The 70,718-nt window shown below is 52.9% G+C and overlaps 1 protein-coding gene across 1 annotated transcript; it reads right to left on the bottom strand.

The window, feature by feature from the left end:
• Window positions 1–315: 315 nt before the first annotated feature.
• Window positions 316–30,853, bottom strand: TMC3 (transmembrane channel like 3). The gene is made up of 19 exons (XM_042987911.1): window positions 30,683–30,853; window positions 27,387–27,493; window positions 26,307–26,405; window positions 26,064–26,206; window positions 24,683–24,830; window positions 23,780–23,823; window positions 20,361–20,508; window positions 18,634–18,743; window positions 15,098–15,176; window positions 12,688–12,933; window positions 11,909–12,037; window positions 11,340–11,407; window positions 9,475–9,603; window positions 8,243–8,353; window positions 7,452–7,577; window positions 7,029–7,107; window positions 5,870–5,912; window positions 4,039–4,294; window positions 316–2,964 (listed from the first exon to the last, which is right to left on the bottom strand). The coding sequence occupies exons 1-19, from the start codon at window positions 30,798–30,800 to the stop codon at window positions 2,121–2,123; spliced, it is 3,027 nt and encodes a 1,008-aa protein (XP_042843845.1). The 5' UTR covers window positions 30,801–30,853; the 3' UTR covers window positions 316–2,120.
• Window positions 30,854–70,718: the final 39,865 nt, after the last annotated feature.

Consider the following 70,718-nt stretch of genomic DNA (forward strand, 5'->3'; position numbering starts at 1 on the left):
GGGGATGACTTCAACGCCCATCGACAGGAAATGGAACGGTACTGAGTTTATTCCTACGGTGAAATACTCGGCAGCAGTTACAAGGGAACTTGATCTTTATATTTTATCGATAGGCCTCGAACACATAAAGATGTAAAGTGATACAGGCAATACGATAGTATTTGCTTAAGCAAAACACGCGTATGTTTACGGATGTTTCTACACACATATTTACACACACACACACACACACACACACACACACACCATAGGTAGCTGTAAACAACTATGGACGTATACGAAATTCTTGGCAGGGCGAGAGGGGTGTGGACCTCTGCGTAGGGATTACAACGCACTCTGGTTGTATCTATAATATTTTCTCACGACTGATAACACGGTGATCGATGGAAATCAAGCAAAATTGTAGCGGTCGTTGATCCAGCGGGGGTGGGGGTGCTCGCCACACGGGGCTTTGTATTACTCTGTATCTTACACTGAGTGCGGGCTCCCAGGTCAACTGTGTCGCCTGCTCCCTGCTGTACGTTTCCGGCACTCGCGAATATGATGAGCTCTCACTCCCACCGTCAGGTGCTGTTCCACGGTAAAGACGGTTCTGGAGATGTAATGGAGGTCTCTGGCCGGTTAACGTTGACGTGATGAGAAGGGAGATCCCTCTGGGGGGGCCTGACCCGATCAGATGGGCTCTTTGACAAGAGCGTCTGGGACTTCCCTGGAGGAGATTCAGAGCCGACGGGGTATCTTCTCGCTGCTTGGTCAGGCAGACGGCCGCGTTGCGCAGAGGGCCACGCAGCAGGACGTGTGTCCGGCCTCCGGGAGCGGAGGGCCGGCCACCGCCTCCAGCAGATGAATTCTGCCAACAGTCACGCGAGCTGCTCCGAAAGGGCCCCCAGCCGTGATGAGATGCCTGGTGGACAGCCTGGCGGCGACCTTGGACGGAGCACCCAGCTGCGTCTGTGCTCGGCCCACAGACCCCGTAGGATGAAAGCTGTGTGCTGCTTTAAGCCACCAAGTGTCACACAGCAATGGAAGAGGAGGACGAGCCCTGCCACGTGTCGGTTCTGGGGGCGGGGGGAGGGCCCAGAAATGAACAAACACCACTTTGTTCCACAGGCTGGTGGAGGCGGCGGAAAAGTTGAAAGACACAATCTGGAGTGGCGAGAGGGGTCATGGAGATAGGACGAGGGGGTGGCCTCCGGTTGGCCACGGCCGACTGAACCCACACAGCTACAGAGCCCTGCGCAGTGCCCGCGAATGGGGCGTCAGCCACCACAGGTGCAGATCACGTGACGGGGCGGACACCTCCCTTCCTTCCCCCGGGCCCATCGGCTGGCTGGTCTCCACCTGGCGTTTTCTGCCTCCGTGAACTCTTCTTCCACCTACAACCTGGAGGAAGCCTGTCGCCAGTGGGAGAAAATGAGGTCGACACACAGGGAGAGCTGGGAGGTAAAAAGACAGGGGATCCTGAAGACGTTCGACACCCAGGTCCAGCTGAGCCTGAAGCCGGCTTGATTCCCATCCTTCCCAGTTAAAGGAACCAATAAATCCCGGGGATCCCGTTACTTCCTATCCTTGCGTCCTCGTTAATACGGACGTTCACGCAGCCCGGCAAACAGCAGGAGAAGTTCTCACACCGTACTCCCGCCATTCCTAGACTGACGGTTCATATGAACTAATTAAGCGCCGTGAAGTCTTGGAGGGCAGGCGCCTCGTTCCTGGGTGTTATCAGGGAGCCTGCAGGGAGCTCCGTGTGCCGAGACAGACGTGACGGGCGTCACGGTTCAAACGGTGCACACGCGTGAGTGAGGACAACACAGACATCTCACAAGGGGTTCTGCCGTCAGGCTGAGCGGTCTGGCTTGCCCGTGACCTGTGGGCACCCTGAACGGAGGGAGGGGATGGAAGCTTTTGAAACGACAGCCTGATGCTGCGGACGTGCTGGCCACAAAGAGACCCGTGGACGCAGCCCAGCGCAGGCGGTTGCTGGAGAAACCGGAACCGTAGCCCTGTCCTGGGGCTGTGTGTTCGAGTCTCCTTCCAGAAGTGGGGGGGGGGGGGACCATTCGCCGTCAGACCAGCAGACCAGCACTCCAACTGGGCTCCGAACCAGCAGGACGAAGTCTCTAGACGTTAGAACAAACCAGGTCATTCAGATCCGCGATCAGCTCCTGCCTGGATGTGGCCTTTCTCCTGCCGAGCTGGAGCGCAGGCCTCGGGAACCTGCCCTTGCCGTGGGGGACCCAGAAGTATCGCTCACAGCTGCTGTCCCGCTGGTCGCTGCTGGACGCTGCTGACACGGAGTCCGATTCCGTCAGGGGTGGCTCAAACTCCGGCCTGTCCCTGAGGTTCGGGGGGTGCTGTGGGTACTGGGAGCCCCGGGAGCGTGGTTTCTTGTGCACGTACACCGGCCTGTCGAGTTGAGTCTCCAAGCCGTCACTCCAGGACCCGTGGGGCACCCTTCCCTGGTGCTTGGGGGCCGGGGTCTGCCTCTCTGACCTTTCGCCAACATAGAAGTGAGGAGCCCCTCGGAGGCCCGCCGGGGCGTGTGGGTGGAAAGAACCTTCCATCAGCTGCCTCCGCGGGGCGTCCTCGTCTTCCTCACTCAGCTGCGGGGAGCCACCCTGCCGGGGGCCCCGGGACACAGCTTGTCGCGTGCTCCTGGGGTACACCTCCACCAGGTCCCCCAGGGCATCCATCCGGAAATGTCTCTCTGGCCAGAAAGTTGGATGGGAATTTTTGTGAGAGTCTCGCTCATTAACGATGTAGTAGCTGGGGGCCCGGGGCCTGCGACCACGCGGTGCCCAGGCCGAGGGGCCCGGTCCGCCAAGGGGAGGGCTGATGTGCTGAAAGCCTTTTCGGAAAAGAGGTTCTGAGTGAGCGTCTTCGATGGGCTTTGTCAGCATCACAGGCGAGCGGGGTCTGCTCCTGAGCCGGTCACCTGTGCTCACACAAGGACCACGCGGGCGCCTGCAAGACAGAGGTGGGTAAGCGCCTGGTCCGAGCCCCTGCCTCCCGAGCGCCGCCAGCCAGGGAGGCCGTGTTCTCGGCCTTTCCCTGACCACGTCCCAGAGCGTTAACATGTGCTCTGCGGATGCACGCACAGGATGGTTCGGGGACCCGGGAGAAACAGAAGCCTTTGCTCCTGGAATTCTAGAACACCTACCGGAATGATGCGCGCGGTGCATCTCCATGGAGGGAGTAGGGCAGAGGGCGCTTTGCTAACATATCCCGCCCTGAGCCCCCGTTTTGTCCAGGAGCACACAGTGGGGCTAATATTAGGCCAGCGCGTGTCGGGAACGCTCCTCCGTGTCGTCCCTGCCGTGGGCTGTCCGGCCGCTCAGGCACTCCCTGCCCACCCGAGCGTACGGGATCCCTCCTCCCTGTCAAGGCCCCGTAGATACACTCTCTTATCGCAGGATTTCAAGTCCTCCGTGAACTTGCCAACAAACCCCACCCTCTCCCCCCAGCATTTTATCTGAACTGCTTTCACGGTTGTCACGATCAATTCCAACCACATCCTCGGTGAGTTGGGGTCAGTGCGCACTCCCAGAGTGCATCCGCTGCTGTCTTATGTGTGAGGAAGGCTCAAACAACGACAATGGACCCCAGGTAACACAGAACGACCTTGCCAATAACTTGGCCAGCCCGGAACTGAAATATGAAAGGTCTTGCCAATAATATGGCCAGTGTGGACTTAAAAAAATAAAAGAACCAACAATTATAAAAGGTATTTTTTCCCCTGAGGCTGTAGAAACACCTACCCTCGGTTGGCAGGAACGTTTGCTTACAGGTGATCCGGCAAAAGGCGGAGGGGGAAGAATGTGTCCTGTTTGACCCACTTTGTCCCCCCCATTTCTTCTCAGTACCAGCTGGCCCGGTGGCCGGCTGGCAGAGCTGGAATTCGACGGCCTGGCCTCCTGAAACTGCTGAGGCCCTCAGATCCCTAAGGGTTCTTCAACCTGCACTTCACGGCCCTGGCCATCACCGGCAGGTGTCACGGTCAGGGAGGCAGGTTTCCAGCTGGTCTGCAGATAAGCTCACCTGTTCGTGTCCTGCCCCGGCCTGGGTTTGGACGTGCCGGGAAGAGGCGAGCTGGGGCTGCGGGGGCCTGGCCGGGGACTCGGGGGTGTGTGCTGGGCAGCGGCCTCTACCCTGCCCCTCTCACTGCTGCATGAGTCCCAATTGACCACGGCGCCGTTGCTCTGGGGTGTCCCCAAGTGAGCTGAGGACAGCTGGCTGCCGAGGTCGCCGTCCTTGGGAAGCCTCTTGCTGCTTTCGTCTTGGGTTTGGATTCGGGCTGCGGGAAGAGGGTGGGACGTGAGAAGGCAGGGGTGACCCGTCGGGGCTGGTTTAGCTGCAGGAACGTCAGGACCTCCAGCTGCTAGGTGTGCAAACCATTGTGTGCCTGGGGACACACCTATCCCGCGGGCAGCCAACGTTCCGTAACCCCGATCATATCCTCACGGGGAGCCGGAAGGGAGTGTGGACTCCCATGAACCCCGAGGCTTTACAGATGCATCATGTGGGGCCCCCCAGAGGCAAAGCGGGTCGTTGCCCAGCTTTGGGGCTCTGGTCGTTTACCTACACAATGCATATCATAAAGCTTATACGACAATTATGAGCTTTTGGAAGCAGTTCACAGAGCATTCTGGAAGAAGACGTAGCCTGGAGCTGAAAGAGGGCCATCGGACAAAGCCACTGCCCTCCCGAGAGAGCTCCCGAGACCCTCGGTTTTAAGGACCACCCGAACTAAATTATGTCCCGTTGGCAAGTAGTCCTTGACTTTCAGTGGGGTTTGATCGTGTGAGCTTCAGTCTCTTTCTGTAGCGGATTTTCATACATAGGGTGCTTTCTGAAAAGGGGGAGGGGCAAGGTTAACCCTTGGGCCTCCTGGCTCTTCCTCAGCGCCCCCTCCAAACCCCCACACCCCCACGAGGGGGACGGATCTAATTAGCTCTGCAGCACAGCAGACACAGAGCCGGCCCGCGGAGCCTTTTAGGGCCTCAATCTCATTCATTTTCCGCGGGAGAACGTGGCCTGTGCCGTTTCAGCGCTGCGGGGTGATCTCTCTGTGGTCTCTTCGTGGTGCCCGGGGGCAGATGGGTTCCCCTGCCCACCTTCCTTCCTTCCGGCCACACCAGCTCTCTGCAGGAGGGGGAGCCTGGGCGGGAACAAGTTTGTTGGGGCCCCTGGAGAATTTGGGGAGAGAAGGCCGGGCCCAGCTGGCATTGCCCTGCGGGAGTGGGACGAGGGGTGCCCTCAGAAGGCTGCACCTGGGGCACCGACGGGGGGGAGGGGGTCTCGCAAGGAGGAAATGGCCATCGAGAAGTACAGAAAAGTTAACAAGACAAGGGCGTCCGTATGGGTTTGCTCCAGATTTCTCTGTTGCTTTTTCTCTCCCGTATCAAACTCTCCTTCTGATTTCAGACATGTTTCGGTGCCATTCACAGGCCTGGGTATGACGGAAAAATTATAAGTTTAAACCAATATTTATAGCCCTGTTTTATTTTATGGTGCCTAGTTCATTGTGAAAACCACAGTTTATCAGGCATTTGTATTGGTAGCACACCTTAAACGGCTGTATTTCAAACATTTTTTTTAATGTTCTTTATTTTTGAGACAGCGAGAGGCAGCGTGTGAGCGGGGGAGGGGCAGAGAGAGAGGGAGACACAGAATCGGAAAACAGGCTCCAGGCTCTGAGCTGTCAGCACAGAGCCCAGCGCGCGGGGCTTGAACCCACAAACCGTGAGATCACGACCTGAGCCGAAGTCGGACGCTCAACTGACTCAGCCACCCAGGTGCCCCGAACTGCTGTGTTTTTAAATGTCCCCCCGCCCCAACTGAGGCAGAAGGCATTTTCGTCTCTACTTACCCTCTACCATTTGGGCAACCTTTTTCTTGTCTTCAGATCTGGCCTAAAATACAAATAATAAGCATGTTTGTTTTGGTTTTAGCAGGAAGAAGTAATGAACACTATTCCGGGGGAGGGGGGGATTCACGTGTGACGGCCTTGGGCCAAGAGCCTTCGACTGCTATCACTTGGGGACAGCGTACTCAGGGACTCGGGCCTTGCTTAAATGAATAAATGCCGACACCCCAGAGCTGAAGTGTTACCCAGCAGGTTTTATTTTTAGGGCCAGCTGTTCGACAGACCGGGTGTCGATTCTGCCACTATGGTCAACCTGAGACACAGATGAGAAAATACAGATCAACATGGGACGTGTATGTTTCCCCAAAACGCCTTCTGTAGCTCCCCATCTGTTTCTTATGATTGTTCACGGAACTGTTTCTTTGCCTGAGCCGATACTCCCAGGAGTTATGGTTTTCAAAGTTGCAAAAGGCGGATGTTTTTTGCGTGGGGCTCTGGGACTGGGGTGGGGCGAGGAGGCACCCAGGGGTGGAATTGTAGGGAGGCACCGCCCACTCTCGGCTGCGTGGGGCAGGCTCAGCGGGAGCCCGAGAGCCCGTGCCTCCCTTGCCTCACCCCGTCCTGGCCAGGGCGGTGTGCAGAGAGGGGACACCGTGCCCACGCTGGACCTGTTAGTCTCCTTCTGACCGTCCTGAGAGCTAAGTCCCAGATGGGAGAGAGGGTGACGACACCGGAGCCTGAAAGTCATGAAAAAGGTGCGTCTTTCGGTCCAAACAGAGTGCGTGGGCTCAGATGTGCAAGTTGACACAGAACGGGAAAGGGGCCCTTTTTCCTTCCTCTGAGTGGGTGGCGGCCCACAGAAGAGCCCTGCACCCTGAGTCCCTGGGGCAGCCACAAGAGGGCGCTGACGCGCTCAGGGTATCGGCAAGGCCGCGGTGCGGGGGAGGGGGGGAGTCAGCTAGTTCCTGGGCCAATGCGAGCTGTCCCTGGGATTTCTTAGAAAGAACTCTGCTGGAGCCTGGGGGAGGCGTGGCCTTGTGCCCCGGAGGTGGCCAAGAGCCCTCGGAATCCGGAAACGTGACCTCACCGGTAGTCCCTTGCGGGCGAGAGCTGCCCCGCGGCGGACACGCAGTCACCACGGCAGAGACGAGGCGGTGCTTACGTTTTGGATTTGCATTCTGAGCTGCTGGTTGCTGAGCTTTAAGGATCTTGCGATGCTCTGAAGGTAATAGATGACCATGCTGGGACGGAAGAACACAGGCCACGCGTGAGCCCCCCTCGCCTCCCGCTGCCGGCCGCCCGGGGTGCGCTGGGGGCCAGGCTGGTGCGGGATCATTTCAGTGTCTGTCCCACAAGACGACGATTGCGGCATTCGGCCCCATCGCAGCGGCCTCAGCGGAACGAAGCCCGCCGTCCCTCCCTCCGCGGCTCCCGCCTGGGTCATCAGGCTCTACGCGGGACTTTGCAATGAACTCGTGGCTTTTATTTGGTTCTTGGAGAGCAGCGCTCTCTCGGTGGCCAGAGCTTGCAGAAGTCCCCCAAGCCTGGCGGGGAGGGGGGTGTGTGCGTCGCGTGTGGTACTCACAACAGCAGCAGGGTGGCCGGCAGGATGACCACGGGGCTGCTGACGTACCCCACCACAGAGCCGAACCACGCGGGGAAGTCCTCCTCGATGGTCTCCGACACGACGTCGTACATCTTCTCTTGTCCGCTGCGAGGAAGACAGAACCCCAGATGGCGTTGCTTTTGGCGGGAGGACTCTACGGACCGTCAAGCAACAGCCGTATGGCCGGAGCCCCGTCCTCGGAGTCGGGTGCCAAGGGAGGGTAGATACCCCAAAGTGTAAGACATGCAACATTCCTAAGCTTTTGTATGACTTGTCCGACTGATGGGAGATTTGAAGGTGGAGTCAGCGATCACCGTGTGCGCGTGTGCGTTTTAAGGACGGTAAATGTCCCCGATAGTTTTGAAACCGACCTGAAGGGAAAGCTAGGCAGAGCGCTCTGGGCCCTGCTACCCTGATGCAGTTAGAGAAGTAACGTAGAATGAAAAGGGACGTGGGTTAGCGTTTGATAACGGCTTCCTGAGCTCTGGAAGGGACGAGCGCCCAGGTGACCTCCTCTGTCGCACAGCAGGCTGTACTGTTTTGATAGGCGCTATCTTTTCCAGAGGAGCACGGAGATGATGCTCCTGGAGGGCAGCCTGCCGTCAGGGAAAGGGCGCTCACCGGTCCTGGACTCCCAGGCTGTGGGTTCGAGACCCTTCTCTGCTGTTGACCTGTTCCGTCGGCCGGGAAGAGAATTCCCTTCAAGGCAGGGGCCCTTCCCCTAGAGCTCAGTCGCTCAGGGCGGAGGGGACAGACCCGAAGTAACTTACCTGAAGGGCCCGCAGTTCAGAGACGGCTTGTACCGAGCAATAGCAAAGACAGTGGGCAGCATGCACAGAAACAGCATGAACAGGAGCATCGCCAGGTAGAAGTTGTTGGATCTGCGAAGAAACCGCGTGCCGCGTGCCGAGTCCCTTCTGTGACAGTTGACACGATGATATGCCCAAACCAACACCCACACCGAGGCCTTGACACTTTAGACAGAAAAATCCTCCTCCTGTAGGAGGTGCCCGGGGCGGTGGTGGGGTGGGGGGAGGTGGGGAGCTCAGTCCGTTGAGCCTCCGACTTCGGCTCAGGTCGTGACCTCACGGTTTGTGGGTTCGAGCCCTGCGTCGGGCTCTGTGCTGACAGCTCGGAGCCTGGCGCCTGCTTCGGACTCTGTGCCTCCCTCTCTCTCTCTGCCTTTCCCCTGCTTGCACTCTGTCTCTGTCTCTCTTCCAAAAATAAATAAATATTTTAAAAATTAAAAACAAAAGATGCTCGGGGGGCGCAGGAGTGGCTCAGTCAGTTAAGCGTCTGACTCTTGATTTCTGCTCAGGTCATGATCTCAAGGTTCGTGGGTTCTGCCCACATCAGGTTCTGTGCTGCTGCACGGGGCCTGCTCGAGACTCGCTCTCCCTCTCTCTCTGACCCTCCCCTGCTCGCTCGCTCTCTCTTTCTCAAAACAAACATACATTTTTTTAAAAGTTTAAAAGGACGCTCAGGGGACTGTTGAAGGCAGCGCTGTTCCTAGCAGGGCGGGGAACACCCCACGCGCCCACCGACAGGAGCAGGGATAAAGGCCCTGGGGTGCTCTCCTTAGGAAGCACCGCACGAGCACAGGGCTGACGGTACACAAAGCAAGAAACCGGGAAACGCGGCGCCCTTAGGAGTCGGTAACGAGGGGAATCGAGTGCAAGGGGGGCTTCCGGGTATGACTCTGGGTCTGCTTCTTGATCTGGGTGCTGGTTCCCTACTCGCATTCGGTTCGTGCACGTTTACGCCTTGTGCCTTTTCTAGATGGTTCTTAGACCAGGAAAGCATTTCAAAACCAATGTGAGGAGCTGGGGAGGAGTGAATCGGAGTTGATCTGAGGGTGGGGCACGGGCAGGGGCTTCAGTGCGACCGGAGGGCGGACGGGCCAGGGCCAGGCGGCCGCTGGGACACCCCTTGCGGCACTTGGCCCCGGGGGGTGGGAGGCCCGACGAGCCCTCTGTGTGCAGCGGCCGCGGTTCCCGCTCACCTGGAGGCCCGGAACACCTGCTGGTGGGGCACGTTGCAGGTGAGCACGGCCCAGCTCCTCAGGTACATGAGCCCGATCAGCTTGAGCACGTTGAACGCCGGGAGGCACGGGGAGAAGAAGGCCCCCATCCTGCAACACAGGGGAGGCGGTGAGCTGTGCCGCTTCGGACGCTTGGGGCGTCCCCGCGATGCCTAAGGAACCGGAGACACCCCGGAGGGGCCGGGAGCCCGGCCGCCCGGCTCGCGGACACGGCCGGTCACCCCCGCGGGCGAGGAGTGACCCTGTGACGTGCCCCTGCCATGCGGGTGTGCTCGGCGTTTGTGTCTGCCTCCTCGTGCGGCGGGGGGCACACACGTCCACCCCAACACCTGGCAGTTGGCCTCGGGCCACTCCTGTCGCGAATAGAAATCCCAAGAGGATCTTTGCTTTCTCGCTTTGACGAAATTGCCCACACGGCCGTCCCCTCCTGGTCTGCAGGGCTCTGTTCCAAGACCCCCGCGCTGGGGGACAGTGCTGAACCCCGCATACACCGGGTTTTCCTACACATGCCTCCCCCCCCAGGGGATGAAGTTTAACCTGTAAGGTAGGCACTACGAGATTAACAAGAACTCCCAGTAAAACAGAACCATTAGAAGACAATGTAACAAAAGGTCTATGAATGTGGCCTCCCTCTCAAACTGTCTTAGGAACTGCACTCACCCTGCTTCTTGCCACGATGCGAGACTACTGTAGTTATAAAAGTGCCTGATACTGAGCAAAATATTAAATAAGCGTTGGGTGTGGCCTTAAATACTGCATTTGTGACAACTGTGCAAAAGGGAGCAGACTATAAGGGTATACAGACTTTGAGAAATGTTACTCGATGCTTCTCTATGCCTCATGCATTTTACTGAATGATTAGGGAGAGAGATTGTGTTTTCTGAATGCACGGAGCCTCCGAAAAGAAGGATGGAAACTTCTTTTCCTTGCCTGTATTTGAACAGACAGCACTGCGTGTGGTCCGATAGGCAAAGCCAGAGGCGGGGGCTTGACTCGGGGAGCTCCCCGCCGTGCTCCCACAGACACGCGCGTATGTGGGGGTCCCTTTGCGTCTTCGGTGTCTTTAGGAAAAAGATTGCCTTGGCCGGGAGTTGCCCCGCGTGAACGGATTTCATCCCAGGATGGGTCTCTCCGTCTGGACGATGGCCATGCTCTGGGCTCAGTGTCTCCATGAAAATATGGAGGCACATGGGAGGGACAGTGGGGGGCTGAGGGCGGGCCTGGACCCAGCTGTGACACAGCCACTCCCTGGAACTCCTGGGGGCTCAGCAGACTGTGTTCCCAGCCGTCCCTCAACCTCCCAGCAGCTTATTCTAATGGTTCCTGTGCAGATATATATATATATATATATTTGGTGGGGGGGCTGTGACTAACAATGGCCTAAATACAGACTATTTCTTTTCTCGTTCCTTTCTGCAAAATGCTTAGAAAGCCATTGCTAAAAAGCCATTGTAAAATTACTACATTTGCAAGATGGTCTAGTTAGGAACTGTTTATGTCACTTTTAATTCTTGTGACTGTGTTTGTTACAATCGTGTCCCTTCCAGACCGAGTAAGGCAAAATCTTAGTCCGGGGGCGGCTGGGGGGCTCAGTTAGTTAAGCGTCTGACTCTTGATTTCGGCTCAGGTCATGGTCTCCTGGTTTGTGAGTTGGAGGCCCGCATCGGGCTCAGCGCTGACGGCACGGAGCCTGCTTGGGATTCTGTCTCTCTTTCTCCCTGCCGCTCCCCCGCTCACGCTCCCCCTCTCAAAATAAATAAACTTAAAAAAAAAATCTTAGCCTGGATGAGAGGTACACAAAGGTAAGAAGGAGCTTTGATACTTACCAAATCATTCCTTGGTTGTAGACTAAATGTAACACGTTCTCTGCTATTTTGAATTCCCCGTATTCAGGCTACAAGAGAAAAGGAACTTTCACATTAAAAAATGGTTCCAGGGGTGCCTGGGTGGCTCAGTGGGTTAAGCATCCAACTCCGGCTCAGGTCATGATCTCACAATTCGTGAGTGCGAGCCCCGCGTCGGGCTCTGGGCTGACAGCTCGGAGCCTGGTGCCTGGTTCGGATTCTGTGCCTCCCTCTCTCTCTGCCCCTCCCCTGCTCACACTCTGTCTCTGTCTCTCTCTCTCAAAGATAATAAATAAATGTTAAAAAAATAAATAAACGGTTCCAAAGTTCCTTGTGCAAACCAGTTCACGATAGTCACGTGCAAAGGGTTCTTTGGTGTTACAGACACAGAGAGATCGCGGTCTGCGTGGCCACCCCAGGAAACAGTACGGCTGAGAACGAGAAGGCAACTCAGCCCTGTGCACCCTCCCCTCTTCCCTCCCATTTCAGCCACATCAGGAGAGGAGGGTGCAGCCATAGGAGCTTCCCCGTGGACCCAGCATCTCACTTACAAACTTGCTTTCCAGGTCCCAGCACCAGTAGTCGCTTAGGTACCGGACGAAAAGTCCTCGGAAGAAGTCGATGAGCAGAATGCTGGCCACGGTGAAGAGCATGTCGATGATGGAAAGCTTCAGCATCTCCTGGAACACAGGGGGTCCTTGGGGCCACCTCCTCCTGCGGGGCCCCCAACCTCTGCCAGTCCCCCGGCCCCCGCACCGTGGCGTCTTCGCGTCTGGTGCCTAATGGGTGCTCAACGAATATTTGTTCATCTGAATTTGAATTTTGGTATCTGAGTCCAACCTGACACGAAACCAGGACAGAACCTGAGGTCTGTGGTTCTGAGCCACTGGAGACCACTTGGGGCCAGTGATTCAAGTTCACAGGACAGACAATAACCTGGGGGGGGGTGTGGGGGGGTGCTGAGATTCTCTGCATGAGATCCCGTACGGGGAGGCCGAGTCTGGAGCGGATGCCCGGGTTCAGACCTGCCTTCTGCTCTTTACTGTCTGTGTCCACGGGCAAGTACCTTCACCCCTGGAGTCTCAGTTTCCCCGCGTGTGTCTACAAGGAGGGTCACGATAGGGTCTCATGAGGACTAAGCGCTTAACACGGGGCCGGCACGTAGCCAACACTGCACGGGTCTTTGTGCCGATTGTTACCATCGAATCGGAGAAAATCGGAAACGCTCACTGAACCTGAGTTTCCTTTCCTATAAAACAGAGGTAGTGACCCTTCAGAACGAAGTGATGAATGGCTGTGGAGGGGCTTTACGAGGGACCGAGGGAGCCACCTGGCCGACGTATGTCTCCCAGCACTGGTCTTGAAGACTCTGGGTGTAGATGGCGGTCTTGTTGGCCCCCGCGAGGGGCAAGGTGGGGGTCGCCAGGCCAGCCTCCTCTGGGGTCCACATTCCGCCTCTCCCGAGCCCGGTCCCGGGCCCACGTGTGGCCCATTTCTCCCCTTCCGGGGCCGCACTGGCAGCCAAGAAGACAGTAGAACCCGTCCAGCGGCTCGCGTTACTGCTGGTGGCAGCTTCCTGCGGGGACGACGGAAGGAAGCAAAAAAGATTGCTGCGTGTTTGTAAATAAGCATCGTAGACACCCAGAACAGCACTGCTTGGGAAAGATCTCCCTCCGCCTCTCTCTTTCTCACTGTGTCTGTCTCCCTGTCCATCTCTGTCTGTCCACTCTCTCTCTCTCTCTAGCTGGGTGGTTGGCCCCTTCAGCCCCCGCCTCCAGACCCCGTCCAGGTTAACACCGGGCGCATCTTCTCGCCCCCGCGAGCGCGTCGGGACAGTCGTCACCCCCTGTTACAGAGGAGCAGGCTGAGGCTGACGGGGACGTTCCGGGGCGGTGTGCGGGCGCATCGCGAGTAAGGGCCCCGTCCGTGCGGCGTCACGGCCGCTTCTGCCCGTAGGAGCCTTCGGAAGGTGGCGCCGGCGACGCCTCCTCCCCCCTCCCCCCTCCCCCACCAAGTGGGGCGCCTCACAGGTGCCGCGGGCTTACAAGGGGCGCCGGAGCTGCCCTGGGCGGGCCCGGGAGGGGGGCCCCCTCTGAACTGTCCCCACGCGTGCTCGCGTTCTCCCCAGCGCCTCAGTGAGTCTCACGGCCAGCCTCCCTTCCCGGGATCGTCCGCTGTCGCCGCAGACGCCCGCCTCGACCCGATGGATGGAGCTCACAGAGGCGGGGCGGCCCCGGGCAAGGGAGCGGGAGTCGAGACGCCCCCGCTCCCCTCTCCCGGCTGGGTCACTCGCTAGCCATAAGCTCCGGCCTCAGTTTCTTTAGCTTGGAAACGGGGCTAATTCTGCTCCCTTTACCTTGAGAAGGCCACAGCTGAGTTGAGTGGTGAACGAGACGAATGGAGGGCAAGAGTAAGCGGTGACAATGTCCGCAAGGGTGATGGCCCCGGTGGGTGTGCGTGTGTGCGCGTGTGTACGCGTGCGCGCATGTGTGAGTACGTGTGTGCATGTGTATGTGCGCGCGCGTGCACGTGTACATCTGTGTGCACGCACATGCATGTGTGTATGCATGTGCATGTGCTGCACGTGTGCGTATGTGTTTGTGCACGTGCAGGCATGTGTGCGCACATGTATGTGCGCACACCCATGTGCGTGCATGTGTGCACGTGTATGTGTGTATGCATGCATGTGTACATCTGTGTGCACGTACATGAGTGTACACATGTGTGTATGCATGTGCACGTGTATGTGCTGCACGTGTGTGCATGTGTGCGTGTGTTTGTATGTGCGCGTGCAGGCATGTGTGTGCGTGCATGTGCGTGTGTGCACAAGTGGGCATGCATGCTTGTGTGTGCATGTGTATGTGTGCGCGTGCACGTGTATATCTGTGTGCACGCACATGCATGTGTGTATGCATGTGCATGTGTGCTGCACGTGTGTGCATGTGTTTGTATGTGCACGTGCAGGCATGTGTGTGCACATGTATGTGCGCACACCCATGTGCGTGCATGTGTGCATGTGTATGTGTGTACACATGCATGTGTACATCTGTGTGCACGTACCTGCGTGTACACGTGTGTATGTGTGTGCACGTGTATGTGCTGCACGTGTGTGCATGTGTATGTGTGCGCGTGCACGTGTATATCTGTGCGTACGCACATGCATGTGTGTGCACGTGCATGTGTGCTGTACGTGTGTGCATGTGTTTGTATGTGCACGTGCAGGCATGTGTGTGCACATGTATGTGCGCACACCCATGTGTGTATGTGTGCATGTGTGTACGCATGCACGTGTACATCTGTGTGCACGTACATGCGTGTATATATGTGTGTATGCATGTGCACGTGTATGTGCTGCACGTGTGCATGTGTGCGTGTGTCTGTATGTGCGCGTGCAGGCATGTGTGTGCATGCATGTGCGTGTGTGCACAAGTGGGCATGCATGAATGTGTGTGTGCATGTGCAGGCATGGTGTGCATGTGTGTGCATGTGCGTGTGTGCACAAGTGGGCATGCATGAATGTGTGTGCGTGTGTGTGCATGTGCACGTGTATGTGCTGCACGTGTGCATGTGTGCGTGTGTCTGTATGTGCGCGTGCAGGCATGTGTGTGTGCATGTGCGTGTGTGCACAAGTGGGCATGCATGCATGTGTGTGCGTGTGTGTGTGTGTGTGTGTCTGCATGTGCGCGTGCAGGCGTGGCAGCGAGGATGGGACGGGGGCCTCTGCCGAGGACAGCACTCACCTCAGCGCTCATGCTGTTAACTTTGTCCAGGAGAGCGATGATCAGGCTGTAGAGGTTCCCCAGGTACAGCACGAGGACCCTGAAAACACACGCCCGCCTCGAGAGACAGCCCCACACGCAAGCCCGAGGTTCTGGACGTGCCCCACTTGGGAGGGAATCTCACGGTCACCCCGAGACAGTGGCTGCCCCACGCGGTTCCCTTCAGAATCGTATGGGGGGGGGGAATAAAAATTCCAGAGCGCGTCCTGCTCAGCCGGTCTGGGTGGGGTCTGGGGACCCCTTCAGGCCCCGTCCTGGGGGCAGCATACTAAAGCCGCTAGTGTCGCAGGAAGCGTGTGAGCTGAGGAGGTGGGGCTCCGGAGGGTCGTGTAAACTACGCATCCTTGCGTCCCCATTCCTGGTTCGTCAGGTGATTTTCCAGGCAGGATCTCATTCGAGCCTCCCAACCGGTCAGGCGCACGCTGAAGGGACAAGTGGATTGCAACACGGGGCCCAGTGAGCGGCTCAGGTCCAGAGTTCTCCAGAGGCAGAACACCACCTGAGCGCCGCGGGGTCTGCTTCCCACACGCGGGTCAGGCCGTCAGCCGCTCGGGGGACTCTGGGCAGCTGTGAGCGGGGGGTCAGCCGGCCACCGATCAGAGACGCGCAAACACGCCCTGGGATCTCCCAGCACACGGCCTGAGCCTTGGCAGACGCGCGTCGGGGACAACGAGGCCAGACAGGCGAGCGACGGGTTCACCAGCTCCTCCCGGGGACCCTGACTGGCACTTAGGGGGCCACGAAACCGGTACAGGTGCATGAAGAAGAGAAACGGCTTTATCCCGAGGACCAGACTCCAAGCTGATGCTTGGCGTCGCCCCTCGGTCCCCAAGGCCCCGTTGTTCACAGGTGCAGTTCAGACATGTGGGTGGGAGCCGGCAGGGGGGTCTGGGGCATCACTGCCACCGGCCCTGGCTCGCCCCTCCACTCCCTGCACAGAGGAGCCCTGGCTCGCCCCTCAACTCCCGGTGCACCCAGCCAGAACCCGTTTGTCTCTGCATTTGGGGCACCTGCACAGGGCAGGACCCTCCGAATATGCTCAGAAGTGCTGCCCGACAGGAGGACAGAGGATTAACACGTGCCTTCCTGGTTCCCCCTTTGCTCTGGGCCTCCCCGGGCCCTGGACAAAAGGTGACATGATCTGCTGTGGTGAGTTAATGGGACTAAAACAATATGTCTTGCTCTTATGACCAGAATTAGCCCTAATTTGTCTCGGGCGAGTCTCTTGATGACTCTGTTTCTCTAGTTTTGACCGTGAATAACGAGACCGATCTGTATAATACGATTGCTGTTAGAACCAACGCAGTAATAGAATTGATCCTCCCCAATGCTTGCTGGTGAGGACAGAGCTGAGGCAGACACTTCTCTCTCTCAGGTCAAGATCGGGGCTGGGCACAGGAGGAGGACCGGGTTTGGGCCGGTTTGGAATCTCATCTCGAGCCACCCTGGGTGGGGAGGTTTCTGCAGACCCCTTGCCGGCTCTTTCTTTATTTTCTTTCTTCCTTCCTTCCTTCCTTCCTTCCTTCCTTCCTTCCTTCTTTTTCTTTTTCTTTCCTTCCTTCTTTTCTTTCTTTCTTTCTTTCTTTCTTTCTTTCTTTCCTTTTCTTTCTTTCTTTTCTTTCTTTCTTTCTTTCTTTCTTTCTTTCTTTCCTTCTTTCTTATTTAATTCCAGTTAGCTAACATATACAACACCCAGCGCTCATCCCAACAGGTGCCCTCCTTAATGCCCATCCCCCATCTAGCCCATCCCCCCCACCCCTCTCCAGTGACCCTCAGTTTGTTCTCTGTATTTAAGAGTCTCTTACGGTTTTTAACCCCCTCTCTGTTTTTATCTTACTTTTCTTCCCTTCCCCTGTGCTCATCTGTTATGTTTCTCGAATTCCACATGTGAGTGACTTAGTTTGCTTAGCGTAATACACTCTAGTTCTAACCACGTTGTTGCAAATGGCAAGATTTCCTCCTTTTTGATCGCTGAGTAGTATTCTGTTATATATACCATACACAAAAACAAATTCAAAATGGGTGAAAGACCTAAATGTGAGACAGGACACCATCAAAATCCTACAGGAGAAAACAGGCCGCAGCAACCTCTTACTAGACAATCTCCGGAGGCAAGGGGGATAAGAGCACAAATGAACTAGTGGGACGTCATCAGAATAAAAGGCTTCTGGGGCGCCTGGGCGGCTCAGTCGGTTAAGCGTCTGACTCTCGATTTTGGCTCAGGTCATGACCTCACAGATTGTGGGATTGAGCCCCACATCAGGCTTTGCTCTGACAGCAAGAAGTCTGCTTGGGATTCTCTCTCTTCCCCTCTCTCTCTGCCCCTCCCCTGCTAACGCACATGTACCCTCTCTCTCAAAATAAATAAACATTTTTTAAAAAAAGATACAAAAGCTTCCCCACAGCAAAGGAAACAACAAAACTAAAAGGCAACTGACGGAATGGGAGAAGATATTTACAAATAACATATTGGACACAGGGTTAGTATCCAAAATCTATAAAGGACTTACCAAAATCAACACCCAAGAAACAAATAATCCAGTGAAGAAACAGGCAAAAGACATGAACAGACACTTCTCCAAAGAAGACATCCAGACGGCCCACAGACCCATGAAAAGATGCTCCGCATCACTCGTCATCAGGGAGATACAGATCGAAACCACAGTGAGACCCCTCGATCTTTCTAGTAGTGTTTTCCTGCCTTTGAGATGACAGTTGGGTTTTAGGGAGAGGCAAACAGCCCTCAGGCCAAATCCTAGCCTCACCTATTGTTGTCCGTAAAGTTGTGAGGGACACGGCCACACCCACCTGCTCCTTTGCAAATTGCCCCTGGCCACTGTCCTGATGTAACAACCTCGGGGCTGAGCAGAAGCCACAGAGACCTATCCCACAGGACCCAAACCGTTCACGCCCTGGTCTTTCGGGACAACGTTTCCCACTCCTAAATGAGAGCAACCTAGCCCGAAGCTGGCGGGCGACTGGTTCTGCAGAATGTCACCGAGCGGCACAAGAGACGATGCAGAGGCAGATGTGAGGCGGGGCTGTGTGGCGCCTCCCCGGCCCCGCTCGGCCAACAGTCCCCGCTCCTGGTCTACCGCATGGACGAGGGGACCGCCCTCTGGGGGCAGTGGAGTTTTCAGGGAGACGGGGTGAAGCCAGCACTAGAAACGGATGTGGGTGCCCTGTCCCCATGGGCGGTCCCAGGACACCCCGTCAGACCCAGCAGCTGCCATGCCTCGGGCCTCCAGCACCCCCAGCCGTCGCGTCCAGCCACCAGCCTCGCACCGCCCTCTCCACCCCTCTCTCCCGGCCTCCTTTTCCTCCTCCTTCCCCCTTTCTCTCCTGCGCATCCTGCTTTCCTTGAGAGGCACCCCCGGGGAAGTTCTGTGCTAAGCTTTAAGGGCAGCGAACAAGCTGGGCTCTTGAGGGACGCGGGTCCCCCGTGTGCGGGGCACACGGGTGCCCCCCGCGTGGCATTTCCCACGGGGCTCCCGTACCTTGCCAGCTGAAAACGCAGCGTGGTCCGCGGGTGGTACATCTCCAGGGCGGCGATGAGGTCGAAGGCTGATGGCGCCAGCATGGTGACCAGGGATACGACCACACTCACCTGCCGAGAGAGCGCGAGCCGGCCGTGAGTCCCCGGTCCCCCCCGGCCCGGACTCGCGTGCCTCCCGCTGGCCTCCTGGCCTTCCGTGTGGTCGGTGGGCACCCGGAGGGCTGTGCGGCTCCCACGCGGAAACCCTCCCCCAGATCCCTGCCGATTCGATGTTTCGGAGAGGCCCCTGCCACCCTGTCGCGGGCTTTACTCCTTTTAGGAGCCGGCTTTAATCCGAGATGCTGACGTTTGCCCCCGGGGATTTGTGAGCAGTCCCGCCACGTCTCCCAATTGCCCTGCTGGTCACTTGGGTGGCGGGTGGAGGCGACCCAACTATTACACACAGGAAAGGGGGGTGCCGACAGGTGATCGGATACGCTTTCTGCACACGGTAGAGTAAATATCTCGAGGGTCACGCCTGGGTCCCGTCTGTCTGCCTTTCTGACGACGAAAGAAGGACGTTTAGCTGGTACCCGGGCGGTGTGAGCTAAGGAAAGATGCCGTATCTGAATATGCCTTTAAAAACCTGGTCTCTCTGCAAACACACGTAACCCACTTACCTGGCATGAAATAAGAGGCCTGAGAAAACCTGACCTGATGCCGTCTCAGGTTCTGAACAACGAGGGTCGCTTGAGGAAAACCTGAGAACGGCCTCTCCCCTACGCACTTTGCTCCGTAAATTCCAAGGATGACGCTCGTTTCTACAACAGCAGTCGGCGGGACGGTCTCTGCATCTGCCTTTTAGACCTTGGCGGGAAAAGCCAACGGGGCTTTGGAGGCAGCGGCCTTACAACAGATACTAAGAATTAGCAGAGTGGTCGTAACGTTTCTCTCGGCCGCTTCCGTCATGGGAATATTCACATCGACCAAGAGAAGAGACCTTTTAGCAAACAAGCCTGGCTTGGGATTTAGAAATCCCTGTTAATTTAGAAATACGGAGGGGGCGCCTGGCCGGTCCATCCATTAAGCGGCCGACTTCCGCTCAGGTCATGATCTCACGGTTGGTGGGTTCGAGCCCCGCGTCGGGCTCCGTGCTGACAGCTCAGCGCCTGGAGCCTGCTTCGGATTCTGTGTCTCCCTCTCTCTGTGCCCCTCCTCTGCTTGTGCTCTCTCTCTCTCTCTTTCAAAAATAAATAAACGTTTAATTGTGCTCTCTCTCTCTCTTTTTCAAAAATAAATAAATGTTTAAAAAAAAAAAGACATAGAGAAACAACCTAAGTGTTTAAGAGCTGGCGTGTGGTCAGCTATGACAGGTGCCACGGACTGCGATTTGGTCATTAAAGCGAGTCTGCGGGGGATGTCCGTGTCTGGAAACGTGTGTGTGTGAAGAACCACCACGAGAGAGCAGCAAACCACAGTCCGCGACACCCAAAGGCGAAGAAGGAAACGAACGCCGGAAGGTGACGTTGAATCGGAACCGTTCCCGACGGCGACCAACCAAACCATCCCTCCAGGTCTTGGTGTGGCCCCTGTGGCTCAGAGCCCGTGCAGTCGGTGCTCTCGGACAGGGGGACTAGGTTGTCCGGGGGGATATTTCCAGCCCACCTGCCTAAGGAACAGCCGGGAAGGGGAGGGCGCGCTGCTCTCGCGTCTCTCCTGGAGGGCGCGTGCGGGGAAGGCGGTGACTACCTCGTTCTTCTCCCAGAGCGTCAGCTCCTTCTTCGACTGCTCCAGCTTCTGGGACCGGTCCACCACGAAGTAGATGAGGTAGATGCTCCCGGCGAGCGACAGAAGCACCAGGATGTTGGCAACAACCCTCAGGCACACGGTCACTGCCCTGCGGGGAGAGGCGGGCTGCGCTGGGCTGCGCTCCGGGCGCCGCGTGAACGACGGGACCCACCTCGTGTCGTGTGAACCCTCTGCCCTGAAGCGTCGGTGCTCCCCCTACCCACCCCCAAACTCCTCCTCTCCTAAGGGATCAACAAGGACTTCTAAGCCCACCCAACTGCCCTCAGGGGGACTCGAAACAAGTCTTGCGAATCTGACCCTGTGCACAGGTCCATGCGGTAGGTGATCAGCTGTCTTTCCCTCGAGAACATACGCTCTGAAATGGTTTACTCTTCCTCGCCGTGGTATTCTCAGCTCCTGGAACGGGCCCAGCGCGTATAAACACATCCTAGCTCTTTTCTAGATGATGAACGAGGAATGGAACAGGGGTTTGCTCTTTCCTTTCTAACTCTGGGGGCAAACTCACTGATTCCAACTGCTTATATATATATATATATATATATATATATATATATATATATTTCTTATCTTTTTATTAAAAAAAATTTTTTTTTTAGTGTTTGTTTTTGAGACAGAGAGAGAGAGACCGAGCATGAGAGGGGAAGAGGGAGAGAAAGGAAGACACAGAATCCGAAGCAGGCTCCAGGCTCCGAGCCGTCAGCACAGAGCCCGACGCGGGGCTCGAACCCACGAACCGTGAGATCGTGACCTGAGCCGAAGTCGGACGCTCGACCGACTGAGCCCCCGAGGCGCCCCAACCAACTGGCTTATTTTTAAGGCGTCTTCTTCCAACTTTGGGGCCAGACTTAGCCTGGGTTTCCCTGCAAACAGAGCATCAGGCAAAGGCCTGTTTGCAAGTACTTTACTCGGGATGTGATCCCAGGAGGTCTATGGGGGAGACGGGAAAAAGAGCAGTCAGGGCAGGGTACGTGACGGACTTGGCCACAGCTCGCGGCAACGGCAGGGCCTTCTGAGGGGCGTGCGGGCTGTGTCTCAGAACGGTCTGCCCGGCGAGAAGTAGGGAAGCCTCTGTCATCGCTTTCCTCCCTGCTGGTCAAGGGTGGCTCCCCGAGAGTGAACCCCCGGCGTTGCCCTAGCCTGTCAGATTCCCGTGCACGCACGCTGGCCGGGGTTCGGTGGGTGCCCCACACTGCAGCCTCAGAGGGGCCGTGGGGGGGCACTGAGCAGCGGGTACCGGTGAGGGGTGAGGGGTGCGAGGGGCCCTTTGCACGCAGCTGTGGCGCCCCCACGGCCCTGCCCCGCAGCAGGTGCCAGAGGAAGGGGCGTGGCCAAGGAGGACGTGAAGGGCACAGAAGAGGTGTACCAGCCTCTCTGTAAAGCGTAATTCCACCCTCCGGGTGACCTCGGGCTGGTCGCGACACCCCCCTCCACATCAGTGGCGGCCCTTCATCGTCTGTACAAGGGGGAAGCTCACCCCCAAATGATCTGATGAACGTCACCTTGTCTTTCTGTGCAGAACTTTAGATGAAGAGTCAGAGCACTGCCGATGGAAGATCTGAGAGAGGGTGAGGTCCATTCATAGCGTCCTGTGCTTTCTCACCTCTCCTGTGCCCAGACCACGCTGCCGTCCTTGGTGGGGGCCAACCAGGGCGCCCAGGCCACGCTATGGTCATTGGGTGGGTGGGGGGGCAACCTGTCGGTCCCCGTGCTGACTGCGCCCAACAGTGCACGTGACGGGCACAGGCTGGGGTCGCCAGTCAAGGGTTAATTTCCCCCGTCTCTACCCAATCCTTCCGCGTCCTGTGATAATATCCTGGATATCCCAGAAGGCCTATCGCGGGCCTATTCTCCCCAGGCTTTGGCAGCCGCGGGAAGATTCAGGATTCGCTTGTGGACGAGACTTGGGGAACAGGCTATTCTTGCTGCTGACGTATTTGCTTATCATGACGGGTCATGCGTTATCGTGCAGCCAGACGCTGCAGTTTTTAAATGTGGGGGGACAGCAAAATCACCTGCTAAGAATGTGGATCGTGGTGGCCCACGTCCAGACGTTCTAACTCAGGGAATCGGGGTGGGCGCCAAAGTGGTCGGCATGTTTTGTGCCCGGGGGGTGACTGTGATGGGTGGGTGCTCTCTGCCCTCTGAGTAGCTTCTATGGAGCCCCATTCTCCTTTCACAGGGGAGGAAGTGGAGGCCCGGAAGGGCCAGGGGACCGTCCCGGGTCGTGGGAGCTAAGGACGAAGGGAGAGTAGGCGCCCCTCCCCTGCCTCCCTGTGGGGAATCCTTCCCACCTGCTTCCTCAGGGGCTTGCGTGGGCTTGCGCACCTCCCCACGTCCACGGCATGGCTCCGATAGGCTTTCTGCATCACGGAAACGAATCCAGGGGCTCAAGACCCAGGGAGGATGTCAGAGAGTTGTCCCATGAGGACAGGTCACTGTCCCTTGGGGGATTGGCCCTTCCAGGTCAACTCTCTGGCTAAAGGGCCTCACCTCACCCAGACAGCCCTCAAATCCCAGAGAAGTTCAGATCTGAGCCATCACCTTGGAAGGCTTGTCGACAAGAATTGGTCGTCTTGTGACTTCCGGGATTTGTTGCTAAAGTAGTCTTTGCTCGGGGACCTGGGTGGCGCAGTAGGTTGGGTGTCCGACTTCTGCTCAGGTCGTGATCTCGCGGTTTGTGGGTTCGGGCCCCGCGTCGGGCTCTGTGCTGACAGCTTGGAGCCTGGAGCCCGCTTCCCGTTCTGTCTCCCTCTCTCTCTGCCCCTCCCCCGCTCGCGCTTTGTCTCTCTCTCTCTTTCTCTCAAAAATAAATAACCATTAAAAAGAATAAAGTACTCTTTGCTTAATTTAGCAAACTAGAAATTGGTGCTAAAAATACCTCATCTAAGTAAAAGAACTCCCACCCTATGGCCTGATCTAAGGAGGAAGGAGCCACTCTTGACTACTGCTACTGACCGATTAGATTACAGGCTTCCCACGTGTCACATTACTAGAAAGACGGATTTTAAGAAGGAAGAAGAGGGGCGTCTGGATTGCTCAGTCAGTCAAATGTCCAATTCTTGGTTTCAGCTCAACCTATGACCTTGCAGTTTGTGAGTTCGAGCCCTGCATCGGGCTCCATGCTGACCGTAGGGAACCTGCTTGGGATTCTCTCTCCCTTCTCTCTTTGGTCCTCACCTGCTCTCTCTCTCTCTCTCTCTCTCTGTCTCAAAACAAATAAATAAACTTAAAAATATTTTTAAAAACGAAGAAGAGCCACCTGACGATGTGTGAAAATAAGATATAGATAGTTGGATCATTTTTGTGCCAAATTAAAGTAGCATTTCAATGAATGAAGCATGGGGAGTCTCCATACATACAGGTTTTTACTTTTCTCCTTCTCCTGTTCTTCCAGGATGGCCTCCTTTAAGGAAAGACACATTCAGTTAGAAGCTTAGCGTTACCATTCATCATAAGTCTTTAGAATTATTTCATGATAAGAAATGATGAGTCAGTATCTGGAACCAATCTGTGAGACGTTGTTGACATCAGTGCTTTGTATAATAATAAGTAGATAAAAATGGAGGGGCGCCTGGGTGGCTCGGCTGGTTAATTGCCCAACTTTGGCTCAGGTCTGGACCTCGCTGTTCATGAGTTCGAGCCCCGCATCGGGCTCTGCGCTCGCAGCTCGGAGCCTGGAGCCTGCGTCGGATTCTGTGTCTCCCCTCTCTCTGCCCCTCTCCTGCTTGCACGCTGTCTCTCTCTCTCTCAAAAATGAATAAACATTAAAAAATAATTAAATTAAAATAAATGCAGATGGGGGCTTGGGGAGACGAGGGGGCAGAGCATGTTATTTAATAAATGAAATGATCTAATGGTGTTTCCCGAAAGGGGCAGCATTGAGCTGTCGGGTTGCTCGGTAGACCCGAGTCCCTGCGAGCTTCTAACTGCTTCCTCTCCTGAGCTACCACTAAAGCTCACATCGCCAACACGCGTGTATTTTTTCCCTCACAAATTACCTGCAATATGGTGGCAATCCCTTATGCAAATTACCAGCAATGCACCAACTGAAATTTTCGGGGGATGAAATTTAGAAAATTGAAATAAAGAGTTTTTCAATGCCTCGTTCTGTATTCCATGGGATTGTGGGTGCACGGGGCCGGTCCCCTCGCTGAGGAAGACTCGGACTCTCGCGGAGGCCCAGGGCCTCCGCGGTCAAGGCTGCGGGCGAGGTCGGAGGACCCCTGACCGCCCTCGGCCCCCCCCTGCGCCGCCCCACTCACCCTGATGCTGTTTACGATGGCGGCCGTTTTGCTCTCGGCGGCCTCTGGGTTTCCGATGAGGTAATCCCAGGCACAGAACACCCGCCAGCAGAACGTGTAGTTTTCATTGGAGGCTCTGGCGAGGCTCGTGCGCGAGTTCTTGGCCATCCTGCAAGAGGGGAGCCGGGACGAGCATGTGAGGGCGGCGGCGGATGAGCCCCGGCTGCCCCTGGGGGGCACCGGTGCGTCCGGCGCCCCTCTTGTGCAAATGGCATTGGCCACTCTGGTGGCCGGGAGGTCACTGAAGGCATGTGTGCCCGGGGCCGGGCAGTGTGACTGTGAAATCAAACTCTCCCTTGAGCTGACTTCTTCTTCCTGCCCACTGAAGGGAGCCTGTCAGGCGCCTCCTGCCCATGACACCCTTGAGATGCCTCTGAAGGCAGGAGCCGCCGTCCCTCTTCCTTCAGACTGAAGGTCAAAGTCCCTGTGCCTTCAGACTGCCTCTGGCGATAAGCTTTTATCTGTTCTCTCTCCACAGTCCTTGCTCCTGAGTTTGCTCTCATCCGTCTCTTAGATCGTAACATCGAGGAAAAGGCCTGTCCTCCAGGTGGGGGTTTTGAGGACCCCCCCCAGAAGCCAGGCTGGAAAGCTTCTTGCCAAGTGGAGGCCCCTGGGTCACTGTGCACCTCCTTAGGCTTTTGTTTTTTGATGGTGATGGTGCCCACGAGGCTGACAGAAGCAGCCGGTGAGCCACGCAGGGCGGGGCCAGGTTCTCCCTGGACTCCCAGCCCGTCAGTCAGTCCTCTGTGTCTGGCCCCAATACAGAAGCGGGGCGTGGGAAGGCTGCCAGGGCACCTGGCCGTCTTGGGAGCCAACCTGCCCATTTTAGTAATGAGGCCCAGGGAGGGGAAGTGAGCGGCTGTGGGTCTCGCGGTGGGGACCGTGCGGGACTCCTCACCCCCAGCCACTTCCTCCCACTGTCTTCCTCCCACTGTGTCTCCTCTCAGCGATGGACCGGGTGTGCCAACCGCATCATGACGCGGACGAGCCTGTCCCTTACCGAACTCGTAGCTCGGTCACAGGCCGACGTGCGGCCGACGGAGAATGTTTGGCTTTCTGCAAGCTCTGGTCACTCAGACCATCCTGTTCCTACCTCTGTCACCGCACTTACTAAATTGCCTGAAATTACGTTAACTGGCAAGTCTATGGGATTCTTGTCTCTCCAGACCCAGCTCGGAACCTGGCACACAGCTGCTGGTTAAAATGAGCACATCTCTCTTTAGCTTTGGTCCCCCCACCTACAAAGTGGGTACAGTTCTGCCTTAACTTTGCATGATATTGACCAGCTTGAGATCACACATATCACTCTTGGCATGTATTTGGAGAAACTGAGCAGCCATACTTTTTTAAGAGGATGATGAAGCTGTAAGCAAACACAGCCATGCCCACCAGGAAGTACGCCAGGGGCAGCCGGTAGCCCGCTCTCCCGATCCTTCTCTCCCTGCCGTAATAGCCGTAGAAGAGGACAGAGTACTGTAGATAACCCTGCGAAGAGAGAACACTCAGTGTCACTTCCGGGCTCCAGAACTGTGGCCCCCGTTCAGCCCTCCCTCAAGATGAGAGTGCGACCCAGCCTCCACCTCACCCCCAGGGACCAGACGGTGTCCAGGTCTCCGGCAGACATAACACTCTCCTTGGGGATCGTCTTGCTGTCTGTGCTTCCGAAGGGCTGGCCCGCAATGAGCTGGTGGGAGAGAACAGGATGTTATGGGATCCTCAGTGAGGGGAGGGGACCAGAAGCAAAGGGGTGGCCGATCCCCACGGCCTGTGAAGGCGTTGCACGTGTGAGATCTCTAGGGGCTGGATTTCTGCTTGATTCTCACTGATGGAGAGGTAATCCTGGGTGGGCAGATTTTCTCTTTGCTTGATCAGCCCGCCCGGGTATTCTGTCTCTGGGCTGGACGGGGCTTCTACAGATGGGTTTTTGAGGTCACCGGGTTTCTTTGATGGCACGGAAAATAACCCCATTTACTCTGGGAGGACAAAGGTTAGTTGAGAAGTGGGTTTTATTTTACCAGCGTCTGCACACTGGCCCAGATGCCGAATCTGGCCTGTCACCTCTTTTTGAACAGCCTAAGAGCTAAGAAGCGTTTTTGCATTTTTAAATGGTTGGAAAAGAATTAAAAGAAGAATGATATATTGTGACGCTTAAGAACGATCTGAAAGTCAAATTTCAGTATCCATAAATAGAATTCGACTGGGGGCGCCTGGGTGTTTCAGCTGGTTGAGCGTCCGACTTCAGCTCAGGTCGTGATCTTGAGGTTCATGGATTCAAGCCCCGCATCAGGGTTCTGTGCTGACAGCTCGAAGCCCGGAGCCTGCTTCGGATTCTGTGTCTCCCTCTCTCTCTGCCCCTCCCCTGCTCACTCTCGCTCTCTCAAAAATAAGCAAACATCAAAAAAATTAAAAAACAATAGAATTCTACTGGAACACAGCCACACTGTTCATGTGCCGTCCGTGGCCACTTTCACACCGCGTGGCAGACAGAAGGGGTGTGACAGGGGCCGCGTGGCCCCCGGAAAGCCTGAGCTATTTACTAGCTGGCCCTCCACAGAAAAAGTTTGCTTGAATACAAGGATGATGAAGGGAGTCGTGTTATGAAACTGCTCTGACATCTCTTGGTTTTAACGACTGGCATTTTTATCTCTCCTGGACTAGTTCTTACCTCTGGAATGACGATAAAAGCACCTGTCATCATTGTGAGCACAATATTAATTCCAAATAACCATCTCAAGAATATGAAGTAGGAGGCAACACCAGATCCAAAATGACCTAAAGAAAGACAAGATAATAAGAACGATTAAAGAAAAAACCAAAAAACCAAAAAAACCCAAAAAACCCAAGACAAACAAACAAAAAACCCCCACACGCACACAAAAACCAAAAACCAAAAAACAAAACAGTATAAACAGGATGAACAATATAAAACCCTCACGGTGCAAAGTTCTCTGTAAGCAGTGTTGTAGTTGTTTGTGTATCGGGGCACAGATCAAGAAGGCCAACTCGGGTGTTCCCCCAAAATAGTCATTTACGTGGGTCAAGATGTTCCCTAGTATTTCCAGTTATAAGCACAAAAAAAATCCCTAATTTCATAATTTCCCTAATGACATATTCATTATGTCATTATACTTCAAATTCATTATGTCAAAAAACTTCTCAAATACTCGTCAAATTTACAACATTTCATGTATGTTCAGAAGAATCAGCATCTTTTGAGGGGAGCCTGGGTGGCTCAGTCGGTTGAGGGTCTGACTCTTGACTTCTACTCAGGTCATAATCCCAGGGTGGTGAGATCGAGTCCTGCCTCTGGCTTTGCACTGGGAGCCTGCGTGGGATTCTCTCTCTCCCTCTGTTCCTCTCCCCTGCTCATGTGCTCTCCTTATAAAAATAAAATTAAAAAAAACCAACTCTTTTAAAAAAAGAATCAGCATCTTTTGAGAATTTGGTATATATATATATATATATATATATATATATATATATATTTGTTATAGTTTTGAGAATTCCCAGGATTTTTCTTAGAATTCTTTTGTCTTAATTTCAAGATATATAGCAATCGGCTAGATGTTAACATTAGGGGAAACTGGGTAAAGCAATTATAGAAACTCCTTACAACTTTCCTATATATTTTATTCTAAATAAAAAGTGTATTCAAAACCCAATTTCTATTAAGAAGATAAGGGAGTGTGTGATTCGTACCACACTTAAAAAAAAAATCCCCTGAATCTGTATTTCAAATTTAGTTTATGTTGGTCACAATAAATAGGAAAACACAAAACATCACAAAGAAAAAAAAAATTACCTATTCTAGAACACTAAATTAAAATTACTATTAGAGTTTCTGGGGCGCCTGGGTGGCTCAGTCGATTAAGCATCCGACTTCGGCTCAGGTCATGATCTCGCGGTTTGTGAGTTCGAGTCCCGCATCGGGGCTCTGTGATGACAGCTCAGAGCCTGGAGCCTGCTTCAGATTCTGTGTCTCTCTCTCTCTCTCTCTGCCCCTCCCAGGCTCATGCTCTGTCTCTCTCTGTCTCCCAATAATAAATAAATGTTAAAAAAATTTTTTTAATTACCATTAGAGTTTCTAACAAGCTTTTCGTGTGACCCCTCATTATTATTCTCCACGTATAGATTTTTTGTATAAAATTCGCATCTGTCTACAACATGCATCTTGAGTTATTAATTATTATCAGCATTTTCTCACGCAAAAAAAAATTCTTCCATGAAATAAATTGCATTGCTTCATCAGCTGAATTTTCCGTAGTTTACTTAACCTCGCCCCACTCCCGGCCATTTCGGAAGTTTCTGACTTTTCACTTGGTGGGGGATTCACTGGGGTGAATAAGTCTGCCGTAGACCATTTCTGTCCGAGGTCGGGGCACACTGGGCAAGTGCTCTCTGGAGAAAGGGAGTGTGGGGGTCAGGGCAGGTCAGGGGAAAGGGCCCAGCAAGGATACGGTGCTGGAGCCTGGCTCCCGCCGATCCCACGGCGGATCCTGGAAGGCAGATTGCACAACACGGTGGGTTGGCCCCACTTGGCACAAGGAGCTGGACTTCGTCCATCACGGCCTCTGCGCCCTCGGCTGGGGCAGGTGATGTGTGCCCCGCATCTGGAACAGTGTTGGCCCAGGGCGGCGCTCCGGAGACCTGGAGTGGGGGATGGGTGGAGGGGTGGGGTGGGGAGGGGCAGCCGTGAGTCACAGCATCCACACCCAGAGCTGCCGGGAAAAGCCGGACCAGCCAAGTCGAGAAATCCGGGTGGGGCACCGACTTCGTCCGCCTGCGATGATTTTGTCGTGGCCCTCGTTTCTTCTGTCGTTAAGGGATGGGGGAGTTTTATCGAAGGGCACAAACAGCATGAAGGTTTTTGCTACAAATGTTAACTTTCCCCCGGAGACGCCTTCCCAGTGGGCAGTCCCGCCCGTCGCGTGTGCCGGTGCTCAATTCCACTGAAATGCCGAAAATGGGCTTTTCTCCCTTTGACTGTCAGCTTTGCTGTCTCAAGGACGCAGGTTGCCTTCATAGGTGACCAAATGCAGCCCTCTCTCCCTTGATGATTTCCTTCTTCGCCTTCGGGATTGGACGGGCTTCTGTCCTGACCCGTTCGGAGATCACACGCTCTCTCTTAATTCTTTCGTGGTTTCCCTATTTTATATTTAATAGCTAATGGGACTTTAAGTGGAGGGTCTGACAGAACTCTGTAAGAATCCAGTGTATCTGCAGTGCTGTGCTACAGAGTCAAGGGCGCTAGTGTTCCTCATTGTACTTGAACCCTTTGGTTACGCAAGCTCATGTGCGTTGTCAAAAAAAAATTTTTTTTTCGACGCGTCTTCTGGGTGGTTTTCTTCCACCTACGTTTCACAATCATCTTGTTGAGTACTGAAAATTAAAAAACTGCATTGAGGTTTTTACCGAAATTTCTGGAAACCTGTGAAGTGACGTTAAGAAGGTCCACATCTTCCAAACATGAAGTCACCTGTGCCTCTCACAAGACTCTTGAAACATGTGGTGGCCCAATTTTACAGCTTCCTTCATTTCAGACCCACTGTTGAGTTTGTTCCTGGCATTGTGTGCTCTGTGTTATGGGTGTGTGTTGTGTGAACGAGTTTAGAATATGTTTTCTAAATGGTGCCACTCACCCCTAAGAAAATGCGGATTTCTGAGTTTTGGTTTGGCAAACGCTCACATCAACCTTGTGCAGTTTTCCACCTGCTCCTTCTGGGTCTGTGTCGGGTCCGAGTCACGAACGACCCGTGAGCCGCAGCGAATGTGGGACAGCTGTCGTCCGGGGAAGCGGCGGACAGATGCCTTCTGTCTCCACCGTCCCGCGTCCAGCCCGGCGCCTCACCACGCGCAGGGCGAGGACCAGGACACGGAGCCCCTTCTCGGGCCACGCTGTCGTCTGGCCACTGGCAGGGCCTCCCCGCTGCCCCTCCCCACCCCCCGAGCGCCCACACTTACTCTCGATTTTCTTTATCCTCATTTCCCAGGGGATGAAGGTGACCATGAAGTTACAGGCCCCGCGAGCAAATTTCCGCCACAGCTGAAAAGGAGGGAGCAGGGTTAGCGGGCTTCGCATTTGTCAGGATGGCAGGGACATCGTGACGCTAAGGTCCCTGGTGGAGGAGAGGTTCCCAGACACGCCTGTGATTATGACGTCATAGGACTTGAGGCCACACTAGGACCAGAGCAGCCCCTGTCCGCTCTTGTTGGGGTGACGACACCTGCTTGGGACCTGAGCTGCGGCGTCTGTATCGACGTGCGTATGGTCCAGGGTCACAGGCTGCCTTATTCCTACCGTTCCCGCCCTGGGGACTAACAACAGTGGAAATCACTTGAGGAGTGATGTCCACTCTGGGGCTGGGGCCCAGGAGTCCGCATGGCCAGCAAACTGCCCCGGTGACCACAATTCCCCGCTTGGGGGATGAGAGTCTAGAACATACGCCGAGCACGAGCCCTGCCCTCCGTGTGCCTCCCGTCCCGCACCTGTGCTGGTCTCCTGCCCTCTCTCCTGGCGGAGGCCGCCAGCGGGGAGATCTGCAAATTCGTCTTGTGTGTTTAAGAGGCAACTGCCAAGAGTTCAAGCTCTCTCTCTCTCTCTCTCTCTTTTTTTTTTCCTCTCTCTCTTTCCTCTGAGGAGAATAAAGCACAGCGCGCTGGGACTCCGGCCGCTCCCTCACAATGTTGGCAGGCTGCCCATTTTAACACACAAACAATCCGGGCTTGTGTTGGAAGCAAATGATATCACCGCGGAAAGAAGGGCTCCAAATGCAATTACAGGATTCTGAAGTCTGAGACCGCGCACGGTCCTGATGCTTGAACGCACGATCGTGCCGTTCGGGTTGTGCCTGCCAAGGCCAGACACGCGAAACGCAAATCTGTTCGAGTTTCACCAGACGTTGTAATTGTTGGTCTTCTGTTCATGATCCAAGACGCAGCTCAGACCTAACCACGCCCGTGATGCTTCCGTATCGCCAGTTCAACCGCTACCCTACCCCGCGCTCCTGGGAAAGGCGTTTTCTTTCAAGGTCCTCATCGGTCCAAGAAGTGGGCTTTGATCAGTGGTATTCAGAGTTACTCTTCCAATGAGAATTTCAGCGCATGAAATTTTAGTGCATGAAACAGACTAACGCAGAGCAATTTTTCTAAGTGGGAGATGCAAAACCTCCTCCTCCCCCCCCCCCCCCCGCCTCTGGTGCTCATGTGACGAGTCAGGGGCCCCGAACTCAGCTTCAAGGCCGCCAGACCCTCAACGCTCGTTCTGGTGACGATGGTCTGCGCTAACCTTCTAAAGGAGCTTCCTTGAAACATGTGATTTGTTATGACCAAGATTCCATAAAGCATGGGAAAAAAAACACCTGATTCTCTGATGATTTGCATCAAATCTCCATGGAAAGCCTGAAACTCTGAAATGATTTGAGATTTTAAGAGCAGAGCAAAAACAAAACAAAGCAAAACCAGGAGCCAGACTTGGAAGAAATGGGTCTTAATTGTGGGCCTGGGTTACTGGGTCTGGTGAGACTCCGTACCAAATAAGCTCATTCTTTCCTCTTTGGGAAGTCTTGTAAGTTCACCTGGAATAAGTGTGTTCTAACCACACGAATGCTAGTTTATGAAAAATGCATTCATCCAGAGCATGTCCTGAGCACTGTGTGTGTTTCCAGTACAGCGGATGCAAGTCGACAAGACATGTAAGACGTCAGCTGGCGCCGAGCTTGCATCCAGATAGAGGGAAGGCAACGAAAGAGTCAAGGCCACCGTGGGACGTGGTCCATTAGGACTGGAGGAGAGAGCTCTTTTAAACAAGGGGGTCAGGAAAGGTCTATCTGCAGAGGTCATACTTGAGCTGAGACTTGAGTGAAAAGAAATCAATGCTTCAAAAAATAAGAAATCGCGTGCAATCCGCGAGTTAGCACGTGCTGGACATTTTACAGCAGAGGATGGAAGGGGGGAGGTGGGGTAGATCCAACAGGTAGGCAACGGCCAGATCAGCTGGGCCATGGGAAGGAGTGAGATTTAACTCTAAGTGTAATGAATGCCTATCTGTCTCTCTGTCTGTCTGTCTATTATCTCTCTATCATCCCTCCATCCATCCATCCATCAACCCATCTATTTATCTATCTATCATCTATTATCTATCTATCAATCTATCTACCTATCACTATCAATTATCTATCAACCATCTATCTATTTATCATCTGTTTATCATCTATCTATCTATCATCTCCATTCGTCCATCCATCCACCCATCTATTTATCTATATCGTCTATCTCTCTATCTATCAATCATCTATCTATCTATCTATCTATCTATGTTTTAAGTAAGGAAACAGTTTAAACAGTTTAAACAGTTTAAGTAAACAGTTTACTGTTTCAAGGACTGCCCGGGCTCCTGCACGGAGGAGAGTGGATTATAGGGGGACGTGTGCGAAAGCAGTAGGACCTTCCAGGAGGCCAATCAGCCCATATACCATCATAGGCAGGTGCTGAATCATGCCATGCAGGCTCTAGGGAAGGGTGACCTCCCTTGTGGGTATTGCGTGAAAAACAAAGGACGTAGAATATTAGAACCAGAAGGAATCTTGAGAATCACACGTGAAAACCAAAGTCAGAGCAGGGAAACGATGGCAGAGAGACTCGGGTGTCCTCCCTCCTGCCGCAGTGACTTCTCGGGTCCCGGAGGCCCCAGCCACTCAGACCTTGCTTCTGTAAGAAACAGGGACACCTGCTGGCTCAGGTGGAGACCCAGGGGGGCGAGGACACAGGCCGGACACCGGGGAGGGCCCCCCAGGACGCCTTGTGCTCTGCAGCCGGGACTCCCAGAACAGGACAGAGTGGAGCCCCTGGGAGTGGTGACCGGATCTCAGTGCCGGGAGTCACGGGAGAATGGGTAGCCCGTGACACAAAACGTACTATTTGGAAAACAGTCGCATCTTCGTCGGACAAACCAAGGACTATAAACAGATGGGCCGCGGGCTAGATGGCTTCTGTTTTCTCTCCGCGGCAGCTGGAGTGGGTGCTGGTCCTCAGTGGCTCATGTCAAAATTTCCAGTGTAAAAAATTACAGGGGCTTCTGCGCGGCTCCGTCGGTTAAGCGGCCGACTCTTGATTTCGGCTCAGGTCATGATCTCACGGTTGTGAGTTCGAGCCCCACCCTGAGCTCTGTGCTGACAGTGCAGAGGCAACTTTGGGATTCTTTCTCCCTCTCTGCCCCTCCCCCACTCCCACTCTCTCTCTCAAAATAAAAAAAAGAAATACACATAAAAAGGTGGAGGAATGTTGTTCCGAACAGGGAGGGGAGGAACCAAAGCGTGAAGAAGACACGTGAAAGGGGGACCTGTCTTTGACACTTTACTGCACCCCCCAGAAGGCGGAAGTGACCCAGTCGGGACATGACCCCAGGGCCTGGGACAAAGCGTGGCACGTGGATTAAACTGAGCTGGATTGAACCCCTTTCCGCGGGGCCATTGCTCCTACAAAGGTGCCACCGAGCACCCTTGGGCAGCCCGTCTCTAGGCGAGGCTGGGAATTCCAGTTCCCCTTCTCATTCTGGAAACCCTGAGTCTAGTAAGTCAGCCCCTTGTCGAATTACACCTTTAATCCTTACTGATGTCACCGTGACTAAAAGTTGCTGTGCTTTTCACTCATATATATTACAGGTTGTCTGAATAGGACCTTCTAGTATTTTCCAAGAGACTTCCCACTGCATTGCAGGCCATCTGTTTAGGGAAAATGAGGGAGCCGGGCGGCACATATGCTTAGCATTAAAAAGATAATTTTGTTAAATGTATTTATTGCATGAGTCCCATCATCGCCTGACAGGCATAAGCACTCAGGGGTAATTTTCGTCCTAGGAATAGATTAGAGTTTTCAGGCACAGTCTGTGCAAAGGAAGAAGAAAGCCAAGGCAGAGCTTTGAGGACCCTTTGCGACTTTATCTAATTTTTCAGTTAAGTAAAATTTAGGACCACTTTTAATTAAAAAAATTTTTTTTACATTTATTTATTTTTGAGAGACAGAGAGAGAGCACAAGTAGGGGAGGGGCAGAGAGAGAGGGAGACACAGAATCCGAAGCGGGTTCCAGGCTCCGAGCTGTCGGCACAGAGCCCGACGCCGGGCTGGAACCCACCAACTGTGAGGTCGTAACCCGAGCCAAAGTTGGACGCCCAACCGACGAGCCACCCAGGTGCTCCATGACCAGCTTTAATTTAAACTTCGTTAAGGATTTTGTTGGTTTGTTTCAGAGAATCTGAAAAGAGTGCATTTGTCAGCTCTTATCTGTTAAAATATAACCAACTTAAAAAAAAACAATATCCAATATTGGCAAAAATATGAAGGCAGCAAAACTTGTCATGCATGGCAAGGTGAACTATCAAGGGTTTTGGAAAATAATTTATTAATATTTATCAAGAGCCGAAGCACCTGGATGGCTCAGTGGGTTAAGTGTCCAACCCTTGATTTCAGCTCAGGTCATGATCACACGGTTTGTGAGTTCAAGCCCTGCACGGGGCTCTGTGCTGACAGTGCGGGGCCTGCTTGGGACTCTCTCCCTCTCTCTCTCTGCCCCTTCCCTGCTCACACACTCTTTCTCTCTCTCTCAAAGTAAATAAATAAACTTCAGGAAAAAAAATACGTGTCAAGAGCCAAAAAACAAATTTTCTTTTTCTACAATGATTATAGTTCTGGCATTTATCCCAGGAAAGGAATTTTAAAGGGTAGGAAAAGCACTATGTGCAAAGATAGTCTTTGCAGGGTTATTAATAATAATGAAAAATTAAAGGCAATTTAAATATACACCAGCAGACAAATACCAAATTAAGTTAATTTAACAGCAGACAAATAACCAATTGAGTTAATGTACTTGTCTGTCATGGGAGACAACGTGTGTAAAACGTTCAGGGCAACACGGAAAAATCCTTGTGTGTTGGGGTTAAGTGAAAAAACGTTTGTACGCTGTGATTACTGTGTGTGAAAATTATAGACTCAGTGACTGAAATGTGAGCTCTAGAAAAAGATACTATATGAGAGGATGATTTTTTTCCTTTGGCTTCTGAACATTTATGGGAATGATCGCAATGTCTCTCTGAACAGATCATTGCAATTAGATACTAAAGTTGAGCTTTAAGGGGCTGAATGGGAAAAATAACAAACAAAAAACATAGCACTGAGTTCTCAAATAAGCACTGGGATAGATCTATAACGTTCCCATTACAAGACACGCTGGAAATAAAACTTACACGTATGGGAGGGAGTAAGTCAGGAAAAATGCTAGATCATTCTCTCGAGGGAAGATAGCCTTTCTGGGATGAGTCGGGTTTACCCAGGGTCATGTACAAATGGTGAGTGATGGCCCCAGGGACTAAAGTCCAAGTTCTGGGACATGCAGACCCTCCAGGGACCAGCATCGCTCTACGGCTGTAACGACTGATGCGCACAGCCGATGCATAATGGCAAGCACAATGTCACGCACCTTCCTGGCCCCGAGGCCACAGGGAGGGGTGGGATCGCCATGCGTACACGCTCTCACCTCTGCACCTGCCGCTTGGTATCCTCGGGTCCTGGTCAGCCTCCCTTCGAACTTCAGCACAATCTCCTTCGCTCGCCTGAGACAAGAGAGCGATGACAGTGAGCACAGTTTTGGCACCGCTGGAATCGTGGCGAAACGTGTGAAAGCGTGACAGGAGCAGGTGGCCAAACGTGAGGGACAAGATACTGTGGCAGGGAGCCGGCTATGAAAATACGCAAACCGTTCATTTCCTGGCTGCCAGCGACCAGAGGGCTCCCTTACCAAATATTTCAGAGCCCGGCATGGGGCTCGAACTCAGGAACCGCAAGATCACGACCTGAGCCGAGATCAAGAGTTGGACGCTTAACGGGCTGTACCCCCCTGGGCGCCCTACAACTGAATTTCTTAAAGCCCTCCCCTGATTCCGGTTGTTGTCTGGGAATCGTGAGCGTTGGAAGTCCCGGCAGCGGGTGCTAGCACCTCGGCCCCTCACTTAACCTCGGCGGCCGCTTCCTGCAGCCCTCGCGTCTGGAATTGAAGGTCAGACCTAGTTTCGGAGAGCCCGCTTCAGGGAGGGGGTCGTGGGTGTCTGGTTACCGCTGCGTCTTCGCTCCCGCAAACAAACTACTGACACACGCTGACCGGTGTGGTGGGTTGACCTGATGTCTCCACCTACATGATTCATCCCTGCAATGGACCGAAGTCCCCTGGATGGACGGTCAAACCCACACCTAAAGGAACAGCGGGGTTAGACAATCCCCGTTGGCGCTAATGGGGCGGACGGGAGTCGAGGACTCTTGGGGGTGAAGGTCACCTTCGAGGCCACCTCGTCTGACGCTGCGCTGATGAGACCCTCGTTATCCATGACCAGCCCCCTCCCCTTGACTGTGCTCGGTGCCTCTTCAGAGCCCCTCGACCTTCAGTCTGCCCGGCTCGCTGGTGAGGAAGGTCTCGCACACGCCTCTCAACAGCCGTTTAGCGGCCCCCTCCCCGGTCCTGAGTCCCTCCCTGAGACACCGGGAACTAGCTGACTCCCTTTTCCGAGCGAAACGTGACCGAATCGGAGCGTTTGCTGGGATCTGGAGCCCGGTGCCCTCGTTGCGATCACCCCATCATCCCGGCCCGGCCAGCCAATGCCCTGGCTTCATTCCGGTCAGGACCAGAAATGCAGGCAAGGGTGAGGGTTGACGCCCTGCCCTGCAGAGCATCTAAAAGATAGAGGCCTGTACAAGTGACATCATTTATCTCATCTAATCATTTATCATTTTCTTCCTGCAGACATTTTCTGCACACTTCCTTGGGGCAAGCAGACTGGGACACACAGGCACGTGAAACAGAGTTGTTGTCCTGGAAGGCACCCCCTCTCTAATAGCGTGAAAGAGACCGAAAGCCACAGTAACAGGCGACAGGGTGGGCCGGGCACTCAGGAACCAGGGGGGACAGAGCTAGCCTGGTCCCGTTAGGGTGCCGGCCGCTGGCTTCCCTGCGAGGTGAACAGACCGGTCCTCCCCGACAGGTGGCTGTTGCCCCAGACCCAGCCGGGACCCCTGCCCTTTTCCGCGTCCGCCTCGCTCCCTGGGTCCCCACGCGGTCAGGCTTCGGTGGCCTCTGTGCTTTCCAGACGCCTCAGCGGGTCCAATTAGGGAGGCATGCATCGCTCTGGTAGCTCCTGAAGGTGACGAGGGAGGAGACGTGCGGGTCCAGGGGATGATCTATGGAGGTGCTCAGAGGACCAGCCCGTCTGAGAGCCTGACCGCCTCCGCCCCAGGCAGCGCCGTGTGGCCCGACCGCTGGCCAGGCGTCAGGGCGGAGGGCCCGGATTTTGCCCTTCGGCTCGGGAAGTGTATCGACTGAAAAGTTATCATTTGCTGCGCTCTGCCTGCAGGTTAAAATGGCTTAGGCTCTTACTGGTAATTAATGGTTATGAATTACTGATTAGTAATTAACTACTTCCTCCCACTAACCATCAGCCATCCATCCTTAACAGCGTTTCCGTACGATTTTTAAAAATCCGGATACAACTGCCTCTCTTTCTCTGCCTCTCCCCACGCGCACGCTCTCAAAATAAATAAATAAACTTAAAAAAAAGAGGGGGGGGGAAGGGGCGCCTGGGTGAGTCAGTCCGTTAAGTGTCTGATTCTTGATTTCAGGTCAGGTTGTGATCTCGCAGTTCCCGAATTGGAGCCCGGCCTCAGGCTCTGCACTGACGGTATGGAGCCTGCTTGGGATTCTTTCTTTCTGCCCCCCACCCTCCACCACCTCTCTCTCTCTCTCTCTCTCTCTCTCTCCAAATAAATAAATAAATAAATAACTTTAAAAACTGTGATACGACACATGACTCTTTCTTTTTCTTTCTTTCTTTCTTTCTTTCTTTCTTTCTTTCTTTCTTTCTTTCTTTCCTTCTTTCTTTCTTCCTTAGAACTGAGAAGGTTCTAATCCTGTCCACGCAGGGTGCCTGCTGGTCAGGGCTACTGTCTGTTTCTCTGGGAAGGTGCACTTGACAGGTTGGGAGAGCTCATTAAGGCCATGCAATTAACCCCCTCTGCTGTGCTCCCGGGCATCGGCATCATCAATCAGTCCTCACTGGTGGGGCCTGACCGCCGGGGACCAGAGACAATGCGAGTCGCTTGCACGGTTCACCTCGTTTAACCCCGGAACAGGGGTCAGTGGATCTTAACCTTCAGTATGTGACGGAATCTGCTAGAATGCCTGTTAAAAATCCTGGGCCCCTCCCATTGTGGTAGGGTCCCCTCCCTAAGGAAAAAAAAAAAAAAAATCTCAAGGTAACCTGGCTCTGTGCCTGCATCATAACCTCCCTCATGACCTTGTAACATGAGACCACTTAATCAGGCTGCCTGTGTGTGTGTGTGTGTGTGTGTGATCATATACGGGAGACAAAGAAGTAGAAAATATATAAAAAACGAGTCCACATGGCCACGCCGGTGAAAGTAATGTCTATTTTCAGTCTGGCTCATACACTTGTCTCTGCTGAGTCTGGCTATTTTGTTCACGTCTCCACACGATGCTAAGATCTAGCGTTTGCAAGGGAGGTAGAAAACCACAAATTTTCCACCAGCACACGCACGCACATGCACACACGCGCGCACACACACACACACACACACACAGAAACTGGCCACCTGGAGGCACCCGTGGCTTCTCAGTGTCAGGTCTGGAACGCCTGGTCACCACCGTCAAGTGGGTCTCAGTGCTCATCCCCTTGGGCGGGACCGGGTGGCCTCGTGGAAAACACACTGACGATAATCAGTAATGAGAAGGGAAGCCCCTACCTCAGTGCTCCCAGCTTCTGCCTCATGGTCCAGGGTCTGCAGCGAATGTTTGCCATGAGATCTTTCTGGAACTGAATATTCTGGAAGATTTGTTCTGGATCATTGCTGTCCCCTGTTTCATCAGCATTAAAGCCGTCGTCCAACTTGCTGAATGGATCAGGACATTAAGGAGGAAATCTGATTAGTAGAATTGCTTCCAGCAAGGACCTTGCCCAGGGTACAATCTCGCTGCCCCGGGGTCATCTGTATGAAGTTTCTATGTGTGGAGGGATGAGGGACCCAGGGAGGCAGAGAGAGAAGGTGGCGGTCCTGGCAGCCACCGAAATACGTGCAGTGGAGCCTGTGGCTTTAGTGGCTCGGGAAAAGAAGACGGTTTCGCAGCGTGAAATCTATTATCAGAAGACGTCACACCAAGAGACAAGAGGGTGCTTATGAACAATTCCTGAAGAGCACCATCGTTGTGGGCAAAACAATTTCTATTTCAGGCTGGTTGAAATAGTCAGCTAATTTTAAAGATGGGGCTCCTCCTTGTCCCCCAGCTCTGGAGGTGAAATAAAGAGAAACCCAACATTGTCATCCGGAGACCCTCCCCGCGTTCCTGCCTCTTTAAAACGGAGAGGCAGGACAGTCGGCGATTTCTTTAAGCAAGAGTTTAGCCAAGCGGATTTACGTGGGCAAATCTTTCAGGGAAACGGTGACTCCGGAGGAGAACAATTTGGCAACGTGTAGCAACGCTTATTCCCCCTAACAATGAAATCCGAGGTGACTTCTCAGGAGGAGGGAAGAGTCTTCCGCGACAGCTGTTTGATCAATGATGCGCTTAGAAGTAAAGAGAAAATCATTCCTTTGCTTTTCTCTAATTCCGACGGTTTTCATTTACCCCTAGGAGGATTTCCTTCAATTTCTCCAAACTGATGGAGGTTTTGATATACCTTTATAAATATTTCACAAACTGATGGAGGTTTTAATATACCTTTATAAATATTTAACAGATTCCAACGGCACTCCCTCACTTCTCCCTGGCCTGAAGCCTGTGCCAACAGGCACCTTATTTATTATGACGGATGTATTGCCCACTCCCTCTTGACATCGCATAATTGCGTAAACAGACAGAAAACAGAGGGCGCACGCCCGTGGGTTCGGCCGGGTTGGGGGACGCCAGATTCGGGTCCCCCGGTCAGCCGGCAGGTACAGTCGCCTCCCTCTGGGCACGGAGTCGAGATGGCTAACCCGGGTGTGGAGAGCCCAGAGAAAGGAGTTTGGGAGTCCACTCTCAAGGAGAGGGGGACGGAGCGGGGTCTTGGCCCTCAGGTCGGACGCAGGCAAGGCTCGGGGTGACCCAGCTTCCCTTCCTCAGCACACCTGCGTCCCTCCTCCCTGCGGGTGGGGGACACCGACTCACCCGAGCAGCAGGGACTCCTGGTACAGGCAGCGCTGGCCGGTGTTTCTCCCGATGCTTCTGTAGCGCTGGGACGCCCTGGCGGGCTTCATGGGGGCTGAGCGGTTGCCAGTGACCCCTCAGGGCCGGCAGGGTCCCAGGGAAGCGGGGAGGCGGGGGAGGTCTGGGCCACGGAGGTCTCCCGAGGGGAGCCCCTCCTTGCCCTGCCTCCTGATCTCCGGAGCAGGACTGCGACCGTGCAGCTGGCACCCGGCGAGGAGGCCAGCTGTGCGTGTGTGATGCGAAGGCGGCTGCCGCAGCGCGATTGGCCGGAGTCTGGGCCGGCAGAGGCGGGTGGCTCGGCCGGGCTGGGCCAGGGCTCATTAGGTGGCCCCCCCCAGTGATCACATCCGTGACCCCTCGCGCCCAGACGGGCCGCAGTGGTTTGCACAGCGCTTCGTCTCCATCCCCATGACTGGTGTCCACAAAATAATTAGGGAGAAGGCAAGGCATGGCTTAGGGCTTTCCATGTTTACGTCTCGAGAAAGAGGCTCAGAGGGGCGCCCGGACGTCTCAGTCGGTCCGGCACCGACTTGGGCTCAGGTCGTGCTCTCGCGGTTCCCGGGTTCGAGCCCCACATCGGGCTCTGTGCCGACGGCCGGGAGCCTGGAGCCTGCTTCGGATTCCGTGTCTCCCTCTCTCTCTGCCCCTCCCCTGCGCGTGCTCTGTTTCTCTCTCGAACGTAAATACACATGAAAAAAAAATTTTTTTTAACGTTTAGAAATCAACATTTTTGAAACATTAGTCCAAAAATTGAGACGAATGATTCACATCAAAAGTAGTAATTCTTCCTATTTAATTATCCTAGATAATTCATTTGGATACTAGAAATAGGTAATATGTTCAGATTAATCCATTTTATTCTGCCATACAGTTAAGCAAAGTGATCTCAATAAATCTGAAAAGCAAATCACTGGTTTGCACTAATTTGTTTTAATAAATCCCCATGGTACTTCAAGATTTGCTATTACCTCTCTACTCCAAAAAAACCCACAAATACACACACACACATATAAATATAGAAATAAATACATAAATACACACACACACACACACACACACACATATATATGCAAAGAAGAGACAAAACGATCAAAATGTTAGTTGCACAGACAGCTTCAGAAAAAGCAGGATAGAAAAAATCTTTGAAATGCTCAGAAATAATCCCTATAGGTAAAGATCTCTCAAAGAATGCCAAAAAAAAAAAAAAAAAAAAAAAGCCAGGGGACTAACAATAATCTTACTTTTTTTTAAGATTCTTTTTTTAAAAATGTTCATTTATTTTTGAGAGAGACCAGAGAGACAAAGGCAGAGAGAGAGAGGGAGACACAGAATCGGAAGCAGGCTCCAGGCTCTGAGCCGTCAGCACGGAGCTCGATGCGGGGCTGGAACCCACGAACCGTGAGATTGTGACCTGAGCCGAAGTCGGATGCTTAACCGACTGAGCCACCCAGGCGCCCCTCCAATTCTTACCTCCTTATTATGAAACTCTAGGGAGCCTCTTAACCTCTCTCCAGCCCAGCATTATCGTGCCGACTGATGAGGCCACACTTAAGAAGCGTAAAATGTAAGAAAATCTTAATTTGATGATTATTAACATCACGTTGAAATATTTCTGCGCAACGTGCCATTATTTCTCAAACACACTTGTAAACGGTGTTGGGGGAAAAGTAAATAGATAGAAAGCAAATGTTAGCGACTAGTGAATCCAGGTTGGGGCTCAGCGATATCCGTGGTGCTGTTCTCTCAACATTTCTGTAGATCTGACTTTTCTCAAAGTGCAGAAAAAACAAAAAAACAAATAAGATGTTACAGCTGCCTCTCCCGGACTCCTTTGCGTGAACATAGACAAGCTTCTTACTCTAAGCCTCTTTTTTTTTTTTTATGTTTCTTTATTTTTGAGAGACAGAGACAGAGCATGGGGGGGGGATGGGCAGAGAGAGAGAGGACACACAGAATCGGCAATGCCAGCCCCCCCTTCCTGAGGGCAGCAAGTTTTCTTTCACCTTTGCATTTTGCAAGAGCGACTTTTCCATTTTTGAGACATGTTTGCACGCCCGGGAGATTGTTCTAGGGAGTCTAAGGCCTCTTGTCTGAAGTCTAGAAATGCCTTTGGGGTCTGGGAAACGTCGTTCAGGGTGGACGCCCTGGAAAAGATGTTTTCCAATTTTCCGAGTCACGGCTGAATTTGTTGAGACGTGAGGGTGCGTGTTCTTGGTGGTGGTGAATTCCTCATGACATCATCAGCTGCCCGTAAGTTTGACACTGAGCAGACACCCTGAGATTTCCATCGGGGGTCACGTGACGGTTGCTCCTGCGGGAAGCTAAGGGGGGGACTGTCACCGGCCCACGGAAGCCCTTCCGAGGGGGAGCTGATCACCGGGTGGGGTGCCCTTGAGACACAAATTATAGAGCCGCCCTGGGCTGCTCGGTTCGTGTGCTTTCTCAAGGACAGACGTGCATTTTTGCACAGGACCGCATCGAAACGCACCCACCGCCCTCGGACCTGGAAAAGGAAATCGAACTTTCTCCAAGGCTGGGATAAATTCCTTGTCAAGCAGCCACTTAATCGTTGGCTGTGGTTTCTCCTCTAATGGTTTTTAGATTGTATTTACCCGGATATTCGGGGACTTGGAGAAAGTCCAGCAGAGCTGTCTCTGGCGGTGGGACAGCCTCCCGCGAGCGGTTCCCCCACACCCCTGCAGAGACACTGTGCATCAGTCAACGGACGCAAGCCCCAGGCTGAGCGAACAGAGCACAGCAGGTGTGGGACACAGCGTCTTCGTCGTATGTGGACCTACGGCCCAACCGCCAGGTTGGCCGTGTTCCTGCTTCGGTCCATGGCTGATCTTTCTAAATCCTCTCTTTAAAGAAAATTATCTTCATTTCCCTCCCCCCCCCCCTTCAATTTCACTGACGGTCCTTTTCATCTTGTTTTGACCCATCGTTTCTTGCTTTATAACGACCTTGAACAATCCTCTTTCTGAAAATGCAAAGCAGTTTCTCCCTTGACATTTCCAGACTTAAAAATGGACAAGCCCTCCTCTTCCTGCTTCTTTTCTTTTAGTGTTCTGTCTCCTTCTGTGAGGGTAAAGCATATTTTCGTGGGCCCACCCCCATCTCTGTTGATTTTCCAATGAGGAGAGTTCACATTTGCCCGTGTGTGCCCAGAAACAGTATTCACACGTGAAACCTTTTCTTTTTTAAAATTTTTTTTAATGTTTATTTATTTTTGAGAGAGAAAGAGACAGAGTGCCAGTGGGGGAGGGGCAGAGAGAGAGGGAGACACGGAATCCGAAGCAGGTTCCAGGCTCTGAACTGTCAGCACAGAGCCCGACGCGGGGCCTGAACTCATAAACCGTGAAATCACGACCTGAGCTGGTCAGACGCTTAACGGACTGAGCCACCCAGGCGCCCCTATTTTTGAGAGACGGAGAGAGAGAGAGAGAGAGAATGAGCAGGGGCGGGGGACAGAGAAAGGGAGACACAGAATCCGAAGCAGGCTCCAGCTTCTGAGCTGTGAGCACAGAGCCTGACGCGGGGCTGGAACTCTCGATCCGTGAGATCATGACCTGAGCTGAGGTCGGACCCTTAATCGACCGAGCACCCCCCCCACCTCCCCCCGCCAGGGGCTCCAAATCGTCTTGTGACTTAAATCTCACTGCGAAAGTGTGGCTGGAATGGTTCGAGCTTAGCGATTCTGTACGAACAAGTGTCATGACCCTTAGTACCGCGAGCATTAACCTTATCGTAACTTCAGCATCAAAGTGTGATTAGAGTGGTTTCAGAACTGTTCATTTCATGATAACTGACCTGATTCGTGTAAAGAATTTGCAAAGGAGGTATACTGCAAGGCTATTCCTTTTTCTTTTTTTTTGCAAGGCTATTTCTTAACTGCACGATAGACACGCTCTGTGTGCTCTCTAACATTGCCGCAAATACAAATAGAACTTCAAAAATGCCTTCCTTCTTCCTAAGGAGCCACAACAAGCTTGAGCGGTGGCCGATCGCCCGTACGGCATCTAACTGCGAGCTGTGGGTGGGGGAAGAAGCCTGCCAAGGCCCAGAGGTCCAGGGATTCCTTCCCAGAGCTCACGGGGAAGCAGGCTGATCGTTGAACCGGGCGGTGCCGTGGAATTGAACGTGCGGGCCCGGCCCAACTGCAGGAGAGAAGAAATTCGTTAAACGGTACTTTTCCCGGGGTTAAAAAAGGAAGACAAACCGTCGCTGATTATGATAGCGTCTTATTACGTTTCTACGCTGCTAATTTGGAAACTGTGATAATGCGAACTACGTGACAGAGGAGACGAGGTGCCGTTAGGTGCCGTCCCTTGGAGATTTTTCCTGTTGGGTGCGCTCTCGCAGGATACAAGGCCTCTGGCTGACGTGAGCTTGTATCTCACCTCGGTGCCCCCTGTGCCATCCGCTTGAACGCTGTCCCGATTCCCTTCCAGAGCAAGGCGCAGGGAGTAGGAATAACGCCCAGCGTCAGGAAACCACCTGGGCGGTTGCAAAGCAGAGAGAAAAGCTTCACGAGGACGTGGACGGGGAAACGGCAGGGACTGATTGCCGAAGGGTGTCTGTCCGTGCGGCACGCATCGGGCCCGGGAAGGCTAACAGACTCCGGAACGGAGAGCCGAGCGCGTGTGACCGAGAACAGCACCGTGGGAGGATTTGACGACGACACCCAGCGCTCCAAAGAATGACGTGTCTGGGCGGCCGTGGTTGAAGACGGACCCTGCAAACGTCCCCTGCCTGGTGGCTCCACTCGGCCCTTCAGACAGGGCCGGTCGTTCCTTGTTGGTTTCGCCACACGATGAAACACAATCCTGTAAACAAATTAATTTCCCCCAGGACTTTTGAGAGCATCCTAACTGCATTATCGTTTTTCTGCATAAAGGAAGCTTAGCACAAGAACAATTACGGAATGGGCTTCAAATGATCTCCAAATGGCCGTGACTTGGAGAAGGCCATCGGCAGAGATGTGGGGATAACACGAACCACGTTTTGCTGGCTAAAATCTGGGATCCTTTATTCTGAAAGCTGTGCTGACCCTTTCCTGTTCTTCCTCTCTCCTGGCAGAAACCCTTGGCCATCCTCATTTAAAACCTTTCTATTCCTCTCCTGCTGTCCATAGCCTTTCTGCTCTGTCCCCTCCAAGCCAACATAATGTAGAATTCCCGGAGTAGAATTCCCAACTTGACCTATCCCGGGATGAGCTGTCAGGGCAGGGCCAGGGAGTATGAGCAAATGTGCCAGAATGGTATGGAATGAATTAGCACATCCATTCATGTGTTGTTTTTTTAAAAATTATTTTTAATGTTTATTTATTTTTTTAGAGAGGGAAAAAAGAGAGGATGAGCGGGGGAGGGGCAGAGAGAGAGAGGGAGACACAGAATCTGAAACGGGCTCCAGGCTCCGGGCTGTCGGCACAGAGCCCGACGCGGGGCTCGAACTCACCGACTGTGAGATCGTGACCCGAGTGGAAGTCGGACGCTTAACCGACTGAGCCCCCCAGGTGCCCCTCATGTGTTTGCTCATCTGTCATTAAACAAATCCGTTTTTAAACAAAAACCAAAAGTAAATTTGTGAAGAATTGATAAGACAAAGGGCTTTGGGCTATGGGTAGTAAATGGTGAAGAAGTGACACGGTTCGTTGTCTTATCTGGGGCCAAAGGGGGTGCCAAGTGTCCTTCCTGCACCTGCTGTTTCCCAAGTACCTGTAATTCAAAAACAATCCGTAAGCCCAGAGTGGCATATTTCGGAGTGACGGGTCCTGAACCCCTTCAGCTATGTGGGTGCTTGGAGCTAGGGAAGGGTAGAGGAGAGGAAGGGAACGTTGCCTGGTCTGGGCCCCGGAAGGTAAATCGCTATTCCGAAAGCACGGTGGAGGCTGGGTGAGGGGCACGGGTCAGCCATTCGAGACCAAAAGCTATCATGGCCTCTGGGGACCGGTGGGAGCCACCACTCCAGTCACTCAGGCCCGGAAGCACGGCCCCATCAGTCTGTTCATTTATTTTCCGGCCTCACCTGCAGGGCACGGTTGTTAAATATGAGGCGGGTGGTCACGAGGGCGTGGATGTTTAAGCCCCAGCCCCAGAGAAGACACAGATGCAAGGGACGGGAACCCAAGGCATAGGCCCTGGCGACCTGCGGAACCCAATAAGCTTCCATCCCAGTGCGTCCCCGGGACCCACAGATGCGCTGGAAAAAGGCCAAGGGAAGCTACTAAGCTCCACTCACTCATCAATTAAGCACAGCCTCATGCCTCCGATAATTCATCCACCGATCAGGACTTATGACATCCACAACGTGCCAGCCCCTTGGCTGGTCCCTGGGGACACAAGGGTGAATGGGACACCATCCCAGCATCTGGTATTGGGGTCTTCGGAGACCCTTGTGAAGGTCTATATCACCGCTCTGGTCCACTATGACCCATGAGACTGTATCGTCTTGTCACGCTCCCGAGAAAACGTCACCGACCCCCCCCCCCCATCCTCATTCTATTTTTCAGTCTGCCATTCAAGGACTTGTGACATCTGTCCCCTCTGAGCCTCATCATCTGTCTCCTCCGTCTATGCAGGTGGAATGTCATTCCAAACCACCTGCCTCTTCGCTGCCACCTCACTCCCCACTTGAGGAGATTCTCTTCCCTTCTGCTTGCTCATCTGCGTCCGTCATGCTTCCCGAGAGGCCCCTACAACCACAGAGGAGCCCTCATCGTCCTCCTCTGCGTGCGTCTGTCTGGCGGAGCCCATGTCTCCCTGTCTCCTCCCTTCGCTTCTCTTCCTCCAACGGCCTCGTTTCTCTCCACGGCTGCACTTGCTCCGTCCATCCACCCTAGCACCCCAGTGCTACCAACCACCACCCCCTTCCCCACCTCACCTGTTTGGAAGTTTCCCGGAATCGCAGGAGAGTTGCTCTAGACATAGGCCCCTTGACGAGGCATCTCTAGGTGCTATTGTCACAATGGGGAGAGGGGAAGAAGGGCAAAGTCTTTGGCTTCTTCCAGAGGTTGGTTTGGAAGTTGCGATGGAATGAGAGAGTTAGAAGAGTTTGAGTTTCCTTGATATTAAACATACGTGCTCCCCTTCCCGTGGCTCATCCATCTACGTGCGGATACCCGGAAGTGATCTCACATTTAGTAAACACACCCTTCCTTCCTCTCCTCACTCCTCTAGTCCTCCCAGTAGGTTCAGAGAATCTTCCAGCCAGAAGGGATCGCAGCGCTCTTTACTTCAATTCCTCTAATGGTATTTGAATATCAGCACATTCACACCCCTACATGACCGTGTGGCTCCCGCCTGAACACCTTCAGCCAGAAGCTAAAAGATTATTCTCTCCTGAAGTAGTCCACTTATCCTTGGATTGTCCCCCCCATTAATGGGTCGTCTTCTTTATATGGATCTGAAACTATTGTTCTGAAGTTTCTACCCATGCGTATGATTTTTATTTTCTAGAGCCAAAGAACTAATAAATGAGTATAGCAAGGTTGCAAGACACAAGATCATGATAGAAACTCAAATTTTTTTTTTTTTTTTTTGCATACTAGCCATGGACATTTGGAGTTTGAAATTAAAGAAATAATGCCATTTACAACAGCACCAAATAATGGAATATTTAGGTACACGTCTATCAAAATATGAACATGATCTGTATGCAAAAAACGTAAACCCTTAATAAAACTCTAAATGAGTGGAGAGATATTTCACACTCATAGATTGGAAGACTCAATATTATGAAGCTGTCAATTCTTATACCCAATTGGCCTGCGGATTCAACAAAATCTCAGGCAAAAAGCTAACAACCTATTTAGTATACATCAATAAACTCACCCTAAAGTTTATAGAGAAACGCACAAGAACTCGAGTAACCAAGATAACATCGAAGAACAAAATGGGAGGGCCCACCCTGCTTCAAGACTTACTATAAAGCTACGGTAATCAAGAGAGCACGGTGTTGAATAGTCCGGAAGATGGCGGCGTAGGAGGACGCGGGGCTCACAGCGCGTCCTGCCGATCACTTCGATTCCACCTACACCTGCCTAAAGAACCCAGAAAACCGCCAGAGGATTAGCAGAAGGGAGTCTCCGGAGTCAAGCGAAGACCAGAGGCCCACGGAAGAGGGTAGGAAGGGCGGCGAGGCGGGGCGCGCTCCACGGACCGGCGGGAGGGAGCCGGGGCGGAGGGGCGGCTCGCCGGCCAAGCGGAGCCCCCGAGTCGGGCTGGCAAAAGCGGAGGGGCCGGACGGACTGTGTTCCGACAGCAAGCGCGACTTAGCGTCTGGGAGGTCAGAAGTTAACAGCTCTGCTCGGAAAGCGGGAAGGCTGGAGGACAAAGGGAGGGAGAGCTGCTGAGCCCCCGGACGGCAGAGCTCAGCTTGGCGGGGAACAAAGGCGCTCGCCAGCGCCATCTCCCCCGCCCATCCCCCAGCCAAAATCCCAAAGGGAACCAGTTCCTGCCAGGGAACTTGCTCGCTCCGCGCAAACACCCAACTCTGTGCTTCTGCGGAGCCAAACCTCCGGCAGCGGATCTGACTCCCTCCCGCTGCCACAGGGCTCCTCCTGAAGTGGATCACCTAAGGAGAAGCGAGCTAAGCCTGCCCCTCCTGCCCCCGTGCACCTTGCCTACCCACCCCAGCTAAGACGCCAGATCGCCAGCACCACAAGCCTGGCAGTGAGCAAGTAGCCCAGACGGGCCACACCACCCCACAGTGAATCCCGCCCCTAGGAGAGGGGAAGAGAAGGCACACACCAGTCTGACTGTGGCCCCAGCGGTGGGCTGGGGGCAGACATCGGGTCGGACTGCGGCCCCGCCCACTAACTCCAGTTATACACCACAGCACAGGGGAAGTGCCCTGCAGGTCCTCACCACGCCAGGGACTCTCCAAAATGACCAAACGGAAGAATTCCCCTCAGAAGAATCTCCAGGAAATAACAACAGCTAATGAACTGATCAAAAAGGATTTAAATAATATAACAGAAAGTCAATTTAGAATAATAGTCATAAAATTAATCGCTGGGCTTGAAAACAGTATACAGGACAGCAGAGAATCTCTTGCCACAAAGATCGAGGGACTAAGGAACAGTCACGAGGAGCTGAAAAATGCTTTAAACGAAATGCAAAACAAAATGGAAACCACGATGGCTCGGCTTGAAGAGGCAGAGGAGAGAATAGGTGAACTAGAAGATAAAGTTATGGAGAAAGAGGAAGCTGAAAGAAAGAGAGATAAAAAAATCCAGGAGTATGAGGGGAAAATTAGAGAACTAAGTGATACACTAAAAAAAAATAATATACGCATAATTGGTATCCCAGAGGAGGAAGAGAGAGGGAAGGGTGCTGAAGGGGTACTTGAACAAATTATAGCTGAGAACTTCCCTGAACTGGGGAAGGAAAAAGGCATTGAAATCCAAGAGGCACAGAGAACTCCCTTCAGACGTAACTTGAATCGATCTTCTGCACGACATATCATAGTGAAACTGGCAAAATACAAGGATAAAGAGAAAATTCTGAAAGCAGCAAGGGATAAACGTGCCCTCACATATAAAGGGAGACCTATAAGACTCGTGACTGATCTCTCCTTTGAAACTTGGCAGGCCAGAAAGGCTTGGCACGATATCTACAGTGTGCTAAACAGAAAAAATATGCAGCCGAGAATCCTTTATCCAGCAAGTCTGTCATTTAGAATAGAAGGAGAGATAAAGGTCTTCCCAAACAAACAAAAACTGAAGGAATTTGTCACCACGAAACCAGCCCTACAAGAGATCCTAAGGGGGATCCTGTGAGACAAAGTACCAGAGACATCACTACAAGCATAAAACATACAGACATCACAATGACTCTAAACCCATATCTTTCTATAATAACACTGAATGTAAATGGATTAAATGCGCCAACTAAAAGACATAGGGTATCAGAATGGATAAAAGAGAGCACGGTGTTGGCAAAGGGACAGGCATACACGTTGATGGGACAGGAGAGTCCAGAAATAGACCCCCACAGAGAGAGCTGATTTTTGAACAGAACAGAGGCAAGTCACTGGAGAAAGAAGTCTTTCAACAGAAGGTGCTGGAAGGATTGGATGTTCGTATGTTAAAAAAATAAATAAATGTAGAAACACATCGTATAGCGTTCACAAAAGTTAACTCAGAAGGGATTATAGACCCGAAAGTGCACTCACAAAAGTTGACTCAGAAGGGATTATAGACGCGGAAGTGAAACGCAATAGTATAAAATTCTAGAAGAAAACAAAGGAGAAAGTGTACACGATCTGGGGTTTGGTGATGAATTTTTAGATACAACACCGGAAGTAGGATCCATGAATGAAAACAGTTGATAAGTTAGACTTTATTAAAATAAAAACTTCTGCTCTGCGGAGGACGCTGTTAAGAGAAGGAAAAGACAAGCCACAGATGGGAGACGATATTTGCAAAACACACATGTGATAAAGGAAGCATGTCCAAAATGCACAGAAAGCTATTACAAATCAATAGTGAGGGTACAAACAACCCAATTAAAAAATGGGTAACATATCTGAAGAGACACCTCACTGAAGTCCTGCAGTCTTTCTCCCCAAACTCATTACCCCGGAGTAATCACGAGAAAACACGAGACAAACCCTGGCTGAGGGTCCATTCTACCACATACCTGACCCGAACTGTCCTCGATACTGTCAAAAATCGTAAAAAAAACCAAGGAATGTCTGAAAACTGGGCCCGGCCAAGAGGCGTCTAAAAGGAAATAATGACAAAATGTAGTGGGGGATCCTGGATGAGATCCTTGAGCCGAAAAAGGTTGTTAGGTGAAAACTGTGCAGATCTGAATAATTGTGGACTTTCGTTAATAATAAGGTATCAGCACTGGTTCATTAATCGTGACAGATGAGCCATACGGGTGAAGGATATTGACAAGAGGGGAAACCGGGTGTGGGGTATGTGAGAGCTCTGTTCTACCTTCGCAATCTTTCCATCCATCTAAAAAGTATTGTCTCCTGCTTCTACCCGTATGCCATTTCCTTTGCTCAAACTACACGCTTACTCCGGTGACACGGAATAATTAATAAAGACAAAAGCTAGTATTTACCGACCACCTCGTGTGTGCTGTTTACACCTACTAACTACGTAGAGTGTCTCCATTATAACCTTGACAATAACGCCAGACAATAAGAAGGGGACAACCAGGCTCACTCGTATCTGGTTTTCCTGGATACGTGGGGAAAACGATATTTTCTAGCACCTTTACGGTGAGGCCAGGTCCCGTGCCCGGTTAAGTAACGTGTCCTGCGCAGAGCAAGACATTCACCGGTTGGTACAACCCATCCGCATACCTTGTCCCCTTCGGCCATGACCGTGGGGGTCACGGGTTGAGATGGTAGGGCCACAAGAAGGAAGGAAGGAAGGAAGCAGGGTCTCTAAGTCAGCACGGAGGAGAGCTTCCTGGAACGTCACTGGAAACGCATCAGCGTCTGATACGGGCCAGACATTCATCTTGATCGTGCTGGACGGAACCTCTTCGATGCGGACTCCCATCTTGATCGTGCTGGACGGAACCTCTTCGATGCGGACTCCCATCTTGATCGTGCTGGACGGAACCTCTTCGATGCGGACTCCCATCTTGATCGTGCTGGACGGAACCTCTTCGATGCGGACTCCTGTGAGGCTGAGACTTAAACGTATAATACATACCACGTGGCGACAGCGTGATCAGGCAGTCTTTATTGACGGGCTTGACGGTCTCGGTTTTGTAACAAAATCTCCTGAAGAATATTGGCTCAAAGGGTGACGAATCACGGAGGGGTTTACGGCCCCTTTTCACACCGTTGCGTAAGTCCTTGCGGCGGACCTTTCTGATTCCTTTTGATCCCACCGGCCAGCCGAGAACTTTCACTGACGTTCTCACATATTCTGACCTCTGTCCTTTCCTGCTGCTTAATGATCGTCCTATAAATTGTATAGGAAATGGAGCAAATGTAGTTACTGTGTCTGCCGGCCCTGATGCAGATAAATGTGGAAGTCTCGCCCAGTGTCTCCCCAGGGCAACCCTCAGCCCTCCGCCTGGGTCTTACCGAGAACAGAAAGAATGAACCATCAATCACAGCTCAGCCTGGCTCCAGATAGCCTCACCTCCTGGAGAACAGGGAACACGGCAAAGCCATTTCAAATGGACGTGACCAGTCAACACAAACCAAGCTCCTTTGGGAACGGAGCTTTTATAAATTTATATCAGCGTGCCGATTTCCCAGTGAGTAATCCATTGGCTCTCCAGGCCAGGGCAGCCCTTCCAATATAACCTCCCTCGTCTCTGTGTCTCAGGAGACCTAGTCTCCAGCCAAGATCTCCCCACAACCGTGGGGCTGTGACCAGGCATATTGGGAGGGCTAGTTACGTGGGCCAGTCAGAGATTTGTCTACGTGAGCAACGAAATGCTTCCGTGGTTTGGAACAGGGGGCTGGTCCTTCAGAATGGGATCTCCAACCTAGTCTTTAATTCCACAGCATGTAGAAATTAACCCCTCTCAAGAGAAGAGTTGAAACAAAGAGTAAGTGAATGTCCTCCTTTGTTCCTACGGGTTTTGTCTGGTAATAGAATAAAAGCAATTTCTTTCTTTGACCTAGCTCGTGACAAAATGCAGGGGGAGGAAGTATCCTCCCCGTCACCTTCACTCTTGACACGGTAGGAACAGGAACTTTCTCACCCAGCCCGGATGGACGCAAGGAGGTGTTCTAACCTATGTTTGGACATTGGGGTCAGTGACGGCTAGCCCAGCGAGGGGCGCACTCCAGAGATCCCAGGGCCAGGAGGCCACCAGGAAAATGGTAGATGACAGCTTTTGCAAAGTCCAAGGATTCCAGTTCCTTAAGCCAGAAAGCAGCATTTTCTCCATTGTTCTTTCACACCTTGAGGGTTTGTTATGCACGAAGCACCTGTTCCCCAGCCCCATTCCTGGGCCCTGTGATGGCCACACCCTCCTCCGCTCTACCAACCTTCACTCTCCTGCAAGGTGGAACTTCACGCCTCCGACAACGAATTGTTGTCACTCTCCTTGTTATTTTAATTGGTGGGTAATAAGGAAGAGGGCTCACCTTTGTCCCCAAGTCCTGGGAGGTAGCCTGGAAAAGCTTGGAATTTTCTGTATGCTAGGAGTGTCTTTGTTACTCATGGTGAGCCCCTGGGCCCACAATTGACATTTTTTTCTAAGAATAACTCAGATGGGGGTCCTCCAGGCCAAAAAAACCAGCCCCAGCATTACAGTGTTGGAGCTTCGAGCCAGGACATATCAGCCCAATCTCCAGGGAAGAGACAGGGCATGGGGGCTGGAGGTGGGGCTCGATCCCATGGCTAACGATTCAACCATTCATGCCTACGTGATAAAACTTCAATAAACACTCCGGACACCAAAGCTGGGGTGAGCTTTCCTGGTTGGTGATATTCTACATCATGTCACACATCCTGACTCCAGGGAGAGAGGACAGCCGAGGCTGTGTGCTGGGACCCTCTAGGACCTCGCTCTCTGTGTCTCTCTCCCACCCTTGACTGGTTCTGACTTGTATCCTTTTGATGTAATAAACCTACAGTTGTAAGCATGTTGTTTTCTCGAGTTCCGTGAGACATTGTAGTGAATTACTGAACCCGAGTTGGCGGGGTGATGGCCCAAAGTTGTAGCCAGCTGACTTTTCTTCATGACTCTGCTGGCCCATAGGAGTCCCGGGCTCCCTCCTATGTGTCTGGAACAGCTGAAAGGTGTTCTGGATCATAGAATGGGGGCTCTCCACATGGTGCGGGTGGGAGGGAGCAAGTTCTCAGAGCACAGACGGATGTTGTCCTGCTCGGACAACTGAAGGGCAGGGCTGGCTGACCTCCGAGTCTTCCCTTGAAAGAAAAGAAAGACAAACTGAAAAAGAAGGACAACTGACCTCTGAGATTATGCTAACTCATGATGCCTGTTCCCTCTGGGCTGGAGGTCTTTTCCTATACTTTCTTGCTCGCCTTGTCCTTCTCTGGCTCTCCCCCAGCTCCTGGTATCTCAAGGCGGGAAACATGAACGCGTTCTATCTTACACCGAGACCCGCTGCCCGTCTCGATGCCGCCGAGCGTTTGAATCGAGCAGTTGACCATCCGTAACTTTTACCCTCTGGATCTGTGTCGAATGACTGATGTTGCATTGTCTGGCCTCATAGGTGAAGAAGGTACCTAAGTAGAGAGGAGTCCGGCCTACCAGCGATGAAACGATGTGATCCCAAAGCGCGTGTGAGCGTGTGTGTGTGTGTGCACACGCGTGTGTGTGATGAGGGAGCGAGCGTGGCGCTAGCTGAGGGCAGAGTGCGGGCTAACAGCACCCCCACCCCGCCAGGTGGGACATGTGTGATATTCCTTGGACACTCTTGGCTTCCCCCAAAAGGGAAAGGACTGAAAACACAGAGTGAAACTGACAAGAGTCTCCACCAGGCTACCAGAAAAAGGCAATCCCATCAATAGGCCAAAGTCCAGGAACTCCCTACTGCCTCGATGTCCTTGTTTTGCCAGATGATAGCGAGACCTCCTGTAAGTCTTTTTATTTTTTTATTTTTTTTATTTTTGAGACAGAGAGAGACAGAGCATGAATGGGGGAGGGTCAGAGAGAGAGGGAGACACAGAATCTGAAACAGGCTCCAGGCTCCGAGCCGGCAGCACAGAGCCCGACGTGGGGCTCGAACCCACGGACAGTGAGATCGTGACCTGAGTCGAAGTCGGCTGCTTAACCGACTGAGCTACCCAGGCGCCCCCTCCTGTAAGTCTTTAGTACGTCAAAGTCTCTTTGGGACTCCCTCTTGACTTTCTCCCCCCCACCGACTCCATAAAACGGTCCCCCCCCACAAGCCCAGTGCAGCTCTTTCTGCCCACCGGTCCTGTCCCCGTGCTTTAATAAAACAACTTTTTGCACCAAAGATGTCTTCAAGAGTTCTTTCTTGGCTGGCAGCTCCAGACCCCACGAACCCCCCATCCCCCCCAAACTTCATCATGTGTGCGCATAGGATGCACACGGCCCCATCTTTATTTCGAGGCTCTGGCACTGGGGGATGATACGGGACTCGTTCGAGGCCACACCGAGAAGACACCCCCCGCCATCTTGGAGTCGGAGAGGTTTACCTCGGGATGCTGAGCCTAGAATTTTCCCCTTCCCATTTACAATCCCTGACTGGGAAGGATGTTTCCCTGTGACACAATCAGGTGGTCCGGGGCCTTGCCCTACCCAGGGGTGTGCCTGGACTTCGCAGTGGCGGCCTTGAAGGGAATCCCATCCTGGAGACCCTGTCTTCAAGGCCAGAAGGGAAAGGCGTGCCCCCCACGCCCTCCCCACATGCTGGCGCTCCCATTCAGCCTACCCCACCCCGTCCCACCCAGGGTACGTCCCGAGGACCCGAGCCGGTGTGGGAGACTGAATGGCCGGCGTTGCCCGAGTCGGGGTTCCTGCAGATGCTGTCTGAGCTCCCGAGGAAGGCTGGGTCTGCCTGGTCCTCTGCTGCGGGGCCCCCCTCACGAGCTCTTCACCTTCCAGCTGTTCTTTTCCTCCAGCTCAGCCGAAGAATCTCTCCGTCCCGTCCGCTGACCACGGATTCTGTGACCTCTCTGGGACGGCCTTACCGACAGGGCCTTACCGACAGGGCCAGAGGCTGGTAGAAATGATTGGAGGTATTTCATTCTGAAAGGCGGAGTCCAGAAATTCCAGGACTAGGGTAAAGTCTCCACCTTGTGGCTGGATTCAGTTCTGCAATGAACTCTTCCTCTCCCCGTGACCCTGAGTCCCCGTAGACCCCCCCCCCCCCCCCTTCTTCGCTTCAAACCAGGTCTGTTTCCTTCGCGGCCATTCGGAGGGGGTTTCAACTTGACAATGAACTGCGCAAAGGTATTCCTTTGTTCCTTTCCTGGAGAGAGGGCCCCCGCATGCTGGGGAGTGAAGGTTTGTTGGTGGACAAGGCACGGTGCCTACCTGGGAGGAGGTCACCGTGGAGCGGGGCGGGCAGGCGGACAGGTACGTGCACGTTCGAGACGCTTCTGCAGACACCTGTGCCGTGGGACCACGGGGGAGAGCCAGGGGTCAGGCGGGCGCTCTAGAGCGGACGGTCTCTGAGCTGACACCGGAAGCTGGTGCAGAAGTTGCCTTGGGGAAGGAGAAGGGAAGAGCGGGGAGGGCAGAAGAGGAGGTGGCTGATCATTAAAAGGATTTGAGAAGGTGCAGATCCTAGATCACAGAGGAAGTTACCGCCCGGAGCTTGGATTTTGTCCTGGGGTCACCTGAAGCATTGAAGCAACGAGTGAGAGGGACTAGAAAGGGGGGTTGGAAGGTCACAGTGGCTGCAGGGACAGGGGGCGGGAGGCTGAAGAAAAGTGCGCAGAGGGGCTTAGGTCCAGGATGTGAGGGGGCCCCGGGTGTAATCATCATAGCGGTGGCTCTCGTGGAACAGAGATTTTATGAAGTCACTGGGATTATGACGGTCTTAAGGGACCGGGAGTTTGGGTGGTGGGAGGGTGGCTCTTGTGGATGTGGAAGCCGGCAATCACAGTCGCATTAGCTTCCTACCGCTGTGTGACAAATGACCGCAAACCCAGTGGGTGCCAGCCAAGGTGCCAGCTGGCGGTGGTCTCCCCTGGGGATCTTGGGGCCCTTTATATTTATGCATCTATTTAATTATTTCTTTTCTTGGGGGGTCGCTTTTCCGGCTCTCGGAATTTTTTTTTTCAAACTAGACTCCTCCCCCTCCCCTAGAAATTTCACTCCTGTGCTGTGAATCTCTCTCTGTGGAGATAACCCCACGAAGAGGAAAACAAGGCAGGGTTTACCGCGTCCGCCGTCACTGAATCTAGGGAGCAGGTGAGGCCGTGCGGAAGCCGCACACACACACAGAAGAAGCAGAAGGACTGGAGGGATTGGTGAGGCAGCCCCGTGACCGCAGACCGCGGCGCGACGTCCCTCCCGGGAGTCCGTGGGGTCCCCTGAAGGACGAACAGCACGCACCGTCTGTGCAAGCTGCGGGGGCTGCAGGGAGCGGGGCGGTGGCGGGACACAGCCCGGCACTGACTTGCTCTAGAGAAGCAGAGGGAACGGGTTTCAAGGCGGCACCCGGGGACCTTTGGACACAGGATGCAGCCGTGTCCGCACGCTGCAGAGATGAGAGCGATTGTAAGCCTTCGATAAATAAATAGAAGAGCTTGTCCCTCCGCCACTCCTGGACTCTCTCTCTCTCTTTGTCTCTCTCTCAACGTAAATAAATAAACATTAAAAAACTATGGAAGAGGGGCGCCTGGGTGGCTCAGTTGGTTAAGCAGCCGGCTTCTTCTCAGGTCATGATCTCGCGGTTTGGGAGTTCGAGCCCCGCATCGGGCTCTGTGCTGACTGCTCAGAGCCTGGAGCCTGCTTCAGATTCTGTGTCTCCCTCTCTCTCTCTGACCCTCCCCCATTCATGCTCTGTCTTTCTCTGTCTCAAAAATAAATAAATGTTAAAAAAAAAAATTAAAAAAAAAACTATGGAAGAAACTAGGAGGGAACTACTAAGAGGTGACAAACATACAGTGACAATGTTGAGTCAAAGGAGAGAGAAAAACGGGCCTGATAATTTGCCAAGGATTTTTTTTTTTTAAAGCCTTAGCGAGCAGGGAGAAAACCAAAATGCCCCAGTGCAGACACACGAGGAGGGGTCGGGAAGGTGGCAGGACAGGAAAGACGAGGGTCAGAAATCACAGGGGAGAGGACACGTCGGGGAAACACAGGCATTGAGAAAAACAAGGTAGAGACACGGGAGAAGGGGAACACAGACCATGGACGCAAAGGAATGAAAAGTAAAGGGTCGGGGAGAAAACGATAAACAGGGGGCACAGGTAAAGAGGATCCAACACGGGCACAGCCGGGCTGCCTCCAAATCAACGGAATAGAACGCCACGGAACCGATATTTAAAGTTGCAGTCGAAGCACTTAAAAAAGAAAGGGGGGGGGGCCTGGGTGGCTCAGTCAGTTAAGCGTCCGACTTCGGCTCAGGTCATGATCTCGAGGTCCGTGAGTTCGAGCCCCGCGTCAGGCTCTGGGCTGATGGCTCGGAGCCTGGAGCCTGTTTCAGATTCTGTGTCTCCCTCTCTCTCTCTGACCCTCCCCCGTTCATGCTCTGTCTCTCTCTGTCTCTCAAAAATAAATAAATGTTAAAAGAAAAAAGAAAAGAAGTACACTTGTCACCTGTTCTGTAAAAGTTGGAGCGAAAGGGATTAACTTAAGGCGTAAATTCAAATCTTAGTCTCAAGTAGGTAATGACATCACTTAATTGTTCAAAATCAGGCACCCGGCCGGCCCAGTCAGGAGAGCATGTGACTCTTGACCTCAGGGTTGTGAGTTCAAGCCCCACATGGGGCGTAGAGATTATTTCCAAGGAAAAAAAAAAAAGTTCAAGAGCAACCCAGAGACGTAATATTATAAGTTAAAGTGGGGTTGTAGGATAGGCAAGGGAAAAAGAAACTGGCGAATTTATCACTGTTTATGGTGATACTGTGTAAAGAAATCAAGAAGTAGGAGTATTAAATGACGTCACGTTGATAACCAGGAGAGTTCACGCACAAGCCATTGCAGATGTCAGGAAAGAGCACACAAGTACACACACACACACACACACACACACACACACACACCCCATATTAGAGGCTTTTAAAATTACTGAACAGAAACTGTACCATCAAATAAGATGACAGAACTCAGACGAAATGTGCCATAAATATGTGAATGGGCTTAACTAACTTATAAGGAGAAAAACACTTACGTCAGATCGAGAGCAAAGGTGGCTGTCACGCTCGTGAGAGATGGACAGGTTGAAGCAGAGAGATGGGCACACACCCCCAAGGCAATCCAGACAAAACCCAATAGGAGCTGCGGCCAAGGTCACCTGACAAGGTGGCAGTCAGCCGTGAGACCTTCCACGAGGCCACAGGTGTGAAACGTGCACAGTTGACGGGGGACCGAATCGCCCACGTGATGCTGTGAACCTGGCACAGCCCCGCGCCTGCCGTCCGGACAACTTTCCCAACAGACTCTTCACTGCGAGCAGAGTGGTCCCACCAAGTGACAAGTCATGTTTGTTGTGACATACGGTACTGGTGAGAGAACAGACAAGTGACACCGGTCCCAGGAGAAAGGAAAAAGAGGCTCAGGGGAGTGTTAAAATGCGGCAGTCCTGGGGCCGAGGGCTGAGGCAGTTGGTTTTAGCCTTTCCTAGAAAATGAGGTCAACACTTGGAAAGTTTACTAAGTTGCGTCCCGGATGATTGATTTAGAATAGAAAAAGTGGGGAACTGAGATATTAAGACTAACGTAAATCATACCCGATATTAAGACTAACATAAATCATACCCAAGGGAGGGACAGTGAGGGAAACGGTGTTGTCCCGTCATTTTTTGCACAAGACAAACAGCGTACCGTGAGGACGTGGCATAAATTATTCCACACATAGATGAGCTCTGCCGTTCGACTGTTTCGTTTTTTTGTTTTTTTCTTTTTTGCTACTCTAAACATCCTGCCGAGGACACCCTTACAGCTAAAGTCAGATGCTACAGACATTCATGATTTAGGATAAACTCTTAAAGGGGAGATCGCTGAGTCAGCCGGAAGCATATTTTACAGAGACTCACTATGGAGTTGCAAATTATCCTTGGAACAGACTGCCCCAATTCGCCCCTCGGGAAGGACGTCACGAGAGTGAACGTTTATCTCCCGAACACCAGGCAGCTCTCTGCATCTTGGACAATTAGGTGACAAACGCAATCACGGTGTGATTGAAATTCACATTTGTTTATTAGTAGGTAAACATACAACCTCTTCTATGTTCATCAGCCAATTATGTTTCTTCATTTTGTATTTCCTTCCTTATCCGGGCAACTTGCTTTTATTTTCCGTGCCGTTGGCTCTTGGGGGCAGGATAGAAGCATTAAGTTTCAGGTGCACGGAGACCTCCGGGCCCGCGGCTCACCTCGGTGTGCAAAGAGAATCCTCACTGGCAAAGCCCGCCTCCCCTCCCCGTGGGCCCGGGGTCTAGACTCTCCTGCTGCGGAAGCAAACGGTGTATGAAGGAATCAGCTTGGACAATCTGTGTCAGGAAGGTAGTGGGTGGGGAAAGAAACAGAGATCTGAGTATGGTCTGGTAAAAAAAAAAAAAAAAAAAATCAAGGAGGGGCGCCTGGGTGGCTCAGTCGGTTAAGCTCAGGTCGTGATCTCACGGTCTGTGAGTTCGAGCCCCGAGTCAGGCTCTGTGCTGATGGCTCGGAGCCTGGAACCTGTTTCCGATTCTGTGCCTCCCTCTCTCTCTGCCCCTCCCCTGCTCACGCTCTGTCTCGCTCTCTCAAAAATAAACATTAAAAACAATCAAGGAATGGGGGGGGTGCGTATCAGTCTCCCGTGGCTGCTGTAACAAACGACCGCATCTGTTCTCTTACGGTTCCGCAGGTCGGAAGTCCACGGTCGGTTCTCCGAGCCCCAGTGAAGGTGCTGGTGGGGCCACACTCCACCCGGAGGCCCCCGGGGGAGGGCCCTTCCTTACCCTTTCCGGCTTCCAGAGCTCAGTTCCTCGCATTCGCCCACTCCTGTCCCCATCCTCCACCTTCAGAGCCAGCAGGGCGGCACCCGGCTCTGGTCCACAGACTGCGTTGTTCTTCTGTGTCTAATCCCCCGCTGCCTCACTTTACCCTTGTGGTTCCATCGGGCTCCCCCCGTGAAAAACCGGGAGAATCTTTGCATCTCAAGATCCTTAACGTAATCATACCAGCAAAATCCATTTTCCATAGAAGGGCGAGGGGCTTGCCATCCACAGCTCCAGGGATTAGGACCTGGATATTCTGTGACTCTCACACAGCTCGCTCCAGAGAGGACACAAAGGGGATTTGAGAAAAGTGTCACCAGGGGCATAGTGGACACCGTCACGGATCTGCCCAGCATTTATTCCTCACGGATCTGCCCAGCATTTATTCCTCCACTGCCATGACGGGATAGCAGCAGAGACGTGGGACTTTCCTCCAGGACCGGGGCTGGGCCCTCCCTGGTCTAAGTCCATTGCTGTTACCACCCACCCCCCGATTTTAGTGACGTGTTCAGGGAGGGTCACTTGAACTGACTCATAATCCAGACCAGCTCAGGGCCTACAATTCTATCTCCACACTTGCAGAAAGAGGGTCACTCTCTCCTGGACCTCGTCAGCTCTCCTGGGGGGGGGGTGGAATTGGGGGGGGGGAAAGCCCAAGGGATTGTGGACGTCTTTCCATTGCAAACCTGGTGGCACTATTCGGCTTCTTTTTGAAGTTTGTCTGTTTATTTATTTAGAATCCCAATCAGGCTCCACACTGTCGACACAGAACCCAACGCAGGGCTCAATTTCACGAGCCGTGAGATCGTGACCCGAGCCGAAATCAAAAGTCGGTGCTTAACCGACTGAGCCACCCGGGTGCCCCAACTATTTGACTTTTCAAAGCATGTGCGTGAATTACTTGGAGAGTTTTTTTAAAACCGAAGTGGAAAAGATGATCTGATTTAAAAGATACAGCTAACAAAAGAAGTGTCACGCCCGAGTACGGACCATTTGTTCTTCGGAATATCCTTAGTTTTAGTATTCTTATTTTTTATTTAACTTCAAAGTGCATTGCCTCGAAAGCGTGTGGACTCCAACAAATATTTTTTTCGATGGAATACTCTGAGATCATCATTGTGGGAAAATGTAGGCCATCCTTGTTTTTTGTTTTTTGGTTTTTTTTTTCTGCTCATTTTGGATGCTTTCCGGCTCCGTTTAGCTATAGTTCAGGCTTCTTATAAAGCAAGTGGGAAAGTTACGCTTGACAAAACTGTGTTTTTCTTGGGTGACTCTGGTTGGAGATCTCCGGCGATTATTTGTGGCATAACATTCTTTGTTGGACACTTTCTAGCACTAATGGGAGCGACTTCTATTCACTCCAGCCTCCTCGTAAGGGCCCGAGGATGTCCTCGCTGGACTTGTGTTCTTCAGAAACTGCTATGACATCATGGGCTCCAACCCAGAATCTCTTGGGGACCAGCTTTATCCAATCGCCTTCAGACCGTCACCTGTCACGTTTCATTTCCCCGGCTTTGACCTTGGAGCTGTCTGCGTCTGAGGGACAATCCTCTGTCTTCCTCGTTATCCTGAAAAACAAGTCTCTCTCCCAGTTCTTGCTGTCTTGTCCCCCGGTTCCGTCACTGTGGAGTGACAGATTGTTCCTGAGGAGGACAGTGGTGTCTCCACCTGTCAGCTCGTCTCTCTCCAGGCACACCAGTGGTCCGAGGTAAACAGTGCCCACAGCTGTGTACCGTGAAGGAACAAACTTTAAAACTCGGAAGGCGTTTTAGAGATTGGCCAGTCCAGCATCTGACCGAGCGAGGAACCACCTGGCAGGAAACCCCTGACATGTCGCCGTCCTGGATCGAAGTATTTCCAGTTACAGGAAAGTCGGGACTGAAATTTACAGAATCAGATTCTTAGGATCAAAGATCTTAGAAATGACGGAAGGGAGTGTTTCTCAAGGTGAGGTCAGTGGGTCACTCGCATCGGAGTCGTTGGGGATGTTTGTTTAAGACTGTGAAACCAGGGCGTGCCTGGGTGGCTCAGTCGGTTGAGCGTCCGACTCTGACTCAGCTCATGAGCTCACGGTTTGTGGGTTCAAGCCCCGCGTCGGGCTCTGTGCTGACAGCTCGGAGCCTGGAGCCTGCTTTGGATTCTGTGTCTCCCTCTCTCTCTGCCTCTCAAATATACAGAAAAAAAAAGACTCTGAAACTGGGGCCCTCTACTCATTGAGCCACACTCTGCAGGGATGAAGTCCGTGCCCGGGCCAGAAGAGACGATTCTTAACTTCGCTGAAATTTGAGATCAGTTGTGCTGCACTGACCGCCCCCCCATCTGGTTTTCCAACCACCTTGACATGTATGCATGGGTTGGCTTCTCCCCAGAAAAAGGCACATATGCACCACCACCCTCCCCATCTCCCCCCTTGACGGGAGGTACATCTTTGTCACAGTGCAGGAGGCTGGGAGTCCCGGATCAAGGCCCCCGCAGATGCGGGGTCTGGTGAAGTTTCTCTTCCCGGCTTCTCCTGCTGTGTCCTCATGTGGTGCGGTAAGGGCCTCACCATGGGTCTCCACCCTCGTGACCTCGGCTAAGCCCAATGACCTTCTGAAGGCCCCACCTCCAAATACCGTCGCACTGGAGATTAGGGTTCGACATACGAATTTCTGGGGGAGCGTAAACATTCAGTTCCTAAAGGTGCACCCCCCCGGCCCCCCAACCCTCAAATTATGTCACTTTTACCTGCAAAATACATCCATTCTGCCTTCAGTAGCCCCAAAGTCTTAACTCCAGCATGTACCCTCGTGTCTAAAGCCCAGAGGCTCATTTAAATATCATTTACGTCCGATCCAGGTGAGACTGGAGGTCTGACTCATCCTGAGGCCGAATTCCTCCCCCCTTCACCTCCCAACCCTTGCTGCTAACCTGTGACGTCATCGAGGGTTTCATGCTTCTGAAATGCAAAGCTGGAAGTCGTGGATGGTCCCATTCCGAAGATTGAAACCCTCAAAGATGCACCCAAGGCCCTGGGTGGCCCCCCACATGGATCCAGGGCACCCCATGCCTAGGGCTTTGGTCAGAGGCTGGCTGGCTTGTTAAAGCTGAGGCCGCGGCCGGGGTATCTCCGAACTGTCCTCATGGTCATTCTTCCCCTCGTCTTGAGTAATGCATGTTCGAAGCCTGCCTCCACCCCGCCCCGCTCTGTCTCCGAGTCCCGGCTGGTGGTGTTTCTGCTGCTGCGATCCCGACTCTATTCCTGGGTCCCACTGACATGACTGCTTAGCATGATAAGCGGTGATAAACCAATCGTGCTCCCGTGTGTTTCATAAATTTGAAATGTAACATTAGTCATAACCTACACATTCCATTGCATTCCTAATGACTGCATGTTTTAATTTTCTTGACTTTATTTATTTATATTGAGAGAGAGCCAGCAAGCAGGGGAGGGGCAGAGAGAGCCCAGCACTCAGCGCAGAGCCCGGTGCCGGGCTCAGACTCACCAACCTCGAGATCATGACCTGAGCTGAAGTCGGACGCTTAACCGGCTGAGCCACCCGGGCGCCCCCGCTAACTGTTGTGTTTTAAATGTCGTTCCAGCGCTCAGAGAGTGGCACTGATGAGTGTCCCGGCCGTCACTCAGCTAGAGAGTGCCATGTTTCCCCCGTGATTTGTATTTAATTAGTTCTGAGTCCAACTGTGGTTTTAAATCACTCTGTCGAAACTAATCTCTAGCGACTGAACTCAGAGGTCAGGAGGCCTTGAGGGCGGAGGGGCTGCCCCGGAGCTGCTAAGAGAAGGAGGAACACGCCTACCTCATTGCTCAGTGTCTGTAGGAACAGGTCCCAGGAAGAGAAGGGACCCTGCGGAGTCACCGGCTGGGGGTTTTTGCTCTTCTGCTCTGGGCCATACGGGAAATGCTCGAAGAGCCTCTTTCAGAGATGTGGATTTTCAATGTCTATGCAGGGGCGGGGGCAGTGGGAAACTCAATCCGTGGCTAAGACATCTGCGTAGGCAGGGACTAGTTTCTCTGTGCCATCTGTGGCCACGAGGCAGGGAAAAGAGAGGAGAGAGACAGCACAGAGAGGGGCTTCAGCCGGAACCCTCCGCCCTGTCCCCTGAATCGAGTGCGGCGGGATGAGTGGGTTCCTGCATCTCACGGAAGGGCGTCAGGCGTGAGTCACTCTGATGGCACCTCCCCAAAGAGAGGGCTGTCAGTCCGGTGGGAGGAGCTGTGGGCTCACCAGAGAACACAAGGACAAGGGGATCCCTCTGCAGGCAGGAGCTGGGGAGGGGGCTTCCTGGGGGGTTGAGCTGGGCTCACTCTCCCAAGGAAACACAGGGCGAATGGGGAAGCCGCCTACAGGGTCCCCTACGGCACACACCTGTGCTTCACCAGGTCGCCCGCCTCCTACCCAGGGCACGTTTGCTGCCGGGACGTGCGGGAAAGCCAATGAAATAAGCACATCTTCGTACCTTTTCTCTAATGCCTCTCTCCTGCCAGAAGGAGGGAGCAGAGAGGAGAGGGGAGAAGGGCTCGGGAGAGGGGCATCCTGTTCACGCGTGGCTCGGGGGCCTGGCTAGTTCTGGGGAGCGGCGGGCGCCATAGGAGACCCCCTAACCGATCGAGGTCTACCATGAATGGGACAGGGTGCCCTCTCCCGTGTCACTTGGCTACCAGACAGGGAGCAAAAGCTATGGGGCTTGCCCAAACCGTCTTTAAGTGATGGAAAGGAGAGACACAACTTGCCAGTTTGAAAGCAAAGGCTAGAGAAGAACAGGATCCCTCCCCCGCTGCGTTGGGTTCAGATCAGACTGCTCCAGAAACCCGGTGATGCCTGTCTGGAAGTACGTTTCAGTGTAACAGTCAACATCTTAAGTGGCTTGAACTGATCGCCGAAACGCCAAAAGGATCACGATTTGTAATGCTGAGAAGGTGATATCAGAGTTTATCCAGATGCAATTATGGGGCACACAACTTGATCGTAAAGGGCTTAATTTTCTCAAAGTCATCATCTCCTTTCCTCGCGGGAGACAGGATCTCACACTGGGTATGTTTTCAAACCACGTCTGTGGGCCGCACCGACTGTGAAGGAGCTCTTCTTGGATCCGGGGGTAACTGGAGACCATCTGCCTCTGATGTTGATGATGATGATGACAACAATGCCTAGCGTGTTGTGTTCTTCACCACGCTGCGTCCCATTACCTCTCCGATGGCAGCGTGCTGGGGACCATGACCCTTTCTTCCCTGTCTCCCACACGTGGAGATTCTGGCCCCTCCTGTGCGTGTCCAGAAAGCTCTCTTGGTGAGTCTATGACCATGACCAAATTCTCCATACTAAACCCGGATTATGCATGTGCTTGGAAAGTGTCCCCAGTTAGATTGGAAAGCACGAGAGCAATTCTCCTCGCGAGGGCCAGGTCTCGTCCGCCGCCCAGCACCCCCCTCATTGAGGGCCCGTGGGTTGAAATATCTAGAACCGCATCGGCACGATCACCAGTGGCCCCCGCGACTTCCGGGAGTTTGTGTTCAGAAGCAAAGCCCCTTGCCCTTGTCTGGCCCGACCTCGTTCCTCTATAACAGCCAGCACGTGGAGAACACAGACGTCACTCCGTCTTTGTGTGTAGACAGGAGTCTTAACTTATGAACCGCGTACCCCTTTCTCCTGGCCACACAGTTGGGCTGGTTTTGCAGAATTAAATTATTGGATGTGAATTTGACATCCCACCTCCAGATGGCACCAGAGAACTGAGAAAAATTCCATTTCTGCCGAGCCTTTGTGTTGTTTAAGAGAGACAGGCGGGCCGAGGGAAGCTGCCCCTGTTGGTCACTAAGTCACCATCTGTGACACCCCTTCCAGGACACAGGTGTGGATGCCCTCGCAACGCCCCCGCGTCATGACAGACCCGCGACCGTGGAAATCTCTCAAGCGGACACACAAGCCTTGTGTTCTCGCAGACGCCCTACAGGCACAGAGGGCGATGCCCCTGGCTCTCTCTAGAAGGAATTTGGGCAAGTGCTCACAGATGGGTTACTCACAGAATTTGCTTGTTAAGGTTCTTGTTGCAAAGTGGTCAGATATACAAAAATATCTGCTGGAGAAGCAGGAAAGTAAAAGATCTACGTGAACTTAGGCTTGGTGGTTCGCTCTGTCTGAAGACGCCGAGACCTGCTACGGGCTCCCAAGCGACAGAAAACGACCAGACTGAAAACCGAAGCCGTCAAACTGTTAAATACACAAAACCTAAGAGATGATTCATCTGCTTGCGTCCTTCTGCAACCAGAGGCCTCCAAGGTATCTTTGTCCCCTAAATGAATAAATGACAAGATGCTCCTTGGATGCCAGGGAGATTGGCCGTTCTAACCTATGATTGTCACCTACCCTAACTTCTTCACCAGTTACCAGCTTATCTTAGAGACACAGATTCTGCCTCGAGAAACCAGAGGCCCGGCCACCCGTCACGCTGCCCATGGAGCCTTGCAAGGGGCGTCGCTGCCTAGGGAAGCTCGGGTCATATCTCAACAGCCCTCCAGCACCGTCAGCACTTTTAATCCTAAAACTGCTGGTTTCATTCTGCAACAGGGAGGCACCTGCTGTCCCTGGAGCCCTGTGCGCCCCTGGGGGCACGGATGCGGGTTTCCTGGCTCAACTTCTGGCCCCTTCCTCAGGCCAGTTTTTGACAGCATTAGAGGTATCGGGGAGTACTGTTGTGACTGAATGTAGCCGCCCCACCCCGGCCGCAGCCAATGCAGGGGAGGGGGGTGACACTCTTCTCTGTTTCTTCCTTCCCTTGCCCCCCGCCCCCCGCTAACGAGACTTTGAACTTAGGGGTCCCTTGAGCCTGGAGAGGCCTTACCCTGTGAGGAAGTGTAGGGGGTGCCCTCTCCCACACCCCTCCTCTTCCGAGAGTGGTCAATGTTTACAAGCCCCTGAGCCCCCCAGGCCAGGGACTCCGCCCCCATTGCTGTCCTTTCCCACCCATCTTCCTGGGCCCCAGCTGCTCTCCTACCCTCCCTGGGTTGGGGTGGGTGCAGGGGCTGTTCTGTATCCCCTTGTCTGCCTTGGACCCACTATCTCCCCCGCCCCTACCCTGTGTGACTCCCCTCTCTTCTACCTGCCCCTGTAAATATTCCCCTTCCCCCAATGAAACTTGGTGTGTGTTCTCAAAAAAATTTTTTTCCCTCTCCAGTGGGGAGACCTCCCTGATCATTCTTCCTACAAAGATTTCCAGCCACTCTCTCTCATCTCCCTGCTCACTTACATCCAGCACCTTCCAAAGTAAAATTCACCTCCTCTTATCCTTGTTGTCTGCCTCCCTCCCTCCCTCGAGTTTATGGTCAAGGCAGAAACATTTTCAGTCTGGCTCCCACTGTATACCCTTCAGAAAATCGTGTGACCCGTTGCAGAAGGTTCGATGTGGGTCGAAGGGGTGGGTGAATTGCGACCGATGGGCAGGTCCATTTCTCTGTTTTCTTCTGGTTCTGAAATCTGATTCGAAAATGGAGTGTGGGAGCAGAGCCATTACCAGAGAATATTGTATCAACACAGATAACTGAGTATGTCTTTGCCAAAGATGGGGTGTAACAAGAGGGGATTATGGATAGCCTAAAAGAATATATTCTCCGCGGTGAGAAAGCACTGGGCCATTTTTGGAACAGTGATGAAGAGAGAACTCAAAACACAGGAGTCCTGCTGCTGGACGATTGTGTTACCGGTGTACGATTTCTAGGAGAACGAGGACAGCCTGGCTCAAAAAGGGCAGAATGAACTTGGCACAGTCTCAAGTGTACCTGCTATCTTATCCAGAGTTGCACAACCACATGGGACCTCCGCGCAGTCACCAACCCAGCAGGGTGGGGAGGCGCTTTGAATTTTCGCTACATTTATAGTCTTGTACTTGCAAATTGCATTATCTTTAACCGACTTCCAGATGAGCTGGAAAAAGATCATTTCAGGACCTCAAGGAAGCTTTCGCAGGCTTCCAGATTAGCTCTGGTCCCTCTGTGCTCCTGCGCCGTATTTCTCCCCCGTGGAAGCGATCAAAACTGGAATGAAGTGATGTGCCGTGTGATTTGTCACCTGACCTCTCGGTCACCTCTCTCAGAACGTAAGCGTCTCGGAGGCGCGGACTGTGTGTGCACCTGTTCAAAGCTACATTTCCAGCCCTTAGCGTGATGCCTGGTGAATCAAAAGTAATCAATCAAATATTTGTTGAATGAATGAACGGGTACTTGAGCCCTAATGATGCTCCCGGAACTACACCACATTCTTGCATACGTCTCATCTTTCCCATTTCATCTCTCACAATCCGGTCTGGTAGATACTGGTTTCACCCGCGCTTTACAGATGAAAACACTGAGGCTTAAAAAGATTAAGTACTGGGGCGCCTGGGTGGCTCAGTCGGTTAAGCGTCCGACTTCGGCTCAGGTCACGATCTCACGGTTCGTGGGTTTGAGCCCCGCGTGGGGCTCTGTGCTGATGGCTCAGAGCCTGGAGCCCGTTTCGGATTCTGTGTCTCCCTCTCTCTCTGCTCCTCCCCCACTCGCACTCTGTCTCCCTCTGTCTCAAAAACAAATAACCATTAAATAAAAAAGATTAAGTACTATGGTTAAACAGTAATTGAACGATATCATCTATAACGAGTTGCCCGTTTGAAGTGATATGTCACTGAATTGTGTGAATTATTGCGGGAGAGAGAAGTTTTGGCCAAGGAATGTCTGTAAGCATCTCGCATCACCGGAGAGTAACATCCTAGTCCTGCTCTCAGCGTGGTGTTGAGGACCAGGCAAGACAAAACATATAAACCACACAACACAGGGCCTTGCATATTGCCAATTCTCTATAAATAGCATTACTTAGCGGGTGAAAAGGGAGACAGCATCTCTCAATAGAGGATGAGAACGTATCTGATCAAATTGATGTTCAATATGATCAAACGTACCTCTTCAGCTTCTATTTCCACCACGGTGGCGGTCTAGGTGTTCTGAGACTTTTTGCCCCTGCAGAATGACCACTTGGGGAGAAATGAGAGCAAGCAGACCTTACGTGCCTTGCTGAACTTTCCGGAAGGTAAAGGGTAACTTACAACGATGGTGGGTGAATCCAGAGTGAGCAAACGCACAAACCAGAGGTTCCCGGAAGGCAGCAGCGGGTTTCAGAAAACTAGTGAGATGAGTCTCGATCGCCAGCGGGAGGGT

The sequence above is a fragment of the Panthera tigris genome, chromosome B3 (genome assembly GCF_018350195.1).
Source record: "Panthera tigris isolate Pti1 chromosome B3, P.tigris_Pti1_mat1.1, whole genome shotgun sequence".
Taxonomy (NCBI): Eukaryota; Metazoa; Chordata; class Mammalia; order Carnivora; family Felidae; genus Panthera; species Panthera tigris.

Bases quoted from the DNA above. Each gene is read 5' to 3' on its own strand.
- TMC3 (XM_042987911.1), bottom strand. From the start codon at position 30,800: ATGCGAAGCCCGCTAACCCTGCTCCCTCCTTTTCAGCTGTGGCGGAAA. The intron at 7,578-8,242 runs GTAAGTTACTTC...TCTTCCTCGCAG, and splicing joins CTGAACTGCGGGCCCTTCAG to CGGACAAGAGAAGATGTACG. The intron at 5,913-7,028 runs GTAAGCACCGCC...TTTGTATTTTAG, and splicing joins TCAGAATGCAAATCCAAAAC to GCCAGATCTGAAGACAAGAA.